The sequence below is a fragment of the Heterodontus francisci genome, chromosome 1, assembly GCF_036365525.1.
Source record: "Heterodontus francisci isolate sHetFra1 chromosome 1, sHetFra1.hap1, whole genome shotgun sequence".
NCBI lineage: Eukaryota > Metazoa > Chordata > Chondrichthyes > Heterodontiformes > Heterodontidae > Heterodontus > Heterodontus francisci.
Window position 1 is genome coordinate 19,549,671 of NC_090371.1, and position 72,089 is coordinate 19,621,759.

Below are 72,089 nucleotides of genomic sequence, written 5' to 3' on the forward strand. Positions count from 1 at the left end.
TGAGGGGGGACCTGATTGAGGTGTACAAAATCATGAGAGGTATAGACAGGGTGGATAGCAAGAAGCTTTTTCCCAGAGTGGGGGATTCAATTACTGGAGGACACGAGTTCAAAGTGAAAGGGGAAAAGTTTAGGGGGGATATGCGTGGAAAGTTCTTTCCGCAGAGGGTGGTGGGTGCCTGGAACGCGTTGCCAGCGGAGGTGGTAAACGCGGGCACGATAGCGTCTTTTAAGATGTATCTAGACAGATACATGAATGGGCAGGAAGTAAAGAGATACAGACACTTAGAAAATAGGCGACATGTTTAGATAGAGGATCTGGATCGGCGCAGGTTTGGAGGGCCGAAGGGCCTGTTCCTGTGCTGTAATTTTCTTTGTTCTTTGTTCTTTGTTCACCCGGGCTGTCCTTTGTTTCCCAGTGTCAGCAATTGCAACTCAAATTTACATTTTTAGAACTCCTGGCTCCCTGTTTACGATCTGAGAGTCTGGAAGAGTGAAACCCATTGTCCGTCAAGTGTTATAACCTTGTACACTGCTTCGAAAAGTATCCTTCATATGGGTTCCTTATTTGCAAGGTAACCAAGACCCCTGGCTTGTCTCTGTGCAGACTTGGTGTGAGGTCACATATTGTTTTTTTTAGATTTAGAGATACAGCACTGAAACAGGCCCTTTGGCCCACCGAGTCTGTGCCGACCATTAACCACCCATTTATACTAATCTTGCACTAATCCCATATTCCTACCACATCCTCACCTGTCCCTATATTCCCCTACCACCTACCTATACTAGGGGCAATTTATAATGGCCAATTCACCTATCAACCTGCAAGTCTTTTGGTGGTGGGAGGAAACCGGAGCACCCGGCGAAAACCCACGCAGACACAGGGAGAACTTGCAAACTCCACACAGGCAGTACCCAGAATTGAACCCGGGTCGCTGGAGCTGTGAGGCTGCGGTGCTAACCACTGCCCCACTGTGCCGCCCTATTTTCTGGAATAACTATCTCCTCCAATTCATTTTTCACACTGCATTAAAGATCACTTTAAAAAAAAACATAGTACGAAGTTCAGCATTCAAAACAGTAGGCATAGAGAAGATGTTTCCACTTGGCAGGGAGACCAGAACTATGGGCCATATGTAAGATAGTTACTCGTAAATCCAATAGGGAATTCGGGATAAACTTCTTTACCCATAGAGTTATTAGAATGTGGGACTCACTACCACATGGAGTGGTTGAGGCGAGTGGAATAGATGCATTTAAAGGGAAACTAGCTAAGCCCATGAGGGAGAAAGAAATAGAAGCATATGCTGATGGAGTGAAATGAAGAGGGGTGGGAGGAGGCTCAAAGGGGCATAAATGCCAGCATGGACCTGTTGGACCAAATAGCCCATTTCTGTGCTGTAAATAGCAGAAGTAGAAGTGTGAGGTGATGCATTTTGGCAGAAAGTGTAGGAAGAGGCAATGGAGACTTAATGGCACATTTCTAAAGCATGTGCAACACAGAGGGACCTTGGGGTTCATTTGCATCGATCTTTGAAGGTGGAAGGGTATATTGTGAGAGTGGTTAGCAAAACATATGGGATCATAGGCTTCATAAATGGAGGTATCGAGTACAGTATTTCAGTTGCCTTTATGTGATTATTTGAGCAGCGCCATCTTTAGTCTTGGCAGCTGCCTGAACGTCGCAGGCTGTGACGTTTTGGTGGCCCAGGCTGCATTTGCACCTGTGCCACTGCAGCACCACCTAGTGGTTGTGTTGTCAACAAACGCAGCCTTTTCCGAATGGCAGGTCGTGACTAGTGGGGTACCACAGGGATCGGTGCTAGGACCCCAGCTGTTCACAATATATATTAATAATTTAGATGAGGGAATTAAATGTAATATCTCCAAATTTGCAGATGACACAAAACTGGGTGGGAGGGTAAGTTGTGAGGAGGATGCAGAGAGACTTCAGGGTGATTTGGACAAGTTGATTGAGTGGGCTAATGCATGGCAGATGCAGTATAATGTGGATAAATGTGAGGTTATCCACTTTGGTAGCAAAAACAGGAAGGCAGATTATTATTTGAATGGCTATAAACTGAGAGAGGGGAATATGCAGCAAGACCTGGTGTTGTCGTACACAAGTACCTGAAGGTAAGCATGCAGGTGCAACAGGCGGTAAAAAAGGCAAATGGTATGTTGGCTTTCACAGCGAGAGGATTCGAGTACAGGAGCAGGGATGTCTTGCTGCAATTACACAGGGCCTTGGTGAGGCCACACCTGGAATATTGTGTGCAGTTTCGGTCTCCTTATCTGAGGAAGGATGTTCTTGCTATAGAGGGAGTGTAGCGAAGGTTTACCAAACTGATTCCTGGGATGGCGGGACTGACGTATGAGGAGAGATTGAGTCGGTTAGGATTATATTCACTGGAGTTCAGAAGAGTGAAGGGGGGAATCTCATAGAAATCTATAAAATTCTAACAGGACTTGACAGTGTAGACGCAGGAAGGATGTTCCCGATGGTGGGGGAGTCCAGAACCAGGAGTCATAGTCTAAGGATATGGGGTAAACCTTTCAGGTCTGAGATGAGGAGAAATTTCTTCACCCAGAGAGTGGTGAGCCTGTGGAATTCGCTACCACAGAAAGCAGTTGAGGCCAAAACATTGTATGTTTTCAAGAAGGAGTTAGATATAGATCTTGGGGCGAAAGGGATCAAAGGATATGGGGGGAAAGCGGGAACAGGTTACTGAGTTGGATGATCAGCCATGATCATAATGGATGGCGAAGCAGGCTCGAAGGGCCGATTGGCCTACTCCTGCTCCTATTTTCTATGTTTCTATGTTTCGATAAATGCCAGTTATTATTGTTGCTGTTGTTGGGTGGAGTGTCGCGACTGTGGAGACAATGGAACATGCTTTTCTCATTTTGTATGTTCCCATGTTCTTATCCAAGACTGTTTGTAACACTCCTTGTTTTATTTCTGGCTGAGTTCCTGTGTTCAGCCTTCCAGCTAGGAAAACAGGTCAGTTAAAGTTGGAGAAATGCAGGGAACCATGAAACATTCTTTCAATTTGGAAGCCTTTTCATGGAAACACCCATCAGTGAGTAAATCATTTCCTTAATGTAGTAGTTCCTTATTACACAAACACATTGAAAACATGTATATGGTAATACCACTTGGCAGTGTGGTGTCTTGACAGTGCCCGATATCTTAAGCTATTAATCTATCTCTAACAGCCGTTTTGCATTAGGTGATAAAGAGGATGTGAAACAGACCAACTGAGCTCTTTACGCCTAGAAAACTAACAGAATCTCAAAACAACACATCACCAAAGTCTACAGTCTTTATACCTCAACATCCTAATAAGACATTAAAATAACCTCTAGAAGTAATGATGGGATAAACTTGTGGACTATCCACTGTGGACTGGTCAGATGGACTAATTGGATTTGATAGGTCCACAAAACAACAACAACTTGTATTTATATAGCACCTTTAATGCAATAAACCATCCTAAGGTGCTTCACAGGGGAAATATAATCATAGAGTCATCGAGTTATACAGCACAGAAACAGGCCCTTCGGCCCACTGTGTCCGCGCCGGCCATCAAGCCTATCTATTCTAATCCCATTTTCCAGCACTTGGCCCGTAGCCTTGTACGCTATGGCATTTCAAGTGCTCATCTAAATATTTCTTAAATGTTGTGAGGGTTCCTGCCTCTACCACCTCTTCAGGCAGTGTATTCCAGATTCCAACCACCGTCTGGGTGAAAAATCTTTTCCTCAAATCCCCTCTACACCTCCTGCCCCTTGCCTTAAATCTATGCCCTCTGGTTATTGACACCTCCGCTAAGGGAAAAAATTTCTTCCTATCTACCCTATCTATGCCTCTCATAATTTTGTATACCTCAGTCAGGTTTCCCCTCCGCCTTCTTTGCTCTAAGTAAAACAACCTTAGCCTATCCAGTCTCTCTTCATAGCTGAAATGCTCCAGCCCAGGCAACACTGTGGTGACCAGAACTGTACACAGTACTCCAGCTGTGGCCTAACTAGTGTTTTATACAGCTCCATCATAACCTCCCTGCTCTTATATTCTATGCCTTGGCTAATAAAGGCAAGTATCCCATATGCCTTGCTAACCACCTTATCTACTTGTGCTGCTACCTTCAGTGATCGATGGACAAGTAGACCAAGGTCCCTCTGACTCTCTGCACTTCCAAGGTCCAACCACCCATTGTATATTCTCTTGCCTTGTTAGTCCTCACAAAATACATCACCTCACATTTCTCAGGATTAAATTCCATTTGCCACTACTCTGCCCATCTTACCTTCCCATCTATGTCGTCCTGTAATGTCAAAGCACTTTTGAATCATAGAACCAAAGAAAAATTACGGCATAGAAGAAGGCCATTCAGCCCATTGTGTCTGCGCCGGACGAAAAAACTAGCCACCCAATGAAGCCGTCCAATTTACAGCAAATGAAGTATTGTATTCACTGTTGTAATGTAGGAAACACAGCAGCCAATTTGCGCACAAGTACCCACAAACTATCATTCTAGCCATCTAGATTACTAGTCCAGCAGTATAAACACTACACCATTGTACCCTTAATAGCACGAATATAAACTTCTGACCTGACACTCCTAGTGCAATACTAAAGGAGTGCTGCACTGTCGGAGGTGCCATCTTTCGAATGAAACATTAAACCGAGGCCCTGTCTAACCTCTCAGGTGGATGTGAAAGACCCCACGGCACTATTTTGAACAAGAGCAGGAGCATTTTCCCCAGTGTTCTGGCCAATGTTTATCCTTCAATCAGCATCTCTAAAAACAGATTACCTGGTCATTATCTCATTATTGTTTATGGGAGCTTGCTGTGTGCAAATTGGCTGCCATGTTTCCCATGTTAGAACAGTGGCTACACTTCAAAAATACTTCCTTGGCTGTAAGGTGCTTAGGGATGTCCTGAGATCAAAGAACAAAGAACAAAGAACAGGACAGCACAGGAACAGGCCATTCGGTCCTCCAAGCCTGCGCCGATCTTGATGCCTGCCGAAACTAACACCTTCTGCACTTCCGGGGCCCATATCCCTCTATTCCCATCCTATTCATATATTTGTCAAGATGTCTCTTAAACGTCGCTATCGTACCTGCTTCCACCACCTCCCCTGGCAGCAAGTTCCAGGCACTCACCACCCTCAAGTAAAAAACTTGCCTTGCACATCCACTCTAAACTTTGCCCATCGCACCTTAAACCTATGTCCCCTAGTAACTGACTCTTCCACCCTGGGAAAAAGCTTCTGACTATCCACTCTGTCCATGCCGCTCATAACTTTGTAAACCTCTATCATGTCACCCCTCCACCTCCGTAGTTCCAGTGAAAACAATCCGAGTTTTTCCAACCTCTCCTCATAGCTAATGCCCTCCAGACCAGGCAACATCCTGGTAAACCTCCTCTGTACCCTCTCCAAAGCTTCCACGTCCTTCTGGTAGTGTGGCGACCAGAATTGCACGCAATATTCTAAGTGTGGTCTAACTAAGGTTCTGTACAGCTGCAGCATGACTTGCCAATTTTTATACTCTATGCCCCGACCAATGAAGGCAAGCATGCCGTATGCCTTCTTGACTACCTTATCCACCTGCGTTGCCACTTTCAGTGACCTGTGGACCTGTACGCCCAGATCTCTCTGCCTGTCAATACTCCAAAGGGTTCTGCCATTTACTGTATACCTCCCACCTGCATTAGACCTTCCAAAATGCATTACCTCACATTTGTCTGGATTAAACTCCATCTGCCATTTCTCCGCCCAAGTCTCCAACCGATCTATATCCTGCTGTATCCTCTGACAATCCTCATCATTATCCGCAACTCCACCAACCTTTGTGTCGTCCGCAAACTTACTAATCAGACCAGCTACATTTTCCTCCAAATCATTTATATATACTACAAAGAGCAAAGGTCCCAGCACTGATCCCTGCGGAACACCACTTGTCACATCCCTCTATTCAGAAAAGCACCCATCCACTGTTACCCTCTGTCTTCTGTGACTGAGCCAGTTCTGTATCCATCTTGCCAGCTCACCTCTGATCCCGTGTGACTTCACCTTTTGCACCAGTCTGCCACGTGGGACCTTGTCAAAGGCTTTACTAAAGTCCATATAGACAACATCCACCGCCGTTCCCTCATCAATCATCTTCGTCACTTCCTCAAAAAACTCAATCAAATTAGTAAGACACGACCTCCCCTTCACAAAACCATGCTGTCTCTCGCTAATAAGTTCGTTTGTTTCCAAATGGGAGTAAATCCTGTCCCGAAGAATCCTCTCTAATAGTTTCCCTACCACTGACGTAAGGCTCACCGGCCTATAATTTCCTGGATTATCCTTGCACCCTTCTTAAACAAAGGAACAACATTGGCTATTCCCCAGTCCTCTGGGACCTCACCTGTAGCCAATGAAGATGCAAAGATTTCTGTCAAGGCCCCAGCAATTTCTTCCCTTGCCTCCCTCAGTATTCTAAGGTAGATCCCATCAGGCCCTGGGGACTTATCTACCTTAATGATTTGCAAGACACCCAACACCTCCTCCTTTTTGATAATGAGATGACTGAGACTATCTGCACTCCCTTCCCTAGGCTCATCATCCACCAAGTCCTTCTCCTTGGTGAATACTGATGCAAAGTACTCATTTAGCACCTCGCCCATTTCCTCTGGCTCCACGCATAGATTCCCATCTCTGTCCTTGAGTGGGCCAACCCTTTCCCTGGTTACCCTCTTGCTCTTTATATATGTATAAAAAGCCTTGGGATTTTCCTTAATCCTGTTTGCCAATGACTTTTCATGACCTCTTTTAGCCCTCCTAGCTCCTTGCTTAAGTTCCTTCCTACTGTCTTTATATTCCTCAAGTGCTTCATCTGTTCCTAGCCTTCCAGCCCTTACAAATGCTTCCTTTTTCTTTTTGACTAGGCTCACAATATCCCGTGTTATCAAAGCTTCCTGAAACTTGCGAAACTTGTCTTTCTTCCTCACAGGAACATGCTGGTCCTGGATTCTAATCAGCTGACGTTTGAAAGACTCCCACATGTCAGATGTTGATTTACCCTCAAACAGCCGCCCCCAATCTAAATTCTTCAGTTCCTGCCTAATATTGTTATAATTAGCCTTCCCCCAATTTAGCACCTTCACCCGAGGACTACTCTTATCCTTATCCACAAGTACCTTAAAACTTATGGAATTATGGTCACTGCTCCCGAAACGCTCCCCCACTGAAACTTCGACCACGTGGCCGGGCTCATTCCCCAATACCAGGTCCAGAATGGCCCCATCCCTAGTTGGACTATCTACATACTGTTTCAAGAAGCCCTCCTGGATGCTCCTCACAAATTCTGCCCCATCCAGGCCCCGAGCACTAAGTGGGTCCCAGTCATATTGGGGAAGTTAAAATCACCCACCACTACAACCCTGTTACCTTTACATCTTTCCAAAATCTGTCTACATATCTGCTCTTCTACCTCCCGCTGGCTGTTGGGAGGCCTGTAGTAAACCCCCAACATCGTGACTGCACCCTTCCTATTCCTGAGCTCCACCCATATTGCCTCGCTGCATGACCTCTCTGAGGTGTCCTCCCGCAGTACAGCTGTGATATTCTCCTTAATCAGTAATGCAACTCCCCCACCCCTTTTACATCCCCCCTCTATCCCGCCTGAAGCTTCTAAAGCCTGGAACATTTAGCTGCCAATCCTGTCCTTCCCTCAACCAATTCTCTGTAATAGGAAAAGCATCATATTTCCAAGTACTAATCCAAGCTCTAAGTTCATCTGCCTTACCTGTTATACTTCTCGTATTGCAACAAATGCACTTCAGACCACCAGTCCCGCTGTGCTCAGCAACATCTCCCTGCCTGCTCTTCCTCTTAGTCCTACTGGCCTTATTTACTATGTCCTCCTCATTTACTTCACTAGCTGTCCTACTGCTCTGGTTCCCACCCCCCTGCCACACTAGTTTAAACCCTCCCGAGTGACGGTAGCAAACCTTGCAGCCAGGATATTAGTGCCCTTCCAGTTTAGATGCAACCCATCCTTCTTGTACAGGTCCCATCTGTCCCTGAAGAGATCCCAATGGTCCAGATATCTGAAACCCTCCCTTCTACACCAGCTGTTCAGCCACGTGTTTAGCTGCACTATCTTCCTATTTTTAGCCTCACTGGCACGTGGCACAGGGAGTAATCCCGAGCTTTCATCTCTAGAGGTCCTGTTTTTTAACTTACTACCTAACTCCCTAAACGCCCCCTGCAGGACCTCATCACTCTTCCTGCCTATGTCATTGGTACCGATGTGTCCCACAACCTCCGGCTGTTCACCCTCCCCCTTCAGAACGCCCCCTGTCCGTTCAGAGACATCCTTGACCCTGGCACCAGGGAGGCAACATACCTTCCTGGAGTCTCTTTCACGTCCACAGAAGCGCCATGCTACATAAATGCAATTTTTTCTTTTTACTGTAACTTCTACCTGATAACTGATGATCTGTTCCTCCAGTACAGAGTTATGGCCCATTACTACTGATGTGAAATGGAGAGAGAGGAGGAGCAGGAGACGATTATTTATTGAGTTGGAGAGTTGGAATGGAGGACAAAGAGAATGTTTAAAAAATAAATGACCTGGTGACCAACCACAGTGTAATGGAATGTCCTTGTCATGCAGAGCATTGTGCATCATCAAAAGTGGATCAGACATTGTTGGGGTGATATTGGACATGTGCAGGGAAGTAAAACTGGTGAAATCACATTTTCCTATCATTATGCAACACGCCTGTTTTTCAGTTTGTTCATTTGATGTCAATGCAACTGAGTATCAGCCGGAGTGTAACTCAGGCGACTAATTCTCTACCGCCTGTTGTACATTCTGGACAATGCCAAATCGAAACCTCTATAGCTGGTGTTTGGAGACGCATGTGCTTAACTGCAAAGGCAGGGGAAGAAATGATGAACAAGCCAATGAGCTGGTACCATAACAATCACCAATCTGGCCTTTCCATTCACTGTTAATGACCAGACGTAATGGCATTAGGAAATACACCATCCTCTCCTAGTCTTTGGCTCATTAAATCTCAAGTCCAGTGTTAAAACCTGGCTGGATTAATTTCAACTCAGAGCAGGCCAAAATATTACCAGAACACTTTGAAAGCTCTTATCTGTTATATATCAGCCCTGGTTCAGTGGATAGTATTCTCTCAGCTCTAAGTCAGAAGGTTGTGGGTTCAAGTCCCACCCCAGAGATGTGAGCACAAAATCTAAGCTGTCACTTGCACTACTGAGGGAGTGCTAGATAAGAAATAAGAGCTGAGGTGTTGTAACCTGCAAGCCGATGGACCAGGTGCTGGAAAGTGGGATTAGATTGGGCGGCTAGTTTCTTTGGCCGGCGCAGACACAATGGCCTCCTTCTGTGCCGTAATTTTTCTATGGTTCTATTTGGCCCTTTGAGCCTGCTCCACTATTCATTAAGAGCGTGGCTGATCTTCTACCTCAATTCCACCTTCCCGCACGATCCCTTAGTAACCAAAAATCCATTGATCACTGTCTTGAATACATTCAACAACTGAGCATCCACCGCTGTTTGATGTCGAGAATTCCAAAGATTCAGAACCCTTTGAGTGAAGAAATTTCTCCCCATCTTAATCCTAAATGGTTGACCCCTTATTCCGAAACTGTGACCTCAAGAACCAGGCAGGCAATGTCGGGTCCCCTGAGTGCTTCGTACTCTCCACTCGGTATTCGATTCTGAATATTGGCAAGAGAGATGGTTTCCCTGGGGAGAGCAGCCAGAGCCATGTCCACAGAATCATGGGTGGCTCAGCTATATGGGGTGGGGGGGGGTAGGCAGGAGGAAGATTGGGGAAGAAATGGTGATAAAGGATTCTATGGTCAGGGGAACAGACAGGCATTTCTGTGGCCATAGGCATACATCCAAGATGGTATATTGCCTCTTAGGTGTCAGGGTCAAGGATGTCACTGAGTGGCAGCAGAGCACTCTGAGGTAGACGATGAACAACTTAAGATTGTAGTCTGTATCAGCACCAATGATGTAGATAGGAAAAGGGATGAGGTCCTGCAGACAGAGTTTAAGGCGATAGGAAGGAGACTAGCAAGCAGGACCTCTAAGGTAGTAATCTCTGGATTACTCCTGGTGCCACCTGCTAGTGAGTATAGAAATAGGAAGATTGAGCAGATGAATATGTGGCTGGAGAGATAGTGCAGGAGGAAGGGTTTTAGATTCTTTGGACATTGGGACTAGTTCTGGGGAAGGTGAGACTTATACAGATCAGACTGTTTGCACCTAAACAGAGCTGGGACCAATGTCCTTGCAGGGTCATTTGCTAGTGCTGTTGGGGATGGTTTAACCTAACTTGGCAGGGGAATAGGAAGCAGGATGTAGCATTAATAAGGGGAAACAAAATGCACAAAAGATTGGGAGAGATATATGCTACCAGAGTAAGAAATACTAAGATATTCGGTAGGGTCAGACTAAGAGAAAATACGGTAAGATCTAATTCAACTTTACAGTGCATGTATGTGAATGCACAGAGCATGGTAAATAAGGTTGGTGAGCTACAGGCGCAGATAGACACGTGTGATTATGATGCTGTGGCAATAATGGCTCAATACGGGGCAGCACTGGATACTAAATATCCCTTGATACAAGGTGTTCAGGAAAGATAGAGAAGCAAAGAAAGGAGGAGGGGTGGCAGTATTGATTAAGGAAAATATTACAGTGTTGGAGAGAGAGAAAGTCCTGAAGCAGTCAAGGAAAGAATGTATTTGGTTAGAGTTAAAAAAAAAAGTAGAGGTACCATTGCACTACTGGATATATTCTATAGGCCACCAATTAGTGGAAAAGATATAAAGGAGCAAATTTGCAAAGAAATTACATAAAAAAAGAGGTACAAAAACTATTATGTAGTGATAATGGGGGATTTTAATTCAGCTAATATAAACTGGGATAGCAATAGTGTAAAGGGCAGAGAGGGAGAAGAGTTTCTGAAGTATGTTCAGGAGAATTTTCTACATGAGTATGTTTCCAGTCCAACAAGAAATGAAGCATTACTGTATATGATTCTAAGGAATGAGGTGGGACAAATGGATCAAGTGTCAGTCGGGGAATATTTAAGAGACAGTGATCATGGTACCATAAGGTTTAGATTAGCTATGGAAAAAGATAGGGAGCAATCTAGAGCAAAAATAATTAATTGGAGAAGGGCCAATTTTAGTGGACCTGTCCTGGGTATTCTGAAATTAAAGTTTGGCTAGCAAAAATGTTACAGAACAATCGGTTGCCTTTAAAGAGGAGATAGTTTGGGTACAATCAAGGTACATTCCCACGTGGCAAAAAAGGGCAAGAAAATCCAGAGCTCTCTGGATGACGAAAGAGACAGAGTAAGATGAAGCAGAAAAAGGAGGCTTATGACAGATGTCATATTGATAATATAAGTGAAAACCAGGCTGAATATAGAAAGTTCCGAGAGACAGTGCAAAAAGAAACAAGAGAAGCAAAGAGAGATTGTGAAAGAAATTGGCAACTAACATAAAAGGGAATCCAAAGTCTCCTATAGACATATAAATAGTAAAAGGATAGTAAGAAGAGTGGTGGGGCTGATCCAGGTAATTATAGACCGGTGAGCCTGACATCAGTGGTAGGGAAGCTGCTGGAGAAGATACTGAGGGATAGGATCTATTCCCATTTGGAAGAAAATGGGCTCATCAGTGATAGGCAACATGGTTTTGTGCAGGGAAGGTCATGTCTTACCAACTTAATAGAATTCTTTGAGGAAGTGACAAATTTGATTGATGAGGGAAGGGCTGTAGATGTCATATACATGGACTTCAGTAAGGTGTTTGATAAGGTTCCCCATGGTAGGCTGATGGAGAAAGTGAAGTCGCATGGGGTCCAGGGTGTACTAGCTAGATGGATAAAGAACTGACTGGGCAACAGGAGACAGAGAGTAGCAGTGGAAGGGAGTTTCTCAAAATGGAGACATGTGACCAGTGGTGTTCCACAGGGATCCGTGCTGGGACCACTGTTGTTTGTGATATACATAAATGATTTGGAGGAAAGTATAGGTGGTCTGATTAGCAAGTTTGCAGATGACACTAAGATTGGTGGAGTAGCAGATAGTGAAGGAGACTGTCAGAGAATACAGCAGAATATAGATAGATTGGAGAGTTGGGCAGAGAAATGGCAGATGGAGTTCAATCGGGGCAAATGCGAGGTGATGCATTTTGGAAGATCCAATTCAAGAGTGAACTATACAGTAAATGGAAAAGTCCTGGGGAAAATTGATGTCCAGAGAGATTTGGGTGTTCAGGTCTATTGTTCCCTGAAGGTGGCAACGCAGGTCAATAGAGTGGTCAAGAAGGCATATGGCATGCTTTCCTTCATCGGACGGGGTATTGAGTACAAGGGTTGGCAGGTCATGTTACAGTTGTATAAGACTTTGGTTCGGCCACATTTGGAATACTGCGTGCAGTTCTGGTAGCCACATTACCAAAAGGATGTAGATGCTTTGGAGAGGGTGCAGAGGAGGTTCACCAGGATGTTGCCTGGTATGGAGGGTGCTAGCTATGAAGAGAGGTTGAGTAGATTAGGATTATTTTCATTAGAAAGACGGAGGTTGAGGGGGGACCTGATTGAGGTGTACAAAATCATGAGAGGTATAGACAGGGTGGATAGCAAGAAGCTTTTTCCCAGAGTGGGGGATTCAATTACTAGGGGTCACGAGTTCAAAGTGAGAGGGAGAAAGTTTAGGGGAGATATGCGTGGAAAGTTCTTTACGCAGAGGGTGGTGGGTGCCTGGAATGCGTTGCCAGTGGAGGTGGTAGACGCGGGCACGATAGCGTCTTTTAAGATGTATCTAGACAGATACATGAATGGGCAGGAAGCAAAGAGATACAGACCCTTAGAAAATAGGCGACATGTTTAGATAGAGGATCTGGATCGGCGCAGGCTTGGAGGGCCGAAGGGCCTGTTCCTGTGCTGTAATTTTCTTTGTTCTTTGTTCTTTTATTAAGGACTAAAAGGGGATTTATGCATTGGGCAGAGGGCATGGCTGAGGTACTAAATGAGTACTTTGCATCTAACTTTACCAAGGAAGAAGGTGCTGCGAAAGTCACAGTGAAAGAAGAAGTCATTGAGATACCGGATGGGCTTCAAATTGATAAAAAGGAAGTATTAGAATGTCTGGCTGTACTTAAAGTTGATAATCACCAAGACCAGATGGAAGGCATCAGAGGATGCTGAGAGAAGTAAGGGTGGAAATTGCAGAGGCACTGGTCATAATCTTCCAATCCTCATTAGATACTAGGGTGGTGCCAGAAGGCAAATGTTCCACCACTGTTCAAAAAGTGTGTAAGGATAAGCCCAGCAACTATAGGCCAGTCAGTTTAACTTCAGTGGTGGGAAAGGTTTTAGAAACGATAATCTGGGACAAAATAAACAGTCATTTGGACAGCCAGCATGGATTTGTTTAAGGTAAATCATATTTCATAAACTTGATTGAATTTTTTGATGAGGGTAACAGAGGGGTTTGATGAGGGTAATGCAGATGATGTGGTATATATGGACTTTCAAAAGACAATAAGCTTGTCAGCAAAGTTAAGGCCCATGGAATAATAGGACCAGTAGCGGTATGGATACGAAGTTGGCTGAGTGATAGGAAACAGACAGCAGTGGTAAACGGTTGTTTTTTGCACTGGAAGCAAGTATGTCGTGGAATTCCCTTGGTATTAGGACCACTGCTTTTCTTGATCTATATTGATGAGTTAAACTTGGATGTACAGGGCACAATTTCACAATTTGCAGATGACACCAAACTTGGAAATATTGTGAACTGTGAGGAGGATCGTGATAGACTTCAAGAGGATATAGACAGGCTGGTGGAATGGGTGGATATGTGGCAGATGAAATTTAATGCAGAGAAATGTGAAGTAGTTCATTTTGGTAGCAAGAATGAGGAGAGACAACATAAACTAAAGGATACAATTCTAAAGGGAGTGCAGGAGCAGAGGGACCTTGGGAGTATATGTGCACAAATTGTTGAAGGTAACTGGATAGGTTGGGAAAGTAGTTACAAAGGCATACAGCATCCTGGACTTTTTTAAAATAGAGGCATAGAGTACAAAAGGAAAGAAGTTATGATAAACCTTTATAAAACACTGATTTAGCCTCAACTGGAGTATTGTCTCCAATTCTGGGCACCACACATTAGGAAGAGTGTGAAGACCATAGAGAGACTGCAGAAAAGATTCAAAAGAATGATTCCAGGGATGAGGGACTTCAGTTAGGTGGATAGGCTGGAGAAGCTGGAGCTGTTATCCTTGTAGAAGAGAATGCTGGGAGAAGATTTGATACAGGTATTCAAAATCATGAGGTTCTAGACAGAATAATTGCTCCCATTGGTGGAGGGTCGAGAACCAGAGGACACCAATTTAAGGTGATTGGCAAAAGAACCAAAGGTGACATGAGAAAACATTTTTTACGCAATGAGTGGTTAGGATCTGGAATGCACTATCTGAGAGTGTAGCAGAGGCAAATTCAATTATGGCTTTCAAAAGGGAGTTGGATAATTATCTAAAGGTTAAAAAATTGCAGGGTTATAGGAAAAGGGTGGGACTAGCTAAATTGCTCCTGCAAAGAGGTGGCATAGACTCGATGGGCTCTGTGCTGTAACCATTCTATGATTCCATTCTATGATTCTATGTGTTCTAGATTCCCCAACCAGGGGAAGCATTTTCTCAGCATCTACCCTGTCAAGCTCCTTAAGAATTTTATATGTCACAATTAGATCACCTGTCATTCTTCGAAACTCCATCGAATGAAGGCCTAGGGGTCGGCAACCAGCAGCTTTGGAGCCCCATGCGACTTTTTAACGTCTCATTTGCGGTTCCTAACCTTTTCCAGTTGGATTGCAATATCATGAAAAAAAGCCAAAAAAAATTAAGTCAAGAAAAATATTTTGGGGGAATAAAAGGCTATTCATTATGCTGTACTTTATGGTTTCACACATTTATTTTAATGAAAAACATCAGCATGCTCGAAATAAACCTGTTTGAGTAGTATAGCTACACCATGGTTTTAGATAATGCAAATTGACCCATAAAACTTACACATGCCTATACTGGAGATACAAAGAAAAACATCAAGAAGACACAAAAATGTGCTACTTCAGAGTAAGGCGCATTTTAATTTTGATTTTTTTCCCATTGATAAATTCAAAAGATGTATTTTGTTTATTATACATGCAAATTATACATTCTACCATAGACGCGTGGAAATTTGCTATATATTTTCTTTAGAGATGCCGAATCTTTGCCTCACGGCTCCCGATATTTTTCATTTTAAGCAAATTTTTTTGAAAAGGCTCTTCAGGTAAAAACGGTTGCCAACCCCTGGCCTCGCCTATTGTTGGAGGTGCTGTCCTTTAAATGAGATGTTAAACCATGTGCCCACGAAGGTGGACACAAAAGATCCCAGGATACTACTTTGATAGAAGAGCAGGGGCATTTTCTCCAGTGCCCTGACCATTATTTATCCCTCAAACAACATCAATAAAGCAGATTATCTGGTCATTATTACATTGTTGTGCACAAATTGGCTGCCATGTTTCGCTACATTACAATACAAAAGAACTTCATTGGCTGTAAAGTCTTTTGAGACGCCCTGAGGTAGTGAAAGGCATTGTATAAATGCAAGTCTTGCTTTTTATCACAAAGATCTTCGATTACACTGTGGCACTGTACAAGTGCAAGTTCCTGACTAGGCCAGGGCGTGCATCACATCGAAAGTGAGCGTCTTTATAGATACCATTTGCTCCATGTGATCTCCTGGAGAGGTTTCGATCACCTGAGGGGATCAGATCACAATATTCCAGAGTTTTTTCTCCCCTTATTGGCTCTTTTTCTTTTTGGCTCCCCCAGGTGTTTACTTGACTGTCAGGCTGGATGGCAGATAGGGGTGGATGGAGATGTGCCCAGCCATTGTGAGTGTCAGGCAGAATTAGTATGCTAGCTAGTCTTTTCATGCATGTCAGTTTTGTATGTTCGCCTGTTTCACAGAAGTGGCCTAGCAGGACACTCAGTTGTAAAAAACTAATCACGCAGAGAGAAGGCCCACTGCCACCTCCTCAGGGCAACTAGGAATGGGCAGTAGGCCTTGTCAGCAAGACCCATGTCCTGAGAACAATTGATCAATGGAATGAAATTTAAGTGGGTTCGACAATGAGGCGGCTGATTATCTCCAACAGATAACCAGACAGGTGATAGAAGCATGGAATCATAGAACGACACAGCACAGAAGAAGGGCATTCGTCTCCTCATGTCTTTGAAAGAGATATCCAATTAATCCCATTCCAGCAACAATAACGACTTATATTTATACAGCACCTTTAAGATAGTAATATATTAAAACATCCCAACGAGCGACATCAAACAAAAGTTGACAGCGTGCCACAGAAGGGGATATTAGGGAAGATGTCCAAAACTTTACTCAAAGAGGTGGATTTAAAGGAGCGTCTCAAAGGCGGAAAGAGAGGTAGAGAGGCGGAGAGGTGTAGGGAGGAAATTCCAGAGCTTAAGGCCTCAGCAGCTGAAGGCACGCATGCCAATGGTGGAGTGAATAAAATCAGGCATGCATAAGAGGCCAGAACTGGAGAAGCACAGATATTTTGGAAGGTTGTAGGACTGGAGGCAGTTACAGAGTTAGAGGTGGGTTTTGAAAACAGGGATGAGAATTTTCAGATCGAGGCTTTGCTTAACTGAGAGCCAGGGTAGGTCAGTACTCTCCCCACAGCCTTGCAAATTTTTGATCTTTAAAGACTAAAATTCACCCCTAAGTAAATTAAGGAACTGTTTAAAATATGCTATTCGGGTTGGCAGTGCTTTTCAAAAGGAACCTAGTTTGCCTTGTTTGTATTCTGTTAAGGGATCACATCTCTCCTAACTCTTTTAACATGTTGCAGTTTCCCACTGACTTTTACAAGGAACAGGGGGTTATTCTAAAAATTCCCCTGCTGAGCTGAAGTGAATTTTCATTTTCTTTTTCTGAGATGTGATTTATGACTATTAATTGCGGTATTCATACCCTGCTGAATTGAGGCAGGCAGAGGAGGCTGGGAATTCCACATCTGGAATTGTTACCAAAAGGGAAGCTCTCATCCTGGGAGAGAAAAGGAAAAGCCAGGCAGGATTTGAATCAACTGCTTCTTAATGATATAGGATCCCCTGAGCTGTGCGCCAGATTCCCAGCCCCCCTCCTCCCCACCCCAGCCATCACTGCTGACCCCCTCAAGAAACTTTGGCCTCGATTCCCGAATAACTCATAGCCGCAGTCACACTGTAGTGAAACAAAAATATTTGGTCAATTTTAAATTAGCATCAAATATACCATAAATCATCAACAGTTTTTTTTTCAGGCTCTGAGTGAAATAACCGAGTTTTGCAATATTTTCCACTGTTATTTTACAAAAGAACCTTTGATGGGAAAATAATATGGCTTTGTTTGCCTCGGACCCTTGGCAACAGCCTTGACTTAGGCCACCTGCAGGCCTCTAGATGGTGGAAGCCAAAGCCTAACATAAGGCCTCACTTTAAGATTGGGAAAATGTCAAGAAATTCAGGACGCTCTCTCTATAAAACAGACATGTTTGCCAGTGAACTGTACTAATACCTTAAACTGCAAGACTGAGATTAATAGCAGTTTGCGTAATGAGATATTGCTTCAAAGTGCGTAGAGAAAAATGTCAAATGACTTCCATGAGACAAAGAAAGCATTATAAAGTCGTTCACATTTTTAAGAGTGTTTCATGTGGTGGACTCTAACTAACAAAGCCCAAAGGCTGGAGCTAAGGTACAATGTTGGGAGTTCAGGCACATAACTATTTTAATTAGTGGCTCAGTGCTTAGATAGGAAATTCTTTAACATAATATGGCTGTCAATGAAAAAATTATAGAGTGTTGCTCACTTCAGTGCATCTTGCTTAAGTGTTTTGTGTAAAACTCCAGAAAGCAAAGAGATCTAACCTCCATTCATATTTTCATTTTCACTTTAGCACAAGGAGTGATTTTTGGCCAACTCGTCTCTCAAGTGGAACCCACAACTTTTCAATCCAAAGGCAAGAGTGGTTACCAACTGACAGCGAGTTTTCACTTAGAAGTAAAAAACAAACATGAGTGACCTAACCCTCTAACAATTCAAGTTTCGTCATTCACTCAAAGATGGTTCAACATCAAATACCAGTCAGGAACTTATCCCAGCTAGTTCCCGCTTTGATGCCATGAGCACTCTCTGCTTAAACCCAGTACCGGATGAGCAGAAATTTCCTCCAATTAAATATTGAAACAACTGAAGCCATTGTTTTCGGTCCCTGCAGCAATCTCCATTCCCAAGCTACTGATTCCACCTCTTTCCCTGGCAACAGTCTGAGACTAAATCAATCTGTTTGAAATCTTGGTATTATGCTTGACTCCATCAAGAGCTTCCAATGACATATTTGCGCCATCACTAAGACTGCCTATGTCCACCTCCATAACATCATCAGACTTTACCCCATCTCAGCTCATCTGCTGCTGAAACCCTCTAGACTTGATATTCCAAAGGACTCCTGATTGGTCTCCCACATTCTCCCCTCCATAAACTTGAGGTCATCCAAAACTCTACTGCCCACATCTTCACTCGTACCCAGTCCCATTCACCTATCACCTGGTGCTCTCTGACCTACATTTGTCTCCCAGTCAAACAAAGTCTTGATTTTAAAATTCTCATCAATGCTTTCAAATCCCTCCTTGGCCTTACCCCTCCCTATCCTTGTGATCTCCTCCAGCCCCATGAACCACTGGGATGTCTGTGCTCCTCTAATTCTGATTTCTTGAGCATCCCTGATTTTAATCACTCCACCATTGGTGGCTGTGCCTTCGGGTGCCAAAGTCCTAAGCTCTGGAATTCCCTCTCTACATCTCTCCACCTCTCTACTTAACTTTCCTCCTTTAAAACCTACCGCTTTGTCCAAGCCTTTGGTCATCTGACCTAATATCTCCTTATGTCATATTTTGTTTTATCATGCTCATGTAAAGCACCTTGGGACATTTCATTACATTAAAGGCACTTGTCAAGAAACCATGCTATGCCAAATGAGGATTTTTAATTCATTGGTTGAAAACTTACATTACACTTAAAAAAGAAGGAAATCTGGAATATTACAGACAAATTTTACAAAGACTTTGCCACAGCTAAACATAACCACCACCATTTGTATTTGAAAATCTTGCACATTCCAAGGTGTCAAAGTGGGGACACATGTCTGATTAGCCCATAATCAAAACAATGGTTTGGTTTATTGATTGAACTACCTGAGATTGCTTTTGTTAGCAAGCCATCCTGGGACATTAACATTGAAAGACCAAACCCCTCCAGGGGTGAACATTGACACCATGAGGCTTGAGAGATTGAAATTCCTAAACTTGAATCACATTAGAAGGTACCAGAGAATACACTGAGACATTCATGTGACTGTCTGCCCATCTCTGTGAAAGTTGGTAGTTTCCCTTGGATAAGCAGATAAGCCAGCGCCCAGTCTGTGCAGAAACCAGAAGGGCTGTCTCTCTTTCTCTCTTTCTCTCTCCAGAAGGCCTGGTGGGGCATGTGAAGCCAGCTGTCAGCTGCTAGATCCAAGACAAAGACACCGAGAAGGAAGCCCTCTGCTCAATTGTCTCCAAGAACAACTATCAACACAGAACTTCAGGACCACGAATTCAACCGGAAGACCGCAAAAGTCATCAGTCACCACAGACTGTGTAGTATTTTTATTTGTTCGTGACTCTAATCCAAACCAAACTATTTCCAATCACTCTGTATTCTATTTGTGTGTATGATTCTTGTGTGGATGTGTGAGTGAAAGTGTAGTGTAATTTTTTTTTTTTTAATTTAGATCGGGTTTAGATTTTTAAGTATAATGAACTCAACTCTTTCCTGTTTAAACTCAAGAAAACCTGTCCGATTGGTTCTTTTATGATAACAACAGAGGTGAAAGGTAAAACACTCAGTGAAGTGGTATGCACATCCACTGTGTGAAAAGGAATAAACCCTGCTGTGGTCACATCAGAGGGGAACCTTGTGAACATACGAACATAAGAATTAGGAGCCGGACGGAGTAGGCCATTCGGCCCCTCGAGTCTGGTCCACCATTCAATAAGTTCATGGCTGATCTGATTGTAACCTCAACCCCACATTCCTGCCTATCTCCGATAATCTTCCACCCATTTGCTTATCAAGAACTTATCTACCTCTGCCTTAAAAGAGTCTGAGAGAAAAAAACTTCCCCTCATCTCTGTCTTAAATGGGCGACCCTTTATTTTTAAATAGTGACAACTAGTTATAGATTCTCCCTAGCCTGTCCAACCTTTCCTCGTAAGACAACCTGCTCATTCTAGGTATTAGTCTAGTAAACCTTCTCTGAACTGCTTCCAATGCATTTACACCCTTCCTTAATTAAGGAGACCAATACTGTACACAGTTCTCCAGATGTGGTCTCACCAATGAATGCCCTGTCCAGCTGAAGCATAACAACGCTACTTTTGCATTCAATTCCCCTTCACAATAAACAATAACATGCTATTAGCTTTTCTAATTACTTTCTGAACCTGTATACTAACCTTTTGTGATTTATGCACTAGGACACCCAGATCCCTCTGCATCTCAGAGCTCTGCAATCTCTTACCATTTAGATAATATGCTTCTTTTTTATTCTTCATGCCAAAATAGACAATTTTACATTTTCTCACATTATGCTCCATTTGCCAGTTCTTTGCCCACTCACTTAACCTATCTATATCCCTTTGTAGCCTCCTTATGTGCTCTTCACAACTTACTTTCCTACCTATCTTTGTGTCATCGGCAAATTTACCAACCATACCTTCAGTCCCTTCACCCAAGTCATTTATATAAATTGTAAAAGGTTTCAGCCTCACCACAGATCCCTGTGGCACACCACTTGTTACATCTTGCCAACTGACCCCACTTCACCTGATCATAACATGCTATGAAAATATAAGTTGCTGTTGTTGTAACCAAAGGAATTGAAAAGAAAACTTGCATTTATATAGCATCTTTCACATCCTCAGGCCATTCCATACATTCCATGGTCAATGAAGAACACTTGCAGTGTAGTCACTGTTGTAATATAGGAAACATGAGATATCGCTGAAAATACAGACATGTTGTTGAAGCTTTTTGTCTTGCGCTCATCAGGACAATCCACAAGAATACCAATGTAAGGGAAAGCAACAACTTTATACTGTATGAGAAGAAAGTGCTGATGCGTTGGCAAGTGGACTCTGATAGCCAGAGCTATTGCCAAGGAGAATGCACCAGTTTCTGGTGACTGACAGTTAACTGCCAAGCTTTGTTTGAAATTTAAATCAGGCAGCTTAACTGAATGATTGTCACTTATTTGTTTAGCTGAAACAGGTGCAATGTGTGTACATGTTCTTTCTGTCTGCAAAGAACAGGGCCCTGTGTGTTAATATATGTAGCTTCCAGTACTCGCAAATGCACCACACTGCGAGCTCAACTGATAAACTTAAATTGGTTGTCAGCGTAATTCTTAGCACACTGAGGATTATTTAGCAAATATTGGCCAATCGTGGAATCACATCTAATGCTGGACACAGTGTTTTGTGTTTTGCAAGCATGGGCTGGTTGGGTACAGCCAGTACCTTGCCTGTTGTGAACAGCAGAAGGGATATTTTGCTTGATACGATCCGCCAGTCTTTGGGATGTACGGCCTATATACCTAGCATCACACTGGCATTGAAATTCATATATCACATTACTCATTTGTGTGATCAGCAGGATGACTTTTTGACTTGATGGCAGCATTCTGTTAGTGGTGAATACCACATGTGTTGCTACTGCATAGTAGCAGTGTGAAACAGTGAGCTTCACCTGTTGCCCAAATATTTGTGATACAATACCCTTCCAGGGTCACCATAAAGTGATACTTTCTCCATGGCAACACCTCTACCAATCAGAGTTCACTTGCCAACCAATCAGCACTCTTTTCTCATATAGTATAAAGTTGTTGCTTTCCATTACATTGGTATTTTTGTGAATTGTCCTGATGAGTGCCAGACGAAAAGCTTCGACAACGTGTATCTATTTTCAGCAATACTCAAGTTTTGTACTACCAAATGAAAACATGAGATAACGAGCAGATAGTCTATTTTAATGACTTTGGTTGTAGGATAAATATTGGCCAGAACACCAGGGATAACTCCCTAAAATCTTTGAAATAGTGCCATGGAATCTTTTATATCCACCTCAGAGGGCAGATGAGGCCTCAGTTTAACGTTTCATCTGAAATACAGCACTTATGACAGTGCAGTACTCCCTCAGTACTGCACTTGAGTATCAGTCTGGAATTTGGGCTCAAGACCTGTATTGGGCCTTGAACCCACAACAGTTGAATTCAGAAGTGTTCCGAAGTGTCTTCCAGCTATTGAAGTACTTTTAAAGTACACTCGCTGCTGGAATGTGGGAATCACAGCAGCCAATTTGCACAAAGCAAGCTCCCACAAACAGCATTGAAATAAATAAGCAGACAATCCGTTGTGGTGATGTTGGTTGAAAATATTGGGCAAACACACCATGGAGAAATATCACTGTTCTGCTTTGGAATGTTGCCATGGGATCTTTTACATCCACTTGAGAGGTCAAAGGAGTTTTCAACATCTCATCCGAAAGACGGCACTGCTAACAGTGTAGTCCTCCTAGATATTTTTACTCAAATCTCTAATGTGTAGCTTGAACCCACACCCTTCTGACTGAGAAGTGGGAGTGGTACTAATCATTGACACTTCATTCTAACACAATATATTTGCCCATTGTCTTTCTTCCTTGAGCTTCAACCAACTGCAAAAACAACAAAAAAAAACTTTAAAGCAGGAAGTTGAAAGCGCTGATGAAAGCCCAGCCGGCTCTCCAAGACCAATATTGTTCATGTTGTTTTAGCCTTCAGCTTTCCAGGCTGCAGAATTAGCTGACCAAACACAACCAACCATGGGCACTAAAATAAAAGCAAAATACTGCAGATAATCTCTTGCCCCACCCCCACTTTACTTGCTTGGAACCTTTCCCATTTCTAATATTTGCCAGTTCTGAAGAAGGGTCACTGACCTGAAACGTTAACTCTGCTTCTCTCTCCACAGATGCTGCCAGCATTTCTTGTTTTTATTTCAACCATGGGCACTGCTGCCAAAGTGATCCCCTAAATAAAGGAGAGCCTCACCATAAGGTTTTTCCAGTGAGGTCGCGGAGAAGGCATCTTACCATCTTACCATGGAACACTGCCAATGCTCATGCAAGTTGATATCCTAAACTTGCAAAATTTCTCCTTTCCATTTTTAGATATTAGCTGTAGCTCTAAGGGTAGCACTCTCAGCTCTGAATCCAAAGGTCTTGTGGTCATGACTCACTCCAATGTCCTTGACCACAAAGAGGAGGTGGTGGTGTAGTGGTAATGTGACTGCACTAGCTAATGCTTTGGGGATGTGAGTTTGAATCCCACCATGGCAGATGGTGAAGTTTAAATTCAATTAATAAATCTGGAATTAAAAGCTAGTCGAATGGTGACCATAAAAGGATTGTTATAAAAAAAATCAGTTTCACTAATACCCTTCAAGAAAAGAAATCTGTTGTCTTTCCCTGGTTTGGGCTACATGTGACTCCAGACCCACAGCAACGTGATTAACTCTGAAATGGTCATGCAAGCTATTTGATTGTATCACGTGCCACATGCTAGTGAGGCTAGAAACAGGGAGCGAGTGCAGCTGAACACGTGGCTACAGAACTGGTGTAGGAGGGAGGGATTCAGATATGTGGATCATTGGGATACCTTCTGGGGAAGGTGGGACCTGTACAAGGACGGGTTGCATCGGAACTGGAGGGGCACCAATATCCTGGGCGGGAGGTTTGCTGGAGCTCTTCGGTAGGGTTTAAACTAGTTTGGCAGGGGGATGGGAACCGGAGCCACGGATCAGTAGCTGTTGAACAGGCAGATACCGAGTGCAGAGAGTCTGTGAGGAAGGTTAGACAGTTGACAGGGCAAAGTTGCAGCTGGTATGATGGGTTGAAGTGTGTCTATTTTAACGCAAGAAGTGTCAGGAATAAGGGTGATGAACTTAGAGCATGGATCAGTACTTGGAGCTACGATGTTGTGGCCTTTACGGAGACGTGGATATCACAGGGGCAGGATTGGATGTTGGATGTTCCGGGGTTTAGATGTTTCAAAAGGAATAGGGAGGGAGGTAAAAGAGGTGGGGGAGTGGCATTGTTAATCAGGGATAGTATCACAGCTGCAGAAAGGGAGGTCGTCGAGGAGGGTTTGTCTACTGAGTCATTATGGTGGAAGTCAGAAACAAGAAAGGAGCAGTCACTTTGTTGGGAGTTTTCTATAGACCCCCCAATAGCAACAGAGACATGGAGGAACAGAATGGGAGGCAGATTTTGGAAAGGTGCAGAAGTAACAGGGTTGTTGTCATGGATGACTTCAACTTCCCTAATATTGATTGGAACCTCCTTAGTGCAAATAGTTTGGATGAAGCAGTTTTTGTCAGGTGTGTCCAGGAAGGTTTCCTGACTCAATAAGTAGATAGGCCGACTAGAGGGGAGACTATGTTGGACTTGGTGCTTGGCAACGAACCAGGCTAGGTGGCAGATCTCTCGGTGGGAGAGCATTTCGGTGATAGTGATCACAACTCCCTGACCTTTACTATAGTCATGGAGAGGGACAGGAGCAGACGGGATGGGAAAATATTTAATTGGGGGAGGGGGAATTACAATGCTATTAGGCAGGAACTGGGGAGCATAAATTGGGAACAGATGTTCTCAGGGAAATGCACGACAGAAATGTGGAGGTTGTTTAGGGAGCACTTGCTGCGACTGCTGGATAGGTTTCTCCCGATGAGGCAGGGAAGGGATGGCAGGGTGAAGGAACCTTGGATGACAAGAGATGTGGAACAGCTAGTCAAGAGGAAGAAGGAAGCTTACTTAAGGTTGAGGAAGCAAGGATCAGACAGGGCTCTAGAGGGTTACAAGGTAGCCAGGAAGGAACTGAAGAATGGACTTAGGAGAGCTAGAAGGGGACATGAAAAAGTCTTGGCGGGTAGGATTAAGGAAAATCCCAAGGCATTCTACACTTATGTGAGGAACAAGAGGATGGCCAGAGTGAGGGTAGGGCCGATCAGGGATAGTGGAGGGAACTTGTGCCTGGAGTCAGAGGAGGTAGGGGAGGTTCTAAATGAATACTTTGCTTCAGTATTCACTAGTGAGAGGGACCTGGTCATTTGTGAGGACAGCGTGGAACAGGCTGATATGCTCGAACAGGTTGAGGTTAGGAGGGAGGATGTGCTGGAAATTTTGAATGATATGAGGACAGATAAGTCCCCGGGGCCAGATGGGATATACCCAAGGATATTACAGGAAGCGAGGGAAGAGATTGCTGTGCCTTTGGCGATGATCTTTGCATCTTCACTGTCCACTGGAGTAGTACCAGATGATTGGAGGGTGGCAAATGTTGTTCCCTTGTTCCAGAAAGGGAATAGGGATAGCCCTGGGAATTATAGACCAGTCAGTCTTACGTCGGTCGTGGGCAAATTATTGGAGAGGATTCTGAGAGACAGGATTTATGATTATTTGGAAAAGCATGGTTTGATTAGAGACAGTCAGCATGGCTTTGTGAGGGGCAGGTCATGCCTCACAAGCCTTATTGAATTCTTTGAAGATGTGACAAAATACATTGATGAAGGAAGAGCAGTGATTGTGGTGTATATGGATTTTAGCAAGGCGTTTGATAAGGTTCCCCATGGTAGGCTCATTCAGCAAGTAAGGAGGCATGGGATTCAGGCAAAGTTGGCTGTCTGGATACAAAATTGGCTGGCCCATAGAAGTCAGAGGGTGGTAGTAGATGGAAAGTATTCAGCATGAAGCTCGGTGACCAGTGGTATTCCACAAGGATCTGTTCTGGGACCTCTGCTCTTTGTGATTTTTATAATTGGATGAGGAAGTGGAAGGCTGGGTTTGCAAGTTTGCCGATGACACGAAGGTTGCTGGAGTTGTGGATAGTGTGGAAGGCTGTTGTAGGTTGCAACGGGACATTGATAGGATGCAGAGCTGGGCTGAGAAGTGGCAGATGGAGTTCAACCTGGAAAAGTGTGAAGTGATTCATTTTGGAAGGTCGAATTTGAATGCGGAATACAGGCTTAAAGACAGGATTCTTGGTAGTGTGGAGGAACAGAGGGATCTTGGGGTCCATGTCCATAGATCGCTCAAAGTTGCCACCCAAGTTGATACAGTTGTTAAGAAGGCTTTCATTAACAGGGGGATTGAGTTTCAGAGCTGCGAGGTTATGCTGCAGCTCTATAAGGCCCTGGTTTGACCACACTTGGAATATTGTGTTCAGTTCTGGTCGCCTCATTATAGGAAGGATGTGGAAGCTTTAGAGAGGGTGCAGAGGAGATTTACCAGGATGCTGCCTGGACTGGAGGGCATGTCCAACGAAGAAAGATTGAGGGAGCTAGGGCTTTTCTCATTGGAGCGAAGAAGGATGAGAGGTGACTTGATAGAGGGGTACAAGATGATGAGAGGCATAGATAGAGTGGATAGCCAGAGACTTTTTCCCAGGGTGGAAAGGGCTATCACCAGGGGGCATAATTTTAAGGTGATTGGAGGAAGGTTTCGGGGAGATGTCAGAGGTAGGTTCTTTACACAGAGAGTGGTGGGTGCGTGGAATGCGCTGCCGGCGGTGGTAGTAGAAGCAGATACATTAGGGGCATTTAAGCGACTCTTGGATAGGTACATGGATGATAGTAAAATGAAGGGTAGGTAGTTAGTTTGATCTTAGAGTAGGTTAAAGGTTCGGCACAACATCGTGGGCCGAAGGGCCTGTACTGTGCTGTACTGTTCTATGTTCTATGTTCTAAACTGCTAAAAAGTCTAAGAAAAGGAATAAAATTGACTGAACTATCTGGCATTGACCTAGGCACTGGAAACGATAATGGCAAACCCAGCCCTGTCGACACTGTAAAGTCCTCCTTAGGAACATCTGAGGGCCTGTGCCAAAACTGGGAGAGCTGTCGCACAGAATAGTCTAGCAACAGCCTGACATATTTATACTCACCAAATCATATCTTACAGACAATGTCCCTGACATCACCATCCCTGGGTATGTCCTGTCCCACCAGCAGGACAGACCCAAGGTGCCGGCACAGTAGTAGACAGTCAGGAGGGAGTTGCTTGGGAGTCCTCAACATCGACTCGGGACCCCATGAAGTCTTATGGAATCAGGTCAAACATGGGCAAGGAAACCTCTTGCTGATTACCATTGAATCCCCCGCCACGTCAGCTGATGAATCAGTGCTTCTCCATGTTGAACACTATTTGGAAAAAGTACTGAGGGTAGCAAGGGCACAGAATGCACTCTGGGCAGGGTACTGCAATACTTTAACATCCATTATCAAGAGTGGCTTGGCAGCCCCACTACTGGCCAAGTCCTAAAGGACATAGCTGCTAGACAGGGTCTGCGGCAGGTGGTGAGGGAACCAACAAGAGGGAAAAACCTACTTGACCTCATCCTCAGCAATCTACCTGTCACAGATGTAATTATCCATGACAGTATGAGTAGGAGTGACAACCGTACAGTCCTTGCGGAGACAAAGTCCCGTCCTCACATTGAGGATATCCACCATCATGATCGTGCTGTGTGGCACCACCACCCTGCTAAATGGGATGGATTACAAGCAGATGTAGCAACTCAAAACTGGGCATCCATGAGGTGCTGTGGGCCATCAGCAGCAGCAGAATTGTATTCAACCACAATCTATAATCCCATGGCCCGGCATATCCCCCACTCTACCATTACCATCAAGCCTGAGGATCAACCCTGGTTCAATGAAGAGTGCAGGAGGGCATGTCAGGCACAGCACCAGTTATATCTAAAAATGAGGTGTCAGCCTTGTGAAGCTACAACACAGGACTACTTGCATACCAAACTGCGTAAGCAGCATGCAATAGACAGAGCTAAGCGATCCCACAACCAACAGATCAGATCTAAGCTCTGCAGTTCTGCTACATCCAGTCATAAATAGTGGTGGACAATTAAACACCTAACTGGAAGAGGAGGCTCCACAAATATCCTCATCCTCAATGATGGGGCAGCCCAGCACATCAGTGTAAAAGACAAGGCTGAAGCATTTGCAGCAATCTTCAGATAGAAATGCTGAGTGGATGATCCATCTCGGCCTCCTCCTGAGGTCCCAGCATCACAGATGCCAGTCTTCAGCCAATCCGATTCACTTCATGCGCTGCCAGGAAACAGCTGAAGGCACTGGATACTGCAAAGACTATGGCCCCTAACCTTTCTGGAATTAGTACTGAAGATCTGTGCTCCAGAACTAGCCACGCCCCTAGTCAAGCAGTTTGTACAGCTCCAACACTGGCATCTACCTGGCAATGTGGAAGATTGCCCAGGTATGTCCTGTACACAAAAAGCAAGACAAATCCAACCGGCCAATTACTGATCTATCAGCCAACTCTTGATCATCAGCAAACTGATGGAAGGGGTCGTCGACAGTGCTATCAAGTTGCACCTACTTAGCAATGGGATACTCAGTGACACTCAGTTTGTGTTCCACCAGGGCCACTCAGCTCCTGACCTCATTGGCCTTGGTTCATAAATAGACAAAAAGAGCTGAGCTCAAGAGGCAACCAGAGAGTGACTGCCCTTGATATCAAGGCAGGATTTGATCAAGTATGGCATCAAGGAGCCCTAGCAAAGCTGGAGTCAATGGGAATCAGGGGGAAAACTCTCCACTGGTTGGAGTCATACCTAGCACAAAGGAAGATGGTTGTCGTTGTTGGAGGTCAATTATCTCAGTGCCAGAACATCACTGTAGGAGTTACTTAGGGTAGTGTCCCAGCCCAACCATCTTCAGCTGCTTCATCAATGACCTTCCCTCCATCATAAGGTCAGAAGTGGGTATGTTCACTGATGATTGCACAATGTTCAGCACCATTCGCGACTCCTCAGATACTGAACCATCCCATGTCCATATGTAGAAAGCCCTGGACAACATCCAGACTTGGGCTGATAAGTGGCAAGTCACATTCACGCCACACAAGTGCCAAGCAATCACCATCTCAAACAACGTAGAATATAACCATCTCCCCTTGACATTCAATGGCTTTACCATCATTGAATCCCCCACAATCAATATCCTGGGGTCACCATTGACCAGAAACTGTACTGGAGTAGCCACAGAAATACCGTGGCTACAAGAGCTGGTCAGAGACTTGAGATCCTGCGGCGAGTAACTCTCTTGATTCCCCAAAGCCTGTCCACCATCTACAAGGCACAAGTCAGAACTGTGATGGAATACTTTCTACTTGCCTGGATGGGAGCAGCTCCAACAACACTCAGGAACCTCAACACCATCCAGGACAAAGCAGCCCGCTTGACTGGCACCCCATCCACCACCTTCAACATTCACTCCCTCCATCACTGATGCACAGTGGCAGCAGTGTGTACCATCTATAAGATGCACAGCAGCAACGCACCAAGGATCCTTCAACAGCACCTTCCAAACACATGACCTAGAAGGACATGGGAACACCACCATCTGCAAGTTCCCCTCCAAACCACACACCATCCTGACTTGGAGCTATATCGCCGTTCCTTCACTGTTGCTGGGTCAAAATCCTGAACTCCGTTCCTAACAGCAGTGTTGGTGTACCTACACCCCAAGGATTGCAGCAGTTCAAGAAGGCGGCTCACCACCACTTGCTCAAGAGCAATTAGGGATGGTTGATAAATGCTCACTTAGCTCGCAACACCCACATCCCATGAATGAATATTTTAAAAAATCCATGCTGACACTTTGGTGCAGTACTGAGGGAGTGCTGCCCTGATGGAGGTACCCGCATTCAGTTGAAATGTTAAACCGAGGTCCCTTCTGCCCTCTCAGGTTGTCTGTGAAGGATCCCTCAGCACAATCTTGAAGAAGAGCGGGGTAGCCCTGCCCAACATTTACCCCTCAACCATCGTACATCACAAAAGCAATCATTCTCTGGAACTGTTGTAACTGGCAAGCCAATTTCTGGGTCGGTGTTTCAAGAACAAAGGTTGAAGAGATGTAGCTGTTCTATCAAATAGGAATGGGCTTCTTTGGCCTAACAGCCTTTCCCTGCTTGTAAAAAAAGGCTTAATCTCACTGCGCTGTGATAGAGATAATGGCCCTTTATGAGGTAAAGCATGGAACTGTTCTGGCCAATAACAAATTAACTGTGCTTCATCTGACTTCTGCGTGTCGGGTTTGGAAGTTCAGCATGCACGATGACACTTTTTCCAGTCACAACAAGACCTTTGCAAAGGCAAATATTTTGAGACTGAGAAGGGAAAGACGGTAGCGTAGTGGCAATATCGTTGAACTAGTAATCCAGAGGCCCAGGCTAATTTTTTTTTTAGAACATTACAGCGCAGTACAGGCCCTTCGGCCCTCGATGTTGCGCCGACCTGTGAAACCATCTGACCTACACTATTCCATTTTCATCCATATGTCTATCCAATGACCACTTAAATGCCCTTAAAGTTGGCGAGTCTACTACTGCTGCAGGCAGGGCGTTCCACGCCCCTACTACTCTCTGAGTAAAGAAACTACCTCTAACATCTGTCCTATATCTATCACCCCTCAACTTAAAGCTATGTCCCCTCGTGTTTGCCATCACCATCCGAGGAAAAAGACTCTCACTATCCACCCTATCTAACCCTCTGATTATCTTATATGTCTCTATGAAGTCACCTCTTCTCCTCCTTCTCTCCAACGAAAACAACCTCAAGTCCCTCAGCCTTTCCACGTAAGACCTTCCCTCCATACCAGGCAACATCCTAGTAAATCTCCTCTGCACCCTTTCCAAAGCTTCCACATCCTTCCTATAATGCGGTGACCAGAACTGCACGCAATACTCCAGGTGCCGTCTCACCAGAATTTTGTACAGCTGCAGCATGACCTCGTGGCTCCGAAACTCGATCCCCCTACTAATAAAAGCTAACACACCATATGCCTTCTTAACAGCTCTATTAACCTGGGTGGCAACTTTCAGGGATTTATGTACCTGGACACCAAGATCTCTCTGTTCATCTACACTACCAAGAATCTTCCCATTAGCCCAGTACTCTGCATTCCTGTTACTCCTTCCAAAGTGAATCACCTCACACTTTTCCGCATTAAACTCCATTTGCCATCTCTCAGCCCAGCTCTGCAGCCTATCTATGTCCCTCTGTAACCTACAACATCCTTCGGCACTATCCACAACTCCACCGACCTTAGTGTCATCCGCAAATTTACTAACCCACCCTTCTATATCCTCTTCCAGGTCATTTATAAAAATGACAAACAGCAGCGGCCCCAAAACAGATCCTTGCGGTACACCACTAAGAACTAAACTCCAGGATGAACATTTGCGAATCAACCACCACCCTCTGTCTTCTTTCAGCTAGCCAATTTCTGATCCAAAGCTCTAAATCACCTTCAACCCCATACTTCCGTATTTTCTGCAATAGCCTACCGTGGGGAACTTTATCAAACGCCTTACTGAAATCCATATACACCACATCCACTGCTTTACCCTCATCCACCTGTTTGGTCACCTTCTCGAAAAACTCAATAAGGTTTGTGAGGCACGACCTACCCTTCACAAAACCATGCCGACTATCGCTAATGAACTTATTCTTTTCAAGATGATTATAAATCCTGTCTCTTATAACCTTTTCCAACATTTTACCCACAACCGAAGTAAGGCTCACAGGTCTATAATTACCAGGGCTGTCTCTACTCCCCTTCTTGAACAAGGAGAGTCAGGTAATGTCCTGAGGTCATGGATTCAAATCCCACCATGGCAGCTGGTGGAATTTAAATTCAATTCATCAATACAAATCTGGAATTGAAAGTTAGTGTCAGTAATTGTGACCACGAAACTATCATCTATGGTGGTAAAAACATATCTGGCTCGCAAATGTCCTTTAGGGAAGGAAATCTGATGTCCTTGCCTGGTCTGGCCTATATGTGACTCCAGACCCACAGCAATGTGGTTGTCTCTTGACTGTCCTCTGAAATGGCCTAGCAAACCACTCAGTTCAAGAGCAATTTTTTTTCATTCATTCATGGGATGTGGGCATCGCTTGCCAGGCCAGCATTTATTGCCCATCCCTAATTACCCTTGAGAAGGTGGTGGTGAGCTGCAGACCATGTGGGGTAGGTACACCCGCAGTGCTGTTAGGAAGGGAGTTCCAGGATTTTGACCTAGCGACAGTGAAGGAACGGCGATATAGTTCCAAGTCAGGATGGTGTGTGACTTGGAGGGGAACTTGCAGGTGGTGGTGTTCCCATGCATTTGTTACCTTTATCCTTCTAGTAGGTAGAGGTCATGGGTTTGTAAGGTACATTCTAAGGAGCCTTGGTGAGTTTCTGCATTGCATCTTGTAGATGGTACACACTGCTGCCACTATGCGTCGGTGATGGAGGGAGTGAATGTTTGTTGATGGGGTGCCAATCAAGTGGGATGCTTTGTCCTGGATGGCGTCCAGCTTCCTGAGTGTTGTTGGAGCTGCACCCATCCAGGCAAGTGGAGAGTATTCCATCACACTCCTGACTTGTGCCTTGTGGACAGGCTTTGGGGAGTCAGGTAATGAGTTACTCGCCTCAGGATTCCTAGCCTCTGACCTGCTCTTGTAGCCACGGTATTTATATGGCTACTCCCATTCAGTTTCTGGTCAATGGTAGCCCCTAGGATGTCAATAGTGGGGGATTCAGCGATGGTAATACCATTGAATGTCAAGGGGAGATGGTTAGATTCTCTCTTTTTGGAGATGGTCATTGCCTGGCACTTGTGTGGCTCGAATGTTACTGGCCACTTACCAGCCCAAGCCTGGATATTGTCCAAGTCTTGCTGCATTTATACATGGCCTGCCTCAGTATCTGAGGAGTCACGAATGGTGCTGAACATTGTGCAATCATCAGCAAACATCCCCACTTCTGACCTTATGATTGAAAGAAGGTCATTGATAAAGCAGCTGAAGATGGTTGGGCCTAGGACACTACCCTGAGGAACTCCTGCAGTGATGTCCTGGAGTTCAGATGATTGACCTCCAACAACCACAACCATCTTACTTTGCGCTAGGTATGACTGTAGCCAGCGGAGGGTTTTCCCCCTGATTCCCATTGACCTTAGTTTTGCTAGGGCTCCTTGATACCATACTCGGGCAAATGCTGCCTTGAGGGATTAGGGATGGGCAACAGATGCTGGCCCAGCCATGGCACCCACATCGCATGAAAGAATAGAAAAAAGATCATTGGGAGCAGGGTAGCCAAGCACTGCATCAGTTATATGTTTAGAACTGCAACTGGACCATTCATTTTAGATTTAGAGTCCTGGAGTCACAGAGTCATACAGCGTAGAAACAGGCTCTTTGGCCCACCACGTCCATGCCGACCATAATGCCCATCTATACTAATCCCACCTGCCTGCTTTAATTCCGTATCCCTCTACGCCTTGCCCATTCAAGTACCTGTCCTAATGCCTGTTAAATGTCACTACTGTTCCTACCTCCACCACCTCCTCAGGCAGCTCATTCAAGATACCCACTATTCTTTGTGTGAAAAATTTATCCCTTTGATCCCCTTTAACCTCCTCCCTCTCACCTTAAATCTATGCCCTCTAGTTTTAGTCACCCCTACCATGGGAAACAGACTCTGGCTATCAACCTTATCTGTGCCTCTCATAATTTTATATACCTCTATCATGTCCCCTCTCAGCCTCCATAATTGGAAGAAATTAATAAATACTGTATTAAAATACATTGTACCTGATTCCACATTCTGGTGTTGTCTTTAAAAATCTGTAATGATATGAGGCTGGAAGAATGTTCTGGAGTTTAGCTTGATTTGCTTTGGGGATCAGAGAACTTTACTGTAGGGAAAAGAAAAGTAATTGGCAAGAGAAGCCATGGCAAATGTTACAACTGAGGCAGGAAGAGGGCATTGTTTTTTTAGTTCCACTTCTCCACAGGTCACAACATATATTTAAATGTTTACCCAGTTACTGATGAGGTCAATTATAGACTCTATTTTTAACCCAGAATAAAGTACACCAACTAGGTTTCTTTAATAGGCAACAAAATTATCAGTTTATGATAAAACAAGACTTAACCAGTAATGAAGCAAAGCTTTAACATACAGATTGAAATATGAAAGTTCCCTTTTTACCTTCGCCCCTCACACACACACACACACACACACGCTCATAGGTTAACCGAAAAACAGAAATTTTTCTTTAGAGTTTTGTTACAAAACCAAGGCAAAAAAGAATACTTTGGCCCAATACTCTCTAATTCCTGAAGAAAAAAGAGAAGATATGGAAAGATGTCAGTTGTCCCTTTTTGGATTGGCATCCTAACTACACGTAGGTGGCTATCTCTGGGATCTTCCTAGAACAGCTTTTTTTCTGGCATCATTGAGCATCAGTTTGGGTGGCCTTCCAGGAGAAATGCGGCAACAGGGGTTTCTGGCAGGTCTTTCAGGAGGAATTCAGCACCAATTTCTCTATTTCTTTCACTTCAAAGAGCTTCTCAAAGAGATGGAAAAGCTGGCAGGCTTTTCAAAGAAATGAAAAAGGCTGAGCTGGGGTTTTGTCCTTGGCAGGTTAATTTTTTTAACTCCTTTCAAAACTGACTGTCCGAAGTGAAAGAAAAAACAATCACAAGCGTCAAGCTTCCTAACCCCTATAAATCTTGAGCTATCACTTCTCTGTAAACATCTCTTCTTAGTCCAAAAAGCCTTGCTGGGTATTTATCTGGAAGCAGATGACTGCTAGTAAGACTTGTTTACAAACCAAGTCCCCTCAGTGTCCTTTCAATGACTCCAGTGAATAAAACATCCATGGAATCGTTTTCAGTTTTCCTAAATATAACAATGTCCTTAATTCTAAAATACATGAGTCTTCAAAAAAATACAGAACAAAAAATATAGATTCACTGTCGTAACACAACATGAGGAAAAATGTTTTTACACAGCGACTGGTTAGGATCTGGAATGCACTGTCGGAGAGTGTGGCGAAGTTAGGTTCAATCGAGGCATTCAAAAGGGAATTAGACTGTTAACTGAAAAGGAAGAATGCGCAGGATAATGGGGAGAAGGTCGGGGAATGGCACTAAGTCAATTGCTCATTCTGTGAATCTATGAGGTGATTAAATGGGTGGTAGATCCTGTGATAAGGTACAGTGTACATGGGCTGTGAAGGCGATTCAATGATCGGGTAATGTCCCGGGTAATGATAGGATAGAATCTACATGGAACATCGGAACATATAAAACATAGGAACAGGACATTCCGCTCCTCAAGCCTATTCCTCCATTCAATGAGATAATGGTTGATCTGTGACCTGACTCCATATCCTTGCTTTTGCCTCCTATCCCTTAATACCTTTAGTTATCAAAAATCTATCAATCTCAGATTTAAAACTAACAATTGATCCAGCATCAATTAATCTAGCATCAATTGCCATTTGTACAAGAGAGTTCCAAACCTCTACCACCCTGTTTGTGTAGAACTGCTTCTTAATTTCACTCCTGAAAGATCTAGTGCTAATTTTTAGACTATGCTGCCTAGTCCTGGACTCCGCAACCAGCAGAAATAATTTCTTTCTATCTACCTTATCTGTTCCACTTAATATCTTGAAAACCTGATCAAATTACCCCTGGAATTGTGTAATCTCTCCTCATAATTTAACCCTTGAAGTCTCGGTATCATTCTAGTAAACCTACACTGCACTCTGTCCAAGGCCAATATATTCTTCATTCAGTTTAGTGCCCAGAACTGTCCATAGTACTCAAGGTGTGGTCTAACCAGGCTTTGTAGCTGTTGCATAACTTCTACCCCTTTATTTATTTAGAGATACAGCACTGAAACAGGCCCTTCAGCCCACCAAGTCTCTGCCAACCATCAACCACCCATTTATACTAATCCTACATTAATCCCATATTGCTACCACATCCCCACAATTCCCCTCCCGCCTACCTCCACTAGGGGCAATTTACCTATCAACCTGCAAGTCTTTGGCTGTGGGAGGAAACCAAAGCACCTGGTGAAAACCCACGCAGTCACAGGGAGAACTTGCAAACTTTGCACAGGCAGAATCGAACCTGGGTCGCTGGAGCTGTGAGGCCGTGGTGCTAACCACTGCGCCACTCTACTGCCCTTTATATTCTGGTCCTCTAGATATAAAGGCCAGTATTCCATTAGCCATTTTCATTATTTTCTGTACCTGTTCATGACATCATGACATCTATGTACCTGGACCCAAAAGTCTCTTTGGATCTCCACTGTTTCCAGCTTTTCACCAACTAGAAAGTAACCTGCTCTCTCCTTTTTTGGTCCAAAGTGGATGACGTCAGATTTGCCTACACTGAAATCGATTGGCTACAGTTTTGCCCATTTACTAAATCTAATAATATCTCTGTAATTTTACATTTCATCTACACTGCTTACAACATCAGCTATCATTGTGTCATTTACAAGCTTGGTTATGTGGCTTTCTATCCCATCGTCTAAGGCATTCATAAATACAGTAAATAGTTGAGGCCACACCACAAATCTCCACCATGAGTCACATCCTGCCAGTTAGAGTACCTGCCCATTATCCTGACTGTGTCCAGCAGCTTTGTTAATTTCCAAACAGGTCAATATGAGCCTCAAATTTAGTTTTAGTTTAGAGATACGGCACTGAAACAGGCCCTTCGGCCCACCGAGTCTGTGCCGACCATCAACCACCCGTTTACACTAATCCTACACTAATCCCATATTCCTATCACATCCCCACCTATCCCTATATATTTCCCTACCACCTACCTATACTAGGGGCATTTAGCTAATATTCTCTTTTATGAGAGACCTTATCCGTGCCTTCTGGAAGTCCATACAAATAACATCCAATCTCTCTACACCTCCATCCCCCCCAGGACGGTCATCAGGTTCTCTGCTTCTTCCTTGAACTGAAGCCCAATCCCCCAGTTCTCATCCACCACCGCCCTCCTCCACCTGGCTGAACTTGTTCTCACATTGAATAACTTCTCCTTCAACTTCACTCACTTCCTTCAAATAAAAGGTGTTGCTATGGGTACCCGCACAGGTCCTAGTTTTGCTTGTCTTTTTGTGAAGTGCGTCGAAAATTCCTTGTTCCAGTCCTACTCAGGCCCCCTCCCCCAACTCTTTTTGCAGTATATTGATGACTGTATCAGTGCCATTTCCTGCTCTTGCCCCAAACTGGAAAACTTCATCAACTTTGCTTCTGATTTCCACCCTTCCCTCACCTTTACATGGTCCATCTCCAACACTTCCCGTCCTCGACTTCTCTGTCTGCATCCCTGGCGATAGACTGTTCACTAATATTCATTATAAGCCCAGCAACCCCCACAGCTACCTTGACTATACTTCCTCACACCCTCCCTCCTGTAAGGACTCCATTCCATTGCCCCAATTTCTCCGTCTCCGATGCATCTGCTCTGATGATGCTATCTTCCACAACAGCGCCTCTGATATATCTTCCTTTTTCCTCAACCAAGGATTCTCTCCCACTTTAGTTGACAGGGCCCTCAACCGTGTCCGGCCCATTTCCAGCAATTCTGCCCTCACCCTTCCCCCTCCCTCCCAGAAACATGACAAGGCTCAACTTGTCCTCACTTTCCACCCCATCAGCCTCCACATCCAAAGGATCATCCTGCACCATTTCCCCCACCTCCATCATGATGCCACTAGCAAACGCATCTTCCCCTCCCCTCCCCTCCCCCTGTTAGCATTCCAAAGCGATCATCCCCTCTGCGACAACCTGGTCCACTCCTCCATTACGCCCAATACCTCATCCCCTTCCCAGGGCACCTTCCCATGCAATCGCAGGAGATGTAAGACAGGCCAACCAGGGGCGATGCCACATTGGATTTGGTACTGGGTAATGAACCCGGCCAGGTGTTAGATTTCGAAGTTGGTGAGCACTTTGGTGATAGTGATCACAATTCGGTTAGGTTTACCTTAGCGATGAGCAGGGACAGGCATATACAGCAGGGCAAGAATTATAGCTGGAGGAAAGGAAATTATGATGCGATTAGGCAAGATTTAGGATGCGTAGGATGGGGAAGGAAACTGCAGGGGATGGGCACAATCGAAATGTGGAGTTTATTCAAGGAGCAGCTACTGCGTGTCCTTGATAAGTATGTACCTGTCAGGCAGGGAGGAAGTTGTCGAGCGAGGGAGCCGTGGTTTACTAAAGAAGTTGAAGAGCTTGTCAAGAGGAAGAAGAAGGCTTATGTTAGGATGAGACGTGAAGGCTCAGTTAGGGCGCTTGAGAGTTACAAGCTAGCCAGGAAGGATCTAAAGGGAGAGCTAAGAAGAGCAAGGAGAGGACACGAGAAGTCATTGGCGGATAGGATCAAAGAAAACCCTAAGGCTTTCTATAGGTATATCAGGAATAAAAGAATGACTAGAGATAGGTTAGGGCCAATCAAGGATAGTAGTGGGAAGTTGTGTGTGGAATCGGAGGAGATAGGGAAGTGTTAAATGAATATTTTTCGTCAGTATTTACAGTGGAGAAAGAAAATGTTGTCGAGGAGAATACTGAGATACAGACTACCAGGCTAGATGGGATTGAGGTTCACAAGGAGGAGGTGTTAGCAATTCTGGAAAGTGTGAAAATAGATAAGTCCCCTGGGCCAGATGGGATTTATCCTAGGATTCTCTGGGAAGCCAGGGAGGAGATTGCAGAGCCTTTGTCCTTGATTTTTATGTCATCATTGTCGACAGGAATAGTGCCGGAAGACTGGAGGATAGCAAATGTTGTCCCCTTGTTCAAGAAGGGGAGTAGAGACAGCCCTGGTAATTATAGACTTGTGAACCTTACTTCGGTTGTGGGTAAAATGTTGGAAAAGGTTATAAGAGATAGGATTTATAATCATCTTGAAAAGAATAAGTTCATTAGAGATAGTCAGCACGGTTTTGTGAAGGGTAGGTCGTGCCTCACAAACCTTATTGAGTTTTTTGACAAGGTGACCAAACAGGTGGATGAGGGTAAAGCCGTGGATGTGGTGTATATGGATTTCAGTAAGGCGTTTGATAAAGTTCCCCACGGTAGGCTATTGCAGAAAATACAGAAGTATGGGATTGAAGGTGAATTAGTGCTTTGGATCAGAAATTGGCTAGCTGAAAGAAGACAGAGGGTGGTGGTTGATGGTAAATGTTCATCCTGGAGTATAGTTTCTAGTGGTGTACCGCAAGGATCTGTTTTGGGGCCACTGCTGTTTGTCATTTTTATAAATGACCTGGATGAGGGTGTAGAAGGGTGGGTTAGTAAATTTGCGGATGACACGAAGGTCGGTGGAGTTGTGGATAGTGCCGAAGGATGTTGTCGGTTACAGAGGGACATATATAGGCTGCAGAGCTGGGCTGAGAGATGGCAAATGGAGTTTAATGCGGAAAAGTGTGAGGTGATTCACTTCGGAAGGAGTAACAGGATTGCAGAATACTGGGCTAATGGGAAGATTCTTGGTAGTGTAGATGAGCAGAGAGATCTTGGTGTCCAGGTACATAAATCCCTGAAAGTTGCCACCCAGGTTAATAGAGCTGTTAAGAAGGCATATGGTGTGTTAGCTTTTATTAGTCGGGGGATCGAGTTTAGGAGCCACGAGGTCATGCTGCAGCTGTACAGAGCTCTGGTGCGGCCGCACCTGGAGTATTGCGTGCAGTTCTGGTCACCGCATTATAGGAAGGATGTGGAAGCTTTGGAAAAGGTGCAGAGGAGATTTACTAGGATGTTGCCTGGTATGGAGGGAAGGTCTTACGAAGAAAGGCTGAGGGACTTGAGGTTATTTTCGTTAGAGAGAAGGAGGAGAAGAGGTGACTTAATAGAGACATATAAGATAATCAGAGGGTTAGACAGGGTGGATAGTGAGAGCCTTTTTCCTCGGATGGTGATGGCAAACACGAGGGGACATATCTTTAAGTTGAGGGGTGATAGATATAGGACAGATGTGAGAGGTAGTTTCTTTACACAGAGAGTAGTAGGGGCGTGGAATGCCCTGCCTGCAACAGTAGTAGACCCGCCAACTTTAAGGGCATTTAAGTGGTCATTGGATAGACATATGGATGAAAATGGAATAGTGTAGGTCAGATGGTTTCACAGGTCGGCGCAACATCGAGGGCTGAAGGGCCTGTACTGCGCTGTAATGTTCTATGTTCTACCTGCCCTTTTACCTGCTTTCTCCTTACCATCCAAGGTCCCAAACACACCTTTCAGGTGAAGCAGTAATTTACTTGCACTTTCTTCAATTTAGTATACTGTATTCGCTGTTCACAGTGTGGTCTCCTCTACATTGGGGAGACCAAACGCAAATTGGGTGTACATTTTGCAGAACACCTCCGCTCAGTCCGAAAGCATGACCAGTTGCTGGCCATTTCAACACTCCCCCCTGCTGTCATGCCCACATTTCTGTTGATGTTCCAGTGAACATCAACGCAAGCTTGTGGAGCAGCACCACATTTTCTGATTAGGCACTCTGCAGCCTTCCGGACTGAACATTGAGTTCAATACTTTCAGAGTATTTTGGTCCTTTTTTCTTATTATTTTATTTTGCTTTACTTTATCATTTTATTTTACCATATGCTTGCCTTAAACTGGGTTTTTCATGTTTGTGCCTTTGTCAGGGCTGTTCATTTTTCTGTCATTAACACTCTCTCTGCACTAATGCTTTGTCTTTCACCACACCACGAGCACACTCTCTTTGCCTTTGCCCCAGGACCTCCTTGTCAGTTCATCTCTCTGGCCCTTTGTCCTATCACACACCTTCCCTTTCGTTCTTTCCCCCCACCCCACCCCCGCTTTATCTGCTGAGATGATGGCATAGGGTAATGCCACTGGACTATTAATCCAGAGGCCCAGGTCTAATGCCCTGGTGACACTGGTTCAAATTCCATCGTGGCAGCTGGTGGAATTAAAAATCTGGACTTGATAGCTAGTTTCAGTAATGGTGCTGTGAAACTATCACTGATCCATCTGGTTCACTAATACCCTTTAGGGAAGGAAATCTGCTCGCCTTACCTGGTCTGGCCTACATGTGACTCCAGACCCACAGCAATGTGGTTGACTCTGAAATGGCCTAACAAGCCAACAAGCCACTCAGTTCAAGGCGTATTAAGAATGGGCAACGAGGAATGGGCAACAGATGCTGGCCTTGCCAGTGATTCCCAAATCCCATGAAAGAATTTTAAAAATTCAGAATATCTACAGTATTTCACTTTTATTTACATGAGCTGCCATGCTTGAGATTGCAATAGCTCTGTGTCATACAGGCTGATATTTTTTGGGCTTACAACCTGCATCAGCAGTGAGCTTTTAACACCCAATCCAAGATCCCAATTTAGGAGCACATTTGAAGGACAGCACAGTACTGTCTGGAATATATGGCTAGGCCCCTGGGGCAGGACATGAACCCACAGTCTTCAGGACTTGAACCCACAGTCTTCAGACTCAGCAGTGAGTGTGTATGCCTACTGTGCCACAGCTGACAACTTGCTTTCATTGGCCTGCTGCCCGTGTCCTTCTCGGTGGGTGTAGTCACGGGTTTGGGAAGTTGGGAGGTTATCAAAGGTGCTGCATGGCATTATACATTTAACGCTAAAGACTGACTCACCAGAAAGAGTTAACACAATGTGCCTGCCTAGGGCTCAGATGAAACAAATTACTTGCGGAGGAAATGTGTAATCATTCCCTCCCTTGCAGTGTCCCAGCCCAACCTAAACACCTGACAGTACTGGAAAAGGCCCAAGGAAACATCACATTCAATGTACAAAAAAGTTCATCAGATTAATGTACCTTTGTGTTACTTGTGGCATGTTTAATTCACTCAGAAATTAACCCTGTCTTGGCTCCAATGTGGGAAGCGTAAAGCCCCCTGTACAGGAGTAGCCCAGTAGTCTTGTCACCTCCAAGGCTCACTTTTCCAATCAGTCGCTTTAAGTGGTTATGATCCCTTAGCCACTGTCTACTGTTAGAATCTGTCTGCGTTGAGCATGTGAAAGCGTTTAGATTTGGAACTTTTAGCGAGAAGAATTTCAAAGCAATGGGTAGAGTGTGGTGGTAATTACTGGTCTAATCATACAGAGAATGCCATTGAAATCCTGCTGTGGCTGCTTAAGAACGTGAGAAGTTTTTCAAAGTAACTTAATTGTTTTGGGACCCGAACATTCTGGAAGGAGCTGTATAAAAGCCTTTCTTTCTTAAAATGTGGATGTGATGGGATAAATACATTTCACAGCCCACTTATATTCTTATGCCGTTGAGGTTTCAGGAAGGTAGACCTTTCCTCAGGTGATGAGTTCCAACATCCAGAGTCCAACAAAAAGTGCATGAGAGGTAGTGTGAATGGAGCAGACCTGATGGGTTTGCTGGTTATCTCTTGTTCTGCCTCTTTAAATTCGGAATACCATGCCGTTCCACATGTTTCCAATAGGCAAACAGCTTAATCACTCTGGACAGGGAACCTTGCCCAATAAAAGCATGGACCACAGTATTATAATCTCAACATCCTAATGTAATGTCAACATCACTTGTAACCTCAACAGTCCAATGTAATGTCAACATCCCAATGTAATGTCAACATCCCAATGTAACTTCAACATCCCAATGTAACTTCAACATCCCAATGTACCTTCAACATCCCAATGTAACCTCAACATCACAATGTAATGTCAACATCCCAATGTAACTTCAACATCCCAATGTAACTTCAACATCCCAATGTACCTTCAACATCCCAATGTAACCTCAACATCACATTGTAATCTCAACATCCCAATGTAACTTCAACATCCCAATGTAATGTCAACATCGCATTGTAATCTCAACATCCCAATGTAACCTCAACATCCCATTGTAACCTCAACATACCAATGTAACTTCAACATCCCAATGTAACTTCAACATCCCAATGTAATGTCAACACCGCATTGTAATCTCAACATCCCAATGTAACCTCAACATCCCATTGTAACCTCAACATCCCAATGCAACTTCAAAATCCCAATGCAACTTCAAAATCTCAGTGTAACCTCAACATCCCAATGTAACTTCAAAATCCCAATTCAACTTCAAAATCCCAATGTAATGTCAACATCCCAATGTAACCTCAACATCCCAATGTAACTTCAACATCCCAATGTAACTTCAACATCCCAATGCAACTTCAACATCCCAATGTAATGTCAACATCCCAATGTAATGTCAACATTGCGTTGTAACCTCAACATCCCAATGCAACTTCAAAATCCCAATGTAAGTTCAACATCCCAATGTAATGTCAACATCCTATTGTAATCTCAACATCCCAATGTAACTTCAACATCCCAATGTAATGGCAACATCCCAGTGTAACCTCAACATCCCAATGTAACTTCAACATCCCAGTGTAACCTCAACATCCCAATGTAACTTCAACATCCCAATGTAAGTTCAACATCCCAATGTAATGTCAACATCCTATTGTAACCTCAACATCCCAATGTAATGTCAACATCTCATTGTAACTTCAACATCCCAATGCAACTTCAACATCCCATTGTAATGTCAACATCCCATTGGAACCTGAACATCCCAATGTAACTTCAACATCCCAATGTAACTTCAACATCCCAATGCAACTTCAACATCCCAATGTAATGTCAACATCCCATTGTAACCTCAACATCCCAATGTAACTTCAACATCCCAATGCAATGTCAACATCCCATTGTAACCTCAACATCCCAATGTAACTTCAACATCCCAATGCAACTTCAACAACCCAATGTAATGTCAACATCCCATTGTAACTTCAACATCCCAATGTAATGTCAACATTGCATTGTAACCTCAACATCCCAATGTAATGTCAACATTGCATTGTAACTTCAACATCCCAATGTAATGTCAACATTGCATTGTAACCTCAACATCCCAATGTAACTTCAACATCCCAATGCAACTTCAACATCCCAATGTAATGTCAACATTGCATTGTAACCTCAACATCCCAATGTAACTTCAACATCCTAATGTAATGTCAACATCCCAATGTAATGTCAACATCACATTGTAACCTCAACATCCCAATGTAACTTCAACATCCCAATGTAATGTCAACATCCCATTGTAACCTCAACATCCCAATGTAACTTCAACATCCCAATGTAATGTCAACATCCCAATGTAATGTCAACATCCCAATGTAACCTCAACATCCCAATATAAGTTCTACATTCTAATGTAATGTCAACATCACATTGTAACCTCAACATCCCAATGTAACCTCAACATCCCAATGTAATGTCAACATCCCAATGTAATGTCAACATCACATTGTAACCTCAACATCCCAATGTAATGTCAACATTGCATTGTAACTTCAACATCCCAATGTAATGTCAACATCACATTGTAACCTCAACATCCCAATGTAATGTCTACATCCCAATGTAATGTCAACATTGCATTGTAACTCCAACATCCCAATGTAATGTCAACATCCCAATGTAATGTCAACATCACATTGTAACCTCAACATCCCAATGTAATGTCAACATTGCATTGTAACTTCAACACCCCAATGCAACTTCAACATCCCAATGTAATGTCAACATAACATTGTAACCTCAACATCCCAATGTAATGTCAACATCCCAATGTAACTTCAACATCCCAATGCAACTTCAACATCCCAATGCAAGTTCAACATCCCAATGTAATGTCAACATAACATTGTAACCTCAACATCCCAATGTAATGTCAACATCCCAATGTAACTTCAACATCCCAATGCAACTTCAACATCCCAATGCAACTTCAACATCCCAATGTAATGTCAACATCACATTGTAACCTCAACATCCCAATGTAACTTCAACATCCCAATGTAATGTCAACGTCCCAATGTAATGTCAACATAACATTGTAACCTCAACATCCCAATGTAATGTCAACATCCCAATGTAACTTCAACATCCCAATGCAACTTCAACATCCCAATGTAATGTCAACATCACATTGTAACCTCAACATCCCAATGTAACCTCAACATCCCAATGTAACCTCAACATCCCAATGTAATGTCAACATCGCATTGTAACCTCAACATCCCAATGTAACTTCAACATCCCAATGCAAGTTCAACATCCCAATGTAATGTCAACATAACATTGTAACCTCAACATCCCAATGTAATGTCAACATCCCAATGTAACTTCAACATCCCAATGTAATGTCAACATCCCAATGTGCTGTAATTATCTTTGTTCTCTTTGTTCTTTATCCCAATGCAACTTCAACATCCCAATGTAATGTTAACATCACATTGTAATCTCAACATCCCAATGTAACCTCAACATCCCAATGTAAGTTCAACATCCCAATGTAATGTCAACATCGCATTGTAACCTCAACATCACAATGTAACTTCAACATCCCATATGTAACTTCAACATCCCAATGCAACTTCAACATCCCAATGTAATGTCAACATAACATTGTAACCTCAACATCCCAATGTAATGTCAACATCGCATTGTCACCTCAACATCCCAATGCAACTTCAACATCCCAATGTAATGTCAACATCACATTGTAACCTCAACATCCCAATGTAACCTCAACTTCCCAATGTAAGTTCAACATCCCAATGTAATGTCAACATTGCATTGTAACCTCAACATCCCAATGTAACTTCAACATCCCAGTGTAACTTCAACATCCCAATGTAATGTCAACATCGCATTGTAACTTCAACATCCCAATGTAACTTCAACATCCCAGTGTAACTTCAATTTCCCAGTGTAACTTCAACATCCCAGTGTAATCTCAACATCCCAATGTAACTTCAACATCCCAATGTAACTTCAAAATCCCAATGTAAACTTCAACATCCCAGTGTAACTTCAACATCCCAATGTAATGTCAACATCACATTGTAACTTCAACATCCCAGTGTAATCTCAACATCCCAAGGTAACGTCAACATCGCATTGTAATCTCAACATCCCAATGTAACTTCAACATCCCAGTGTAACTTCAACATCCCAGTGTAATCTCAACATCACATTGTAATCTCAACATCACATTGTAATCTCAACATCCCAATGTAATGTCAACATCACATTGTAACCTCAACATTCCAATGTAACTTCAACATCCCAATGTAACTTCAACATCCCAGTGTAACCTCAACATCCCAAGGTAACGTCAACATCGCATTGTAACTTCAACATCCCAGTGTAATCTCAACATCCCAATGTAACTTCAACATCCCAATGTAACTTCAACATCCCAGTGTAACTTCAACATCCCAATGTAACTTCAACATCCCAGTGTAATCTCAACATCCCAAGGTAACGTCAACATCGCATTGTAACCTCAACATTCCAATGTAACTTCAACATCCCAATGTAACTTCAACATCCCAATGTAACTTCAACATCCCAGTGTAATCTCAACATCCCAAAATAACGTCAACATCGCATTGTAACCTCAACATTCCAATGTAACTTCAACATCCCAATGTAACTTCAACATCCCAGTGTAACTTCAACATCCCAATGTAACTTCAACATCGCATTGTAACTTCAACATCCCAGTGTAACTTCAACATCCCAATGTAACTTCAACATCCCAGTGTAATCTCAACATCCCAATGTAACCTCAACATCGCATTGTAACCTCAACATCCCAATGTAACTTCAACATCCCAGTGTAACTTCAACATCCCAATGTAACTTCAACATCCCAGTGTAATCTCAACATCCCAAGGTAACGTCAACATCGCATTGTAACTTCAACATCCCAATGTAACTTCAACATCCCAGTGTAATCTCAACATCCCAAGGTAACGTCAACATCGCATTGCAACCTCAACATTCCAATGTAACTTCAACATCCCAATGTAACTTCAACATCCCAATGCAACTTCAACATCCCAATGCAACTTCAACATCCCAATGTAATGTCAACATCACATTGTAACCTCAACATCCCAATGTAACTTCAACATCCCAATGTAATGTCAACATCCCAATGTAATGTCAACATAACATTGTAACCTCAACATCCCAATGTAATGTCAACATCCCAATGTAACTTCAACATCCCAATGCAACTTCAACATCCCAATGTAATGTCAACATCACATTGTAACCTCAACATCCCAATGTAACCTCAACATCCCAATGTAACCTCAACCTCCCAATGTAATGTCAACATCGCATTGTAACCTCAACATCCCAATGTAACTTCAACATCCCAATGTAACTTCAACATCCCAATGCAAGTTCAACATCCCAATGTATTGTCAACATAACATTGTAACCTCAACATCCCAATGTAATGTCAACATCCCAATGTAACTTCAACATCCCAATGTAATGTCAACATCCCAATGTGCTGTAATTATCTTTGTTCTCTTTGTTCTTTATCCCAATGCAACTTCAACATCCCAATGTAATGTTAACATCACATTGTAACCTCAACATCCCAATGTAACCTCAACATCCCAATGTAAGTTCAACATCCCAATGTAATGTCAACATTGCATTGTAACCTCAACATCACAATGTAACTTCAACATCCCATATGTAACTTCAACATCCCAATGCAACTTCAACATCCCAATGTAATGTCAACATAACATTGTAACCTCAACATCCCAATGTAATGTCAACATCGCATTGTAACCTCAACATCCCAATGCAACTTCAACATCCCAATGTAATGTCAACATCACATTGTAACCTCAACATCCCAATGTAACCTCAACTTCCCAATGTAAGTTCAACATCCCAATGTAATGTCAACATTGCATTGTAACCTCAACATCCCAATGTAACTTCAACATCCCAGTGTAACTTCAACATCCCAATGTAATGTCAACATCGCATTGTAACTTCAACATCCCAATGTAACTTCAACATCCCAGTGTAACTTCAATTTCCCAGTGTAACTTCAACATCCCAGTGTAATCTCAACATCCCAATGTAACTTCAACATCCCAATGTAACTTCAACATCCCAATGTAAACTTCAACATCCCAGTGTAACTTCAACATCCCAATGTAATGTCAACATCGCATTGTAACTTCAACATCCCAGTGTAATCTCAACATCCCAAGGTAACGTCAACATCGCATTGTAATCTCAACATCCCAATGTAACCTCAACATCGCATTGTAAGCTCAACATCCCAATGTAACTTCAACATCCCAGTGTAACTTCAACATCCCAATGTAACTTCAACATCCCAGTGTAATCTCAACATCCCAAGGTAACGTCAACATCGCATTGTAACTTCAACATCCCAATGTAACTTCAACATCCCAGTGTAATCTCAACATCCCAATGTAACCTCAACATCGCATTGTAACCTCAACATTCCAATGTAACTTCAACATCCCAATGTAACTTCAACATCCCAATGCAACTTCAACATCCCAATGCAACTTCAACATCCCAATGTAATGTCAACATCACATTGTAACCTCAACATCCCAATGTAACTTCAACATCCCAATGTAATGTCAACATCCCAATGTAATGTCAACATAACATTGTAACCTCAACATCCCAATGTAATGTCAACATCCCAATGTAACTTCAACATCCCAATGCAACTTCAACATCCCAATGTAATGTCAACATCACATTGTAACCTCAACATCCCAATGTAACCTCAACATCCCAATGTAACCTCAACCTCCCAATGTAATGTCAACATCGCATTGTAACCTCAACATCCCAATGTAACTTCAACATCCCAATGTAACTTCAACATCCCAATGCAAGTTCAACATCCCAATGTAATGTCAACATAACATTGTAACCTCAACATCCCAATGTAATGTCAACATCCCAATGTAACTTCAACATCCCAATGTAATGTCAACATCCCAATGTGCTGTAATTATCTTTGTTCTCTTTGTTCTTTATCCCAATGCAACTTCAACATCCCAATGTAATGTTAACATCACATTGTAACCTCAACATCCCAATGTAACCTCAACATCCCAATGTAAGTTCAACATCCCAATGTAATGTCAACATCGCATTGTAACCTCAACATCACAATGTAACTTCAACATCCCATATGTAACTTCAACATCCCAATGCAACTTCAACATCCCAATGTAATGTCAACATAACATTGTAACCTCAACATCCCAATGTAATGTCAACATCGCATTGTAACCTCAACATCCCAATGCAACTTCAACATCCCAATGTAATGTCAACATCACATTGTAACCTCAACATCCCAATGTAACCTCAACTTCCCAATGTAAGTTCAACATCCCAATGTAATGTCAACCTTGCATTGTAACCTCAACATCCCAATGTAACTTCAACATCCCAGTGTAACTTCAACATCCCAATGTAATGTCAACATCGCATTGTAACTTCAACATCCCAATGTAACTTCAACATCCCAGTGTAACTTCAATTTCCCAGTGTAACTTCAACATCCCAGTGTAATCTCAACATCCCAATGTAACTTCAACATCCCAATGTAACTTCAACATCCCAATGTAAACTTCAACATCCCAGTGTAACTTCAACATCCCAATGTAATGTCAACATCGCATTGTAACTTCAACATCCCAGTGTAATCTCAACATCCCAAGGTAACGTCAACATCGCATTGTAATCTCAACATCCCAAGTAACTTCAACATCCCAGTGTAACTTCAACATCCCAGTGTAATCTCAACATCACATTGTAATCTCAACATCACATTGTAATCTCAACATCCCAATGTAATGTCAACATCGCATTGTAACTTCAACATCCCAGTGTAATCTCAACATCCCAAGGTAACGTCAACATCGCATTGTAACTTCAACATCCCAGTGTAATCTCAACATCCCAATGTAACTTCAACATCCCAATGTAACTTCAACATCCCAGTGTAACTTCAACATCCCAATGTAACTTCAACATCCCAGTGTAATCTCAACATCCCAAGGTAACGTCAACATCGCATTGTAACCTCAACATTCCAATGTAACTTCAACATCCCAATGTAACTTCAACATCCCAATGTAACTTCAACATCCCAGTGTAATCTCAACATCCCAAAATAACGTCAACATCGCATTGTAACCTCAACATTCCAATGTAACTTCAACATCCCAATGTAACTTCAACATCCCAGTGTAATTTCAACATCCCAATGTAACTTCAACATCGCATTGTAACCTCAACATCCCAATGTAACTTCAACATCCCAGTGTAACTTCAACATCCCAATGTAACTTCAACATCCCAGTGTAATCTCAACATCCCAATGTAACCTCAACATCGCATTGTAACCTCAACATCCCAATGTAACTTCAACATCCCAGTGTAACTTCAACATCCCAATGTAACTTCAACATCCCAGTGTAATCTCAACATCCCAAGGTAACGTCAACATCGCATTGTAACTTCAACATCCCAATGTAACTTCAACATCCCAGTGTAATCTCAACATCCCAATGTAACCTCAACATCGCATTGTAACCTCAACATTCCAATGTAACTTCAACATCCCAATATAACTTCAACATCCCAATGTAGTCTCAACATCCCAAGCTAACGTCAACATCGCATTGTAATCTCAACATCCCACTATAACCTCAACATCGCATTGTAACCTCAACATTCCAATGTAACTTCAACATCCCAATGTAACTTCAACATCCCAGTGTAACTTCAACATCCCAGTGTAATCTCAACATCCCAAGGTAACGTCAACATCGCATTGTAATCTCAACATCCCAAGGTAACGTCAACATCGCATTGTAACCTCAACATTCCAATGTAACTTCAACATCCCAATGTAACTTCAACATCCCAGTGTAATCTCAACATCCCAATGTAACCTCAACATCGCATTGTAACCTCAACATTCCAATGTAACTTCAACATCCCAATGTAACTTCAACATCCCAGTGTAATCTCAACATCCCAAGGTAACGTCAACATCCCAGTGTAATCTCAACATCCCAATGTAACTTCAACATCCCAATGTAACTTCAACATCCCAGTGTAATCTCAACATCCCAAGGTAACGTCAACATCGCATTGTAACCTCAACATTCCAATGTAACTTCAACATCCCAATGTAACTTCAACATCCCAATGTAACTTCAACATCCCAGTGTAATCTCAACATCCCAAGGTAACGTCAACATTGCATTGTAACCTCAACATTCCAATGTAACTTCAACATCCCAATGTAACTTCAACGTCCCAGTGTAACTTCAACATCCCAATGTAACTTCAACATCCCAGTGTAATCTCAACATCCCAAGGTATCGTCAACATCGCATTGTAACTTCAACATCCCAATGTAACTTCAACATCACAGTGTAATCTCAACATCCCAATGTAACCTCAACATCGCATTGTAACCTCAACATTCCAATGTAACTTCAACATCCCAATGTAACTTCAACATCCCAGTGTAATCTCAACATCCCAAGCTAACGTCAACATCGCATTGTAATCTCAACATCCCAATGTAACCTCAACATCGCATTGTAACCTCAACATTCCAATGTAACTTCAACATCCCAATGTAACTTCAACATCCCAGTGTAACTTCAACATCCCAGTGTAATCTCAACATCCCAAGGTAACGACAACATCGCATTGTAATCTCAACATCCCAATGTAACCTCAACATCGCATTGTAACCTCAACATTCCAATGTAACTTCAACATCCTAATGTAATGTCAACATCCCAATGTAATGTCAACATCACATTGTAACCTCAACATCCCAATGTAATGTCAACATCCCAATGTAATGTCAACATCACATTGTAACCTCAACCTCCCAATGTAACTTCAACATCCCAATGTAATGTCAACATCCCATTGTAACCTCAACATCCCAATGTAACTTCAACATCCCAATGTAATGTCAACATCCCAATGTAATGTCAACATCCCATTGTAACCTCAACATCCCAATGCAACTTCAACATCCCAATGTCATGTCAACATCCCATTGTAACCTCAACATCCCAATGTAACTTCAACATCCCAATGTAACTTCAACATCCCAATGTAACTTCAACATCCCAATGCAACTTCAACATCCCAATGTAATCTCAACATCCCAATGTAACTTCAACATCCCAATGTAACTTCAACATCCCAATGTAATCTCAACATCCCAAGGTAACGTCAACATCGCATTGTAACCTCAACATTCCAATGTAACTTCAACATCCCAATGTAACTTCAACATCCCAATGTAACTTCAACATCCCAGTGTAATCTCAACATCCCAAGGTAACGTCAACATTGCATTGTAACCTCAACATTCCAATGTAACTTCAACATCCCAATGTAACTTCAATGTCCCAGTGTAACTTCAACATCCCAATGTAACTTCAACAGCCCAGTGTAATCTCAACATCCCAAGGTAACGTCAACATCGCATTGTAACTTCAACATCCCAATGTAACTTCAACATCCCAGTGTAATCTCAACATCCCAATGTAACCTCAACATCGCATTGTAACCTCAACATTCCAATGTAACTTCAACATCCCAATGTAACTTCAACATCCCAGTGTAATCTCAACATCCCAAGCTAACGTCAACATCGCATTGTAATCTCAACATCCCAATGTAACCTCAACATCGCATTGTAACCTCAACATTCCAATGTAACTTCAACATCCCAATGTAACTTCAACATCCCAGTGTAACTTCAACATCCCAGTGTAATCTCAACATCCCAAGGTAACGTCAACATCGCATTGTAACCTCAACATTCCAATGTAACTTCAACATCGCATTGTAACCTCAACATCCCAATGTAACTTCAACATCCCAGTGTAACTTCAACATCCCAATGTAACTTCAACATCCCAGTGTAATCTCAACATCCCAATGTAACCTCAACATCGCATTGTAACCTCAACATCCCAATGTAACTTCAACGTCCCAGTGTAACTTCAACATCCCAATGTAACTTCAACATCCCAGTGTAATCTCAACATCCCAAGGTAACGTCAACATTGCATTGTAACTTCAACATCCCAATGTAACTTCAACATCCCAGTGTAATCTCAACATCCCAATGTAACCTCAACATCGCATTGTAACCTCAACATTCCAATGTAACTTCAACATCCCAATGTAACTTCAACATCCCAGTGTAATCTCAACATCCCAATGTAACCTCAACATCGCATTGTAACCTCAACATTCCAATGTGACTTCAACATCCCAATGTAACTTCAACATCCCAGTGTAATCTCAACATCCCAAGCTAACGTCAACATCGCATTGTAATCTCAACATCCCAATATAACCTCAACATCGCATTGTAACCTCAACATTCCAATGTAACTTCAACATCCCAATGTACCTTCAACATCCCAGTGTAACTTCAACATCCCAGTGTAATCTCAACATCCCAAGGTAACGTCAACATCACATTGTAATCTCAACATCCCAAGGTAACGTCAACATCGCATTGTAACCTCAACATTCCAATGTAACTTCAACATCCCAATGTAACTTCAACATCCCAGTGTAATCTCAACATCCCAATGTAACCTCAACATCGCATTGTAACCTCAACATTCCAATGTAACTTCAACATCCCAATGTAACTTCAACATCCCAGTGTAATCTCAACATCCCAAGGTAACGTCAACATCCCAATGTAATCTCAACATCCCAATGTAACTTCAACATCCCAATGTAATCTCAACATCCCAAGGTAACGTCAACATCGCATTGTAACCTCAACATTCCAATGTAACTTCAACATCCCAATGTAACTTGAACATCCCAATGTAACTTCAACATCCCAGTGTCATCTCAACATCCCAAGGTATCGTCAACATTGCATTGTAACCTCAACATTCCAATGTAACTTCAACATCCCAATGTAACTTCAACATCCCAATGTAACTTCAACATCCCAGTGTAATCTCAACATCCCAATGTAACCTCAACATCGCATTGTAACCTCCACATTCCAATGTAACTTCAACATCCCAATGTAACTTCAACATCCCAGTGTAATCTCAACATCCCAAGGTAACGTCAACATCGCATTGTAATCTCAACATCCCAATGTAACCTCAACATCGCATTGTAATCTCAACATCCCATTGTAATCTCAACATCCCAATGTAACCTCAACATCGCATTGTAACCTCAACATGCCACCTTGCTCCCTTTCAGTGCAGGTCTTCCTTGGGAGTGTGTAATCAATGAATTTACTTTGACAACATGTACCGGAGAATGTTGTTCATTTTTATATAGGGTGTTCAATACAGGGAATTATTTGATCATTGTGCCTCATCAGCAGGGAGCATCAGCTCCATCTAATTGTTCATACAAGAAATTATGAGTGCTATTATTATCCACTATTTTCATCTGGGTTGAAAAGGGTTAAATTATGAGGACAGATTGTATAGACTCGGCTAGCCTCGAGTATGGATGATTAAGGGGTGATTTAATTGAGGTGTTTAAGATGAGTAAATGAGTTGATAGATTAGATAGAAACTAATTCCTCTGCACAGGGAGTCCAGAACAAGTGGGCATAACCTTAAAATTAGGGGAAGGCTATTCTGCAGTGAAATCATCACACAAAGGCTATTGGAAATCTGAAACCCTCTCCTGCAAAAAGCTGTGGATGCTGCAGATAAATTGAGAATAAAAACACAGGGGTGGAGTGAATTACCTTTGTGGGGGGGCTGAATTTCTGCGAGGATGGGGGGTGAACGGGTGTGAATCTCTCTGGGGTAGGGTGTGAATTGGTGTCTGGGGGGTGTGAATTTTCAGGCGGTGATGCCAATCTTTGCTGGGAGCGGGTGGCAGGGTGCAGTGTGTGAATTTCTTCAGAGGGGTGTGAACGTCTTGGGGGATGGGAGGGTTCAATTTCCCCAGGGGGTGGGGTCAGTCGCTGCAGCGAGGTTATGAACCTCCAGCTGGTGGTTTGTCAATCTTTGCCAGAGCGGAAAGGGAATATCCATAGCTGAGTGTGAATCTCTGGGGTTGGCAAGTCAATTTCAACGGGGGGGTGGGGGTGCGGTGGGAGTGTCAATCACTGCAGGGGGGCGGAATTTCTGCAGGGGGTTGTGCCATTCTCTGTATTGGGGGCGGGGTTAATTGTCACAGGAGGTGTGTGAATCCCAGCAGGGTTGTGTGGGTGGGTGAATTCCAGAGAGGAGTTTGAATTTAGGCAGGAATGTAAATTTCTGTGGAGGGTGAATTTTCTGCAGGGGGTTAATTTTCCACGGGGTTTGATTTTCAAAGGGGTGTTGATTTTCCACAGGAGATTTTCCATGGGGGGGGGGGGCGGGTTTTGTGGGGTGTGATTTTCCATGGGGTGGGGGGGCGAAGTTTGCAGGGGCTCATTTTCCCTGGGGTGGGTGGGGTGATTTTTTTCTGAAGGTGCTTTTTTTGCAGGGAGGGTAATTTTCTGCAGGGGGTTGATTTTCCACAGGGGTGATTTTCTACGTGGGTTGATTTTTCGCAAGGGGGTTGATTTTCCGTGGGGGAGGGTTTGATTTTTTGCAGAGGGGGGTGAGTTTCTGCGAGAGGGTTGATTTTCCATTGGGGAGAGTTTGATTTTTCATGGGATGTTGATTTTCAGCTGGGTGGTGGTTGATTTTCCACGAAGGGGGTTAATTTTCCATGGGGTGTGGGGGAGGGGCGGGTGTTAATTTTCTGTGAGTGCAATTTTCCATGAGGGGGTTTGATTTTCCACGGGGTGATGGGGGGGGGGGGGCGGTGTTGATTTTCTACAGGGAGTGATTTTCTGCTGGGTTTGTGATTTTCTGCTGGGTTTGAGATTTTCTGCTGGATTTGTGATTTTCTGCTGGGTTTGAGATTTTCTGCTGGGTTTGTGATTTTCTACTGGGTTTGTGATTTTCCGCTGGGTTTGTGATTTTCAGCTGGGTTTGTGATTTTCCACTGGGTTTGCGACTTTCTGCTGGGTTTGTGATTTTCAGCTGGGTTTGTGATTTTCTACTGGGTTTGTGATTTTCTACTGGGTTTGTGATTTTCCGCTGGGTTTGTGATTTTCCATGTGTGTATCTTTCCACGGGGTGTTGATTTTTAGGGTGTGGGGCATATGATTTTCCGCGGAGGTGATTTTCTAAGGGGGTTGATTTTCTGCAGGGCAGTTTATTTTCCACAAGGGAGGGTTGATTTTCCGTGGGGTGGGGGTGATTTTCCACAGAGGGGCGTGATTTTCTGTGGGGGCGTTGATTTTCGTGCAGGGGTGATTTTCCACAGGGAGTTGATTTTCCGACGGGGTGTTGATTTTCGCAGGGTCCTGATTATCCACGGGGGTGTTGATTTTTCCTGACGGGGGTTGATTGTCCATGGGGGAGGTTTTGGTTTTTCGTGGCGGTTTGCTTTTCTGTGAGGGGGGGTTTTGATTTTCTGCTGGGCAGGGCTGATTTTCCATGGCGGGTATGAATGTTCACTGTGGGGTGGATTTCCGCAAGTGGGGGGAGCTAAATTTCACTTGGGGATGGAGTACCTCGAGTAGAAAACCTGAAGAAAACCCACAAAGCAAAGTGAGCAGTGTCCAAAGAGGAGGAGGCTGATTTAATAAACAAGTCCACCAGCCAGCAGATCCAAGAAATAAGAGGCATCTTCCCTACAATTCCATCGATCAAAGGTCATAAGAATGTTGGAACAGAAGGAGGCCATTCAGCCTCTCGTGCCTGTTCTGCTATTCAGGTGGATGATCTGTATCTTAACTCCATCTACCTGCCTTGGTTCCATAACCCTGAATACACTTGCCTAAGAAAAGCATTTTTTAAATTTGTTTCATGGGATGTCGGTGTCGCTGGCTAGGCCAGCATTTATTACCCATCCCTAATTGCCCCTGCGAAGGTGGTGTGAGCTGCCTTCTTGAACCGCTGCAGTCCATGTGGGGTAGGTACACCCACTGTGCTGTTAGGGAGGGAGTTCCAGGATTTTGACCCAGCGACAGTGAAGGAATGGCAATATAGTTCCAAGTCAGGATGGTGTGTGACTTGGAAGGAACTTGCAGGTGGTGGTGTTCCCATGTGTCTGCTGCCCTTGTCCTTCTAGTTGCTAGAGGTCGCGGGTTTGGAAGATGCTGTCAAAGGAGCCTTGGTGAGTTGCTGCAGTGCATCTTGTAGATGGTACACACTGCTGCCACTGTGCGTCGGTGGTGGAGGGAGTGACTGTTTAAGGTGGTGGATCGGGTGCCAATCAAGCGGGCTGCTTTGTCCTGGATGGTGTTGAGCTTCCTGAGCATTGTTGGAGCTGCATTCATCCAGGCAAGTGGAAAGTATTCCATCACACTCCTGACTTGTGTCTTGTAGATGGTGGACAGGTTTTGGGGAGTCAGGAAGAAGAAGAAGACTCACCACAGAATTCCCAGCCTCTGATCTGCTCTTGTAGCCACAGTATTTATGTGGCTGCTCCAGTTCAGTTTCTGGTCAATGGTAACCCCCAGGATGTTGATAGTGGGGGATTCAGCAATGGTAATGCTTTTGAATATCAAGGGAGATGGTTAGAATCTCTTTTGTTGAAGATTGCCATTGCCTGGCACTTGTGTGGCACAAATGTTACTATTAATCCCTGTTTCGAAATTTTCAATTATTCCCCGACCTCAACAGTTTTTTGGGGGAGAGTGTTCCAGATTGCCACTACTCCTTGTGTGAATAAGTGTGTTCTGACATCCCGCCTAAATGACTGAGCTCAAATTCTATGGTTCTGCCCCCTTCATCTAACATTCATGCTTGCACACCTTCCATTGAAGGAGGAACACTGCTGATTTCCTCTGGCTCAGCGGTTCTCAAACAAGGGTTCATGGACCCCTGGCGGTCCTTAGGGGGGGTCTGTGAAATCATTTCTGTTGCAGATGAAAGGGAGAGAGAGAAAACACAAGGGGGCAAAAGAGAAGGAAGGAAAAAAAGGCAAGACAGCCACTTTGTATAAATTAACAGGAGTTAGTGTTAGTCCCGCACAAGTAGCTGACAAGATGTCCACTCCCAAAGCCCCCGAATACTGAATATGGTTGCAGTGATGGGTGCCTTGTTTACCATGTTTTTCAGTGGTGAGTCTTGCATTTACTTTTGGTGAGGGGAGGGGAGAGTGGAAGTTGGGCTTCTAATGTGATATTAGGGTGCATTCAATTTTGACTCATGCAATGAGTAAGTGCCATTAGAATACTGCCTGCTGTCATGCAGGCACTCACCTGCCAAGACTGAGGCACACATTATTTCGCCACGTGAACATTAAGACTTAAACTTGTGGCTGGGAAGAAAAGAGGGCCTATCACAAGGAATTGCCAAGCCCCTGACTGGAAAGATATTTGCATACTAACAGACAGTGTTGGAAGCAGGGAGCCAGTCCTTGCTTCCCTAATACACAGAAGAAGTGGTCAGACCAGTTTGGTCACATGACTGGCTGACTTTTAGTTTTTTGAATTTGTACTTGCTGAGAGAAAGAACTCAGAAGTCGGTTTGCTCCTGGACTGAGAACATCTCTCTCCTGTCTGCTCATCTCTTTTTCATGGAACTGAAGACCCATTGAAGACAGGTGAACGCAAAGACAGAAAAGTCTCCAACAGTGAACAAGGTTTAAGAAGAATACTGGGCCCCAACGAAAAGTAAGAGCCGTCGACAATCAATTCTACGGTGAGCTGGAAACACAGAAACACTAACAAGAAACCCCCTTCAGAGACTGCCTCAAACCTCTCTACTTTATTTTTCTTCCGCTCTTTTCTGTCCCTATTTGCATGTGTGTATCGCGTGTGCATGCTGGCGTGGGTGCATCGTGTATCCGAAGGCATTAATCGAATTAGAGTTTAACTTTAAGTTTTAATAAAATTCACTTTTCTTCTTTAAACCTAAGAAAACCTGGTGTGATTATTTCTTTGCCTTATAATTGTAAAGTGGTGAACAAGGATTCACCAAGGCAGAGCTCAAAACACAGTGTGTTTAAAAATTAAACCCCATTACAATAAGACCAGGTAAAGACAGGAAAAGACCCCTAGACACATTTCTCACCTGGTCGTAACAGAAATGCCAGCATTTTCTGTTTCTATTAATCTCTTGTTGGTTTGATTCTTGTTATCTTGGAAAAGCTGTCAGTTCGACTGACTTAAATATTCCACCATGTTGCAATAATGTGAATTCCTTGCATGAATAAGTAACACTGAGGGCTGGCTTTTGTTCCCAGCCCAACGTCGGGTTCCGTGGCAGGGGGTGGGGGGGGGGGAAGGGACTGGGGAATCGGAGCGACAGCAGCTGCCACAGAGCCCCAAGCCTGGATTGCTGGGCCTGATCTTCCTGGCTAAAGCTCGGTGGCAGCACCTCAGCTGCCCTGCAGCAGGACCCTACTTTACATATTTAAAATACCTCTCTGCACAAATTTAAAATTAATTCCCTGCGATCTTATCTTCAGTTCCCAATCTTGAGAATATCGTGCGGCATTCATGCACCTTCACTTTCCCATCCAGGAGAAGCAGGCGCCAACGAGGTGGTGAAGGGGGCAACGCTGTATTATTTCCTGTATGGGGGGAAGGGGTCAACTCTGCATTATTTATTGTATGGGGGGAACTTACGAACATACGAGTTAGGAGCAGGAGTAGGCCACTCGGCCCTTCGAGCCTGCTCCGCCATTCAATAAGTTCATGGCTGAACTGATTACTCCACATTTCCATCTACCTCCGATAACCTTTCATCCCCTTGCTTATGAAGAATCTATCTACCTCTGCCTTAAAAATATTCAAAGACTCTGCTTCCACCGCCTTTTGAGGAAGAGAATTCCAAAGACTCACGACCCTCTGAGAGAAAAGATTTCTCCTTATCTCTGTCTTAAATGGGCGACCTCTTATTTCAAAACAGTGACGCATAGAGTTATAGAGTCGTACAGCATAAAAACAGGCCCTTTGGCCCACCGCGTCCATGCCGACCATAATGACTATCTATACTAATCCCACCTGCCTGCATTAATTCCATATCCCTCTATGCCTTGCTCATTCAAGTACCTGTCCGGATGCCTCTTCAATGTTGCTACTGTTCCTGTCTACCTGTGTTGCCACTTTCAGGGAACTATGTACTTGCACCCCAAGGTCTCTCTGCTCAACAACACTCCCCAGGGCCCTGCCATTCACTGTATATGTCCTGCCCTGGTTTAACTTCCCAAAATGCATCACTTCACACTTGTCTGCATTAAATTCCATTTACCAATTCCTTGCCCACCAATTTTGGTGTCATCTGCAAACTTACTAATCATGCCCTCTACATTCACATTCAAGTCATTAATATATATGACAAACAACAGAGGGCCCAGCACCGATCCCTGCTGCACACCACTGGTCACTGGCCTCCAATCTGAAAAACAACCCTCCACTGCCACCCTCTGCCTCCTATCACCAAGCCAATTTTGTATCCAATTGGCTGGCTCACCCTGGATCCCATGTATTTGAACCTTCTGGATCAGCCTACCATACGGGACCTTGTCAAAGGCCTTGCTAAAGTCCATGTAGACAACGTCCATCGCCCTACCCTCGTCAATCCTCTTGGTCACCTCCTCAAAAAACTCAATCAAATTTGTGAGGCATGATTTCCCACACACAAAGCCACGCTGACTATCCCTAATCAGGCTATGCCTTTCCAAATGCATATAAATCCTGTCTGTCAGAATCCCTTCCAATAACTTTCCCACCACTGATGTAAGGCTCACCGGCCTGTAGTTCCCTGGCTTATCCCTGCTGCCCTTCTTAAATAAAGGCACAACATTAGCTATCCTCCAGTCTTCCGGTACCTCACCCGTGGCTAACGATGATACAAAAATCTCTGCCATCCTTTCCACATCCACCCTGTCAAGACCCCTCAGGATTGTATATGTTTCAATTAAAGTCGCCTCTTACTCTTCTAAATTCCAGCGGATACAAGCCTAGCCTGTCCAATCTTTCCTTATAAGACAGCCCAGCCATTCCAGGTATTAGTCTAGTAAACCTTCTCTGTACTGCCTCCAACGCATTTACATCCTTCCTTAAATAAGGAGACTAGTATTGCACACAGTACTCCAGATGTGGTCTCACCAATGCCCTGTATAGTTAAAACAAAACCATTGCATTCAATTCCCCTCGCGATAAACGATAACATTCTATTAGCTTTCCTAATTACGTGCTGCACCTGCATACTAACCTTTTGTAATTCATGCACTAGGACACCCAGATCCCTCTGAATCTCAGAGCTCTGCAATCTCTCACCGTTTAGATAATATGCTGCTTTTTTATTCTTCCTGCCAAAGTGGACAACTTCACACTTTCACACATTATACTCCATTTGCCAGGTCTTTGCCCACTCGCTTAACCTATTTATATCCCTTTGTAGCCCCCTTATGTCCTCTTCACAAGTTACTTTCCTATCCATCTTCATGTCATCAGCAAATATAGCAACCATACCTTCGGTCCCTTCATCTAAATCATTTATATAAATTGCAAAAGGTTGAGGCCCCAGCACAGATCCCTGTGGCACTCCACTCGTTACATCTTGCCAACCAGAAAATTACCCATTTATGCCTACTCTCTGTTTCCTGTTAGCTAGCCAATCTTCTATCCATGCCAATATGTTACCCCCCACACCCTGCTATAGAGGGAGTGCAGCAAAGGTTTACCAGACTGATTCCTGGGATGGAGGGACTGACGTATGAGGAGAGATTGAGTCGGTTCGGATTATATTCGCCGGAGTTCAGAAGAGTGAGGGGGGATCTCACAGAAACCTATAAAATTCTAACAGGATTTGACAGGGTAGACGCAGGAAGGATGTTCCCGATGGTGGGGAAGTCCAGAACCAGGGGTCATAGTCTAAGGATACAGGGTAAACCATTCAGGAATGAGATGAGGAGAATTGTCTTCACCCAGAGAGTGGTGAACCTGTGGAATTCGCTACCACAGAAAGCAGTTGAGGCCAAAACAAAGAACAAAGAACAAAGAACAGTACAGCACAGGAACATTCGGCCCTCCAAGCCTGCGCCAATCTTGATGCCTGCCTAAAATAAAACCTTCTGCACCCCCGGGATCCATATCCCTCTATTCCCATCCTATTCATGTATTTGTCAAGAAAAACATTGTATGTTTTCAAGAAGGAGTTAGATATAGCTCTTGGGTTTAAAGGTATCAAAAGATATGGGGCGAAAGCGGGAACAGGTTACTGAGTTGGATGATCAGCCATGATCATAATGAATGGCAGAGCAGGCCTGAAGGGCCAAATGGCCTACTCCTGCTCCTATTTTTTCTATGTTTCTATGAGCTTTTATTTTCTGGAATAACTTTTGATACAGCACCTTATCAAATGCCTTCTGGAAATCTAAGTACAATATATCCACCAGTTCCCTTTATCCACAGCACGTTACTCCCCCAAAGTACTCCAATAAATTGGTTAAACATGATTTCCCTTTCGCAAAACCATGTCGTCTCTGCCTGATTACCTTGTATTTTTCTAAATGCCCTGCTATAACGTCTTTAATTATAGCTTCAAACATTTTCCCTAAGACAGATGTTAAGCTAACTGGCCTGTGGTTTCCTGCTTTCTGTCTCCCTCCCTTTTTGAATAAAGGAGTTACATCTGCTATTTTCCAAACTAAAGGAACCCTCCCCGAATCTAGGGAATTTTGGAAAATTAAAACTAATGCATCAACTATCTCACTAACCACTTCTTTTAACACCCTAGGATGAAGTCTATCAGGACCGGAGACTCGTCAGCCCTCAGCTCCAACAATTTGTTCAGTATCACTTCCTCTGGTGATTGTAATTTTCTTGATTTCCTCCCTCCCTTCCATTTCCTGATTTACTAATACTGGGATGTTACTTGTATCCTCAGTCGTGAGGACCAATGCAAAATATCTGTTCAGTTCATCTGCCATCCCCTTATTATCTATTATTAATTCCCCGAACTCACTTTCTGTAGGACCAAAGCTCACTTTGTTAACTTTTCTTTTTAAAATATCTATAGAAACTCTTAGTATCTGTCCTTATACTTCTAGCTAGCATTCCCTCGTACTTGAACTTTACCTTCCTTACCAATCTGTTAGTCATTCTTTGCTTTTTTTAATATTCTGTCCAATCTTCAGACCTGAAGAGAGTCAACTCTGCAGTATTTAGTGTCTGGGGAAGCGGTCAACTCTGCATTATTTAGTGTACGGGGAAGGGGTCAACTCTGCAGTATTTAGTGTATGGGGAAGCGGTCAACTCTGCATTATTTAGTGTACGGGGAAGGGGTCAACTCTGCAGTATGTAGTGTCTGGGGAAGGGGTCAACTCTTCAATATTTAGAGTCTGGGGAAGGGGTCAACTCTGCATTATTTAGTGTATGGGGAAGGGGTCAACTCTGCATTATTTAATGTATGGGGAAGGGGTCAACTCTGCATTATTTAATGTATGGGGAAGGGGTCAACTCTGCAGTATTTAGTGTCTGGGGAAGGGGTCAACTCTGCATTATTTAATGTATGGGGAAGGGGTCAACTCTGCATTATTTAGTGTATGGGGAAGGGGTCAACTCTGCATTATTTAATGTATGGGGAAGGGGTCAACTCTGCATTATTTAATGTATGGGGAAGGGGTCAACTCTGCAGTATTTAGTGTCTGGGGAAGGGGTCAACTCTGCATTATTTAATGTATGGGGAAGGGGTCAACTCTGCATTATTTAGTGTATGGGGAAGCGGTCAACTCTGCATTATTTAGTGTATGGGGAAGGGGTCAACTCTGCATTATTTAGTGTATGGGGAAGTGGTCAACTCTGCATTATTTAATGTATGGGGAAGGGGTCAACTCTGCATTATTTAATGTATGGGGAAGGGGTCAATTCTGCAGTATTTAGTGTCTGGGGAAGGGGTCAACTCTGCATTATTTAATGTATGGGGAAGGGGTCAACTCTGCATTATTTAGTGTATGGGGAAGGGGTCAACTCTGCATTATTTAGTGTCTGGGGAAGGGGTCAACTCTGCATTATTTAGTGTATGGGGAAGGGGTCAACTCTGCATTATTTAGTGTATGGGGAAGGGGTCAACTCTGCATTATTTAGTATATGGGGAAGGGGTCAACTCTGCATTATTTAGTGTATGGGGAAGGGGTCAACTCTGCATTATTTCATGTATGGGGAAGGGGTCAACTCTGCATTATTTAGTACATGGGGAAGCGGTCAACTCTGCATTATTTAGTGTCTGGGGAAGGGGTCAACTCTGCATTATTTAGTGTATGGGGAAGGGGTCAACTCTGCATTATTTACTGTATGGGGAAGGGGTCAACTCTGCATTACTTAGTGTATGGGGAAGGGGTCAACTCTGCATTATTTAGTGTATGGGGAAGGGGTCAACTCTGCATTATTTAGTGTATGGGGAAGCGGTCAACTCTGCATTATTTAGTACATGGGGAAGCGGTCAACTCTGCATTATTTAGTGTATGGGGAAGGGGTCAACTCTGCATTATTTAGTGTATGGGGAAGGGGTCAATTCTGCATTATTTAGTGTATGGGGAAGGGGTCAACTCTGCATTATTTAATGTATGGGGAAGGGGTCAACTCTGCATTATTTAGTGTATGGGGAAGGGGTCAACTCTGCATTATTTAATGTTTGGGGAAGGGGTCAACTCTGCATTATTTAGTACATGGGGAAGCTGTCAACTCTGCATTATTTAGTGTATGGGGAAGGGGTCAACTCTGCATTATTTAATGTTTGGGGAAGGGGTCAACTCTGCATTATTTAGTGTATGGGGAAGCGGTCAACTCTGCATTATTTAGCATATGGGGAAGCGGTCAACTCTGCATTATTTAGTGTATGGGGAAGGGGACAACTCTGCATTATTTAGTGTATGGGGAAGGGGTCAATTCTGCATTATTTAGTGTATGGGGAAGGGGTCAACTCTGCATTATTTAATGTATGGGGAAGGGGTCAACTCTGCATTATTTAGTGTATGGGGAAGGGGTCAACTCTGCATTATTTAGTGTATGGGGAAGGGGTCAACTCTGCATTATTTAGTGTATGGGGAAGGGGTCAACTCTGCATTATTTAGTGTATGGGGAAGCGGTCAACTCTGCATTATTTAGTACATGGGGAAGCGGTCAACTCTGCATTATTTAGTGTATGGGGAAGGGGTCAACTCTGCATTATTTAGTGTATGGGGAAGGGGTCAACTCTGCATTATTTAGTGTATGGGGAAGGGGTCAACTCTGCATTATTTAGTGTATGGGGAAGGGGTCAACTCTGCATTATTTAATGTATGGGGAAGGGGTCAACTCTGCATTATTTAATGTATGGGGAAGGGGTCAACTCTGCAGTATTTAGTGTCTGGGGAAGGGGTCAACTCTGCATTATTTAATGTATGGGGAAGGGGTCAACTCTGCATTATTTAGTGTATGGGGAAGCGGTCAACTCTGCATTATTTAGTGTATGGGGAAGGGGTCAACTCTGCATTATTTAGTGTATGGGGAAGTGGTCAACTCTGCATTATTTAATGTATGGGGAAGGGGTCAACTCTGCATTATTTAGTGTATGGGGAAGGGGTCAACTCTGCATTATTTAGTGTCTGGGGAAGGGGTCAACTCTGCATTATTTAATGTATGGGGAAGGGGTCAACTCTGCATTATTTAGTGTATGGGGAAGCGGTCAACTCTGCATTATTTAGTGTATGGGGAAGGGGTCAACTCTGCATTATTTAGTGTCTGGGGAAGGGGTCAACTCTGCATTATTTAGTGTATGGGGAAGGGGTCAACTCTGCATTATTTAGTGTATGGGGAAGGGGTCAACTCTGCATTATTTAGTATATGGGGAAGGGGTCAACTCTGCATTATTTAGTGTATGGGGAAGGGGTCAACTCTGCATTATTTCATGTATGGGGAAGGGGTCAACTCTGCATTATTTAGTACATGGGGAAGCGGTCAACTCTGCATTATTTAGTGTCTGGGGAAGGGGTCAACTCTGCATTATTTAGTGTATGGGGAAGGGGTCAACGCTGCATTACTTAGTGTATGGGGAAGGGGTCAACTCTGCATTATTTAGTGTATGGGGAAGGGGTCAACTCTGCATTATTTAGTGTATGGGGAAGCGGTCAACTCTGCATTATTTAGTACATGGGGAAGCGCTCAACTCTGCATTATTTAGTGTATGGGGAAGGGGTCAACTCTGCATGATTTAGTGTATGGGGAAGGGGTCAATTCTGCATTATTTAGTGTATGGGGAAGGGGTCAACTCTGCATTATTTAATGTATGGGGAAGGGGTCAACTCTGCATTATTTAGTGTATGGGGAAGGGGTCAACTCTGCATTATTTAATGTTTGGGGAAGGGGTCAACTCTGCATTATTTAGTGTATGGGGAAGGGGTCAATTCTGCATTATTTAGTGTATGGGGAAGGGGTCAACTCTGCATTATTTAATGTATGGGGAAGGGGTCAACTCTGCATTATTTAGTGTATGGGGAAGGGGTCAACTCTGCATTATTTAGTGTATGGGGAAGGGCTCAACTCTGCATTATTTAATGTTTGGGGAAGGGGTCAACTCTGCATTATTTTGTACATGGGGAAGCGGTCAACTCTGCATTATTTAGTGTATGGGGAAGGGGTCAACTCTGCATTATTTAATGTTTGGGGAAGGGGTCAACTCTGCATTATTTAGTGTATGGGGAAGCGGTCAACTCTGCATTATTTAGTATATGGGGAAGGGGTCAACTCTGCATTATTTAGTGTATGGGGAAGGGGTCAACTCTGCATTATTTAGTGTATGGGGAAGGGGTCAACTCTGCATTATTTAGTGTATGGGGAAGGGGTCAACTCTGCATTATTTAGTGTATGGGGAAGGGGTCAACTCTGCATTATTTAGTACATGGGGAAGCGGTCAACTCTGCATTATTTAGTGTATGGGGAAGGGCTCAACTCTGCATTATTTAGTGTATGGGGAAGGGGTCAATTCTGCATTATTTAGTGTATGGGGAAGGGGTCAACTCTGCATTATTTAATGTATGGGGAAGGGGTCAACTCTGCATTATTTAGTGTATATGGAAGGGGTCAACTCTGCATTATTTAGTGTATGGGGAAGGGGTCAACTCTGCATTATTTAGTGTATGGGGAAGGGGTCAACTCTGCATTATTTAGTGTATGGGGAAGGGGTCAACTCTGCATTATTTAGTGTCTGGGGAAGCGGTCAACTCTGCATTATTTAGTACATGGGGAAGCGGTCAACTCTGCATTATTTAGTGTATGGGGAAGGGGTCAACTCTGCATTATTTAGTGTCTGGGGAAGGGGTCAACTCTGCATTATTTAGTGTATGGGGAAGGGGTCAACTCTGCATTATTTAGTGTATGGGGAAGTGGTCAACTCTGCATTATTTAGTGTATGGGGAAGGGGTCAACTCTGCATTATTTCATGTATGGGGAAGGGGTCAACTCTGCATTATTTAGTACATGGGGAAGCGGTCAACTCTGCATTATTTAGTGTCTGGGGAAGGGGTCAACTCTGCATTATTTAGTGTATGGGGAAGGGGTCAACGCTGCATTACTTAGTGTATGGGGAAGGGGTCAACTCTGCATTATTTAGTGTATGGGGAAGGGGTCAACTCTGCATTATTTAGTGTATGGGGATGCGGTCAACTCTGCATTATTTAGTACATGGGGAAGCGCTCAACTCTGCATTATTTAGTGTATGGGGAAGGGGTCAACTCTGCATGATTTAGTGTATGGGGAAGGGGTCAATTCTGCATTATTTAGTGTATGGGTAAGGGGTCAACTCTGCATTATTTAATGTATGGGGAAGGGGTCAACTCTGCATTATTTAGTGTATGGGGAAGGGGTCAACTCTGCATTATTTAATGTTTGGGGAAGGGGTCAACTCTGCATTATTTAGTGTATGGGGAAGGGGTCAATTCTGCATTATTTAGTGTATGGGGAAGGGGTCAACTCTGCATTATTTAATGTATGGGGAAGGGGTCAACTCTGCATTATTTAGTGTATGGGGAAGGGGTCAACTCTGCATTATTTAGTGTATGGGGAAGGGCTCAACTCTGCATTATTTAATGTTTGGGGAAGGGGTCAACTCTGCATTATTTTGTACATGGGGAAGCGGTCAACTCTGCATTATTTAGTGTATGGGGAAGGGGTCAACTCTGCATTATTTAATGTTTGGGGAAGGGGTCAACTCTGCATTATTTAGTGTATGGGGAAGCGGTCAACTCTGCATTATTTAGTATATGGGGAAGGGGTCAACTCTGCATTATTTAGTGTATGGGGAAGGGGTCAACTCTGCATTATTTAGTGTATGGGGAAGGGGTCAACTCTGCATTATTTAGTGTATGGGGAAGGGGTCAACTCTGCATTATTTAGTGTATGGGGAAGGGGTCAACTCTGCATTATTTAGTACATGGGGAAGCGGTCAACTCTGCATTATTTAGTGTATGGGGAAGGGCTCAACTCTGCATTATTTAGTGTATGGGGAAGGGGTCAATTCTGCATTATTTAGTGTATGGGGAAGGGGTCAACTCTGCATTATTTAATGTATGGGGAAGGGGTCAACTCTGCATTATTTAGTGTATATGGAAGGGGTCAACTCTGCATTATTTAGTGTATGGGGAAGGGGTCAACTCTGCATTATTTAGTGTATGGGGAAGGGGTCAACTCTGCATTATTTAGTGTATGGGGAAGGGGTCAACTCTGCATTATTTAGTGTCTGGGGAAGCGGTCAACTCTGCATTATTTAGTACATGGGGAAGCGGTCAACTCTGCATTATTTAGTGTATGGGGAAGGGGTCAACTCTGCATTATTTAGTGTCTGGGGAAGGGGTCAACTCTGCATTATTTAGTGTATGGGGAAGGGGTCAACTCTGCATTATTTAGTGTATGGGGAAGTGGTCAACTCTGCATTATTTAGTGTATGGGGAAGGGGTCAACTCTGCATTATTTAGTGTATGGGGAAGGGGTCAACTCTGCATTATTTAATGTATGGGGAAGGGGTCAACTCTGCATTATTTAGTACATGGGGAAGCGGTCAACTCTGCATTATTTAGTGTCTGGGGAAGGGGTCAACTCTGCATTATTTAGTGTATGGGGAAGGGGTCAACTCTGCATTATTTAGTGTATGGGGAAGGGGTCAACTCTGCATTATTTAATGTATGGGGAAGGGGTCAACTCTGCATTATTTAGTGTATGGGGAAGGGGTCAACTCTGCATTATTTAGTGTATGGGGAAGCGGTCAACTCTGCATTATTTAGTACATGGGGAAGCGGTCAACTCTGCATTATTTAGTGTATGGGGAAGGGGTCAACTCTGCATTATTTAGTGTATGGGGAAGGGGTCAATTCTGCATTATTTAGTGTATGGGGAAGGGGTCAACTCTGCATTATTTAATGTATGGGGAAGGGGTCAACTCTGCATTATTTAGTGTATGGGGAAGGGGTCAACTCTGCATTATTTAGTGTATGGGGAAGGGGTCAACTCTGCATTATTTAATGTTTGGGGAAGGGGTCAACTCTGCATTATTTAGTTCATGGGGAAGCGGTCAACTCTGCATTATTTAGTGTATGGGGAAGGGGTCAACTCTGCATTATTTAATGTTTCGGGAAGGGGTCAACTCTGCATTATTTAGTGTATGGGGAAGCGGTCAACTCTGCATTATTTAGTGTATGGGGAAGCGGTCAACTCTGCATTATTTAGTGTATGGGGAAGGGGTCAACTCTGCATTATTTAGTGTATGGGGAAGGGGTCAACTCTGCATTATTTAGTGTATGGGGAAGCGGTCAACTCTGCATTATTTAGTACATGGGGAAGCGGTCAACTCTGCATTATTTAGTGTATGGGGAAGGGGTCAACTCTGCATTATTTAGTGTATGGGGAAGGGGTCAATTCTGCATTATTTAGTGTATGGGGAAGGGGTCAACTCTGCATTATTTAATGTATGGGGAAGGGGTCAACTCTGCATTATTTAGTGTATGGGGAAGGGGTCAACTCTGCATTATTTAGTGTATGGGGAAGGGGTCAACTCTGCATTATTTAATGTTTGGGGAAGGGGTCAACTCTGCATTATTTAGTACATGGGGAAGCGGTCAACTCTGCATTATTTAGTGTATGGGGAAGGGGTCATCTCTGCATTATTTAATGTTTGGGGAAGGGGTCAACTCTGCATTATTTAGTGTATGGGGAAGCGGTCAACTCTGCATTATTTAGTATATGGGGAAGCGGTCAACTCTGCATTATTTAGTGTATGGGGAAGGGGTCAACTCTGCATTATTTAGTGTATGGGAAAGGGGTCAACTCTGCATTATTTAGTGTATGGGGAAGGGGTCAACTCTGCATTATTTAGTGTATGGGGAAGCGGTCAACTCTGCATTATTTAGTACATGGGGAAGCGGTCAACTCTGCATTATTTAGTGTATGGGGAAGGGGTCAACTCTGCATTATTTAGTGTATGGGGAAGGGGTCAATTCTGCATTATTTAGTGTATGGGGAAGGGGTCAACTCTGCATTATTTAATGTATGGGGAAGGGGTCAACTCTGCATTATTTAGTGTATGGGGAAGGGGTCAACTCTGCATTATTTAGTATATGGGGAAGGGGTCAACTCTGCATTATTTAGTACATGGGGAAGGGGTCAACTCTGCATTATTTAGTGTATGGGGAAGGGGTCAACTCTGCATTATTTAGTGTCTGGGGAAGGGGTCAACTCTGCATTATTTAGTGTACGGGGAAGGGGTCAACTCTGCATTATTTAGTGTATGGGGAAGGGGTCAACTCTGCATTATTAAGTGTATGGGGAAGGGGTCAACTCTGCATTATTTAGTGTATGGGGAAGGGGTCAACTCTGCAGTATTTCATGTATGGGGAAGGGGTCAACTCTGCATTATTTAGTACATGGGGAAGCGGTCAACTCTGCATTATTTAGTGTCTGGGGAAGGGGTCAAGTCTGCATTATTTAGTGTATGGGGAAGGGGTCAACTCTGCATTATTTAGTGTATGGGGAAGGGGTCAACTCTGCATTACTTAGTGTATGGGGAAGGGGTCAACTCTGCATTATTTAGTGTATGGGGAAGGGGTCAACTCTGCATTATTTAGTGTATGGGGAACGGGTCAACTCTGCATTACTTAGTGTATGGGGAAGGGGTCAACTCTGCATTATTTAATGTTTGGGGAAGGGGTCAACTCTGCATTATTTAGTGTATGGGGAAGCGGTCAACTCTGCATTATTTAGTATATGGGGAAGCGGTCAACTCTGCATTATTTAGTGTATGGGGAAGGGGTCAGCTCTGCATTATTTAGTGTATGGGGAAGGGGTCAACTCTGCATTATTTAGTGTATGGGGAAGGGGTCAACTCTGCATTATTTAGTGTATGGGGAAGCGGTCAACTCTGCATTATTTAGTACATGGGGAAGCGGTCAACTCTGCATTATTTAGTGTATGGGGAAGGGGTCAACTCTGCATTATTTAGTGTATGGGGAAGGGGTCAATTCTGCATTATTTAGTGTATGGGGAAGGGGTCAACTCTGCATTATTTAATGTATGGGGAAGGGGTCAACTCTGCATTATTTAGTGTATGGGGAAGGGGTCAACTCTGCAGTATTTAGTATATGGGGAAGGGGTCAACTCTGCATTATTTAGTACATGGGGAAGGGGTCAACTCTGCATTATTTAGTGTATGGGGAAGGGGTCAACTCTGCATTATTTAATGTTTGGGGAAGGGGTCAACTCTGCATTATTTAGTGTATGGGGAAGGGGTCAACTCTGCATTATTTAGTGTCTGGGGAAGGGGTCAACTCTACATTATTTAGTGCATCAAGGGAAGGGGTCAACTTTGCAAACTCTGTATTGTGTGTATGAGGAAGTGGGAGAAGGGGTGAACACTGCATGATTTGTATGGGGAAAGTGGGGAAGGGGGAACTCTGCATGATTTGTATGGGGAAGGGGGGAACTCTGCATGATTTGTATG